The sequence below is a fragment of the Populus trichocarpa genome, chromosome 1 (genome assembly GCF_000002775.5).
Source record: "Populus trichocarpa isolate Nisqually-1 chromosome 1, P.trichocarpa_v4.1, whole genome shotgun sequence".
Classification (NCBI taxonomy): Eukaryota; Viridiplantae; Streptophyta; class Magnoliopsida; order Malpighiales; family Salicaceae; genus Populus; species Populus trichocarpa.
In genome coordinates this window covers 37,890,429-37,962,517 of record NC_037285.2, presented here as the reverse complement: position 1 = coordinate 37,962,517, position 72,089 = coordinate 37,890,429, and the positions used below count along the sequence as shown (strand labels likewise).

The 72,089-nt window shown below is 31.4% G+C and overlaps 4 protein-coding genes across 17 annotated transcripts; 3 read left to right on the top strand and 1 right to left on the bottom strand.

Annotated features, from left to right (window-relative positions):
* Positions 1-12,436: 12,436 nt before the first annotated feature.
* LOC7487529 (pentatricopeptide repeat-containing protein At3g02650, mitochondrial) lies at positions 12,437-14,819 on the top strand. 3 transcript variants are annotated; one of them, XR_008057641.1, is made up of 3 exons: positions 12,437-14,282; positions 14,507-14,635; positions 14,697-14,819. XR_008057641.1 is itself a non-coding variant. In XM_002300321.4 (2 exons), the coding sequence occupies exons 1-2, from the start codon at positions 12,570-12,572 to the stop codon at positions 14,546-14,548; spliced, it is 1,755 nt and encodes a 584-aa protein (XP_002300357.2). In that variant the 5' UTR covers positions 12,437-12,569; the 3' UTR covers positions 14,549-14,819. The 3 variants fall into 3 exon arrangements, 2 of the variants coding, with proteins under 2 accessions (XP_002300357.2, XP_052304047.1); XM_002300321.4 differs by having other exon boundaries at positions 14,507-14,819; XM_052448087.1 differs by lacking the exons at positions 14,507-14,635; positions 14,697-14,819 and having other exon boundaries at positions 12,439-14,474.
* A 4,682-nt stretch (positions 14,820-19,501) lies between these two features.
* LOC7485083 (heterogeneous nuclear ribonucleoprotein 1) lies at positions 19,502-23,566 on the top strand. 9 transcript variants are annotated; one of them, XM_024591068.2, is made up of 6 exons: positions 19,502-19,807; positions 19,918-20,041; positions 20,281-20,504; positions 20,909-22,109; positions 23,002-23,023; positions 23,097-23,566. In XM_024591068.2, exons 3-6 carry the CDS (start codon positions 20,283-20,285, stop codon positions 23,113-23,115), a joined length of 1,464 nt encoding a protein of 487 aa, XP_024446836.2. In that variant the 5' UTR covers positions 19,502-19,807; positions 19,918-20,041; positions 20,281-20,282; the 3' UTR covers positions 23,116-23,566. The 9 variants fall into 9 exon arrangements, 5 of the variants coding, with proteins under 5 accessions (XP_024446836.2, XP_024446830.2, XP_024446833.2 ...); XR_008057119.1 differs by lacking the exon at positions 19,918-20,041 and adding an exon at positions 22,692-22,790 and having other exon boundaries at positions 19,503-19,807; positions 20,277-20,504; positions 22,953-23,023; XM_024591065.2 differs by having other exon boundaries at positions 19,503-19,807; positions 20,277-20,504.
* Positions 23,567-31,622: 8,056 nt separating this feature from the next.
* Positions 31,623-37,061, top strand: LOC7487528 (protein TORNADO 1). The gene is made up of 3 exons (XM_024590033.2): positions 31,623-33,584; positions 33,694-34,934; positions 35,527-37,061. The coding sequence occupies exons 1-3, from the start codon at positions 32,075-32,077 to the stop codon at positions 36,916-36,918; spliced, it is 4,143 nt and encodes a 1,380-aa protein (XP_024445801.2). The 5' UTR covers positions 31,623-32,074; the 3' UTR covers positions 36,919-37,061.
* Positions 37,062-41,003: 3,942 nt separating this feature from the next.
* On the bottom strand, positions 41,004-43,785 carry LOC7485082 (uncharacterized). 4 transcript variants are annotated; one of them, XM_006369924.3, is made up of 2 exons: positions 43,516-43,785; positions 41,004-42,557 (listed from the first exon to the last, which is right to left on the bottom strand). In XM_006369924.3, the coding sequence occupies exon 2, from the start codon at positions 42,536-42,538 to the stop codon at positions 41,240-41,242; it is 1,299 nt and encodes a 432-aa protein (XP_006369986.1). In that variant the 5' UTR covers positions 42,539-42,557; positions 43,516-43,785; the 3' UTR covers positions 41,004-41,239. The 4 variants fall into 4 exon arrangements, with proteins under 4 accessions (XP_006369986.1, XP_024443276.1, XP_002298851.1 ...); XM_024587508.2 differs by having other exon boundaries at positions 43,405-43,749; XM_002298815.4 differs by lacking the exon at positions 43,516-43,785 and adding an exon at positions 43,107-43,381.
* Positions 43,786-72,089: the final 28,304 nt, after the last annotated feature.

Sequence of the window (72,089 nt, the reverse complement as noted above, 5' to 3'; positions counted from 1 at the left end):
TGATCATGTGATCGATTGTTAACTAATCAACTTACCAACCATCCATCTTCTAATCAATTATGTTACTTATTATCAATTTCCTCCTTGAACAAGGGAGATCTAAGTTGATGTCAAGAGTATATGGATCATTCCAAAATTCTTGAAAGAATTAATGATAATGCTTATAAAGTGGATTTACTAGGTAAGTGTAGTGTTAGTGCTATTTTCAATATTTTTTTTATCTCTTTTTATTTGATGTAGATGATGATTCATAGATAAATATTTTTTAGGAGAGAGGGAATGATACGATCAAGACTACACCAAAAAAATCCATTGCAAGTTCCAATTGAGTCAATTACAAGATTAAGGGTAAAGAATCTCAAAAATGCATTCAATAGGCTTATTTCTTATTTTGAATATTTAGGCCAAGGTGAGTTTCAAACAGGTTACATCTTCAAAAAATGATGATTAGATCTTAGTCGATTTAATCTATATATAAGAGGGGCATCGTTTATCTACTTCATGAGCTAATTAATTTCGGTAGTTAGAGACTTAATTTTTCTAATGCATGGTTTTACTTTAACAAGCATAATTTTTTATTCGACTGTTGGATCAGGCTAAAACTTAACTAAAAATTTCTAGAAGTCTTGTTCTATATTAGATTAAACTTTCAGGGCAATCAGAGTTTTAGAAGGCCTTGTGATGAGGTCTAAAGCTATTATATGGGAATTATATTAGCTTCCTCGTTGATTTAAGATTTTTTTTCTATTTTATTTAGAACTCTGTTATTATTTTTCTAGCATTGTTTATGTTTTTACCTATTATAAATAGGTTTATATAAATTGTATTCTGGTTGTTTTTAATAGACTTTGATTTCAACAATTATTATTGTGTGTGAGGTTTTGCTCATTCTTTCATAGTTCTTTATAAAACTACTCTGACTTATCAAAGAATTAACTAAGCTTCATGACATCTTCTATACTTCTTGTTCATATCTATTTATAAGCGTTGGGGTGGAGGTTCGGTTACTTATGATTTTGGTGCCTCAATACAGGTTATTATTATGTTAAACTAAATCACAAGCTTGAATTTAGCCTTCTTAGAAAGAGTTATTTTGACTATGAGTTTTAAGACCTTTATGTTCAAGGGATTCACATCAGTTGGTATCAGAACAAGGCTTTAAATAAGGTTATATCCCTTTTATCTTCAAGTTTTTTCATACTCCATTGTTGCTAAATTCCTTTTCTTCTCTAAAACTAGCTACGACATTAAGTAAAAAAAAAGAAGAAAATTATTTATGATCTTAATTAAATGAAGTCTTATAAAAAAAGAATAACATAGAAAACTACAAGAAAGTTTTTTTTAGGGTTTGTCATAAATCTTGATATAGAAAAACATAAAGTTCGGCTACTTATTTTAAATCTAAAAATAAATCTTATTTCTTGGGATTTCTTTGAGAGAAATTTTGATTTGTGATGTTTCAGGTTACTTGGTTAGGTTTTTTTTTAAATCACAAAAAAATACAGGTAGTTATTAAGTCATTGTTTTTTTTTTAGTTTCAGCCATCATATATAAAAATAAAATAAAAGTGCTTATTATTTTGAGTTTTTTAAGTTTTATTTCAATAGTTTCTTAATTTCATAGTTTATATATCTTAGTATCGTTTATATTTTGCACGAATTCGTATTAATATTAATGTTCTTATATTTTTAATTTTGTATTGATAATTTTTAGTCTTTATTGCTTCTTAAGTCTTTACATTATTTCATTAAGCCATCAAGATATTAATCTTTAATTTGTTGTGAACTAGTTTTTTAAAGAACTGGCATATTGAGAATTGAGTGGTAAAGGGAAAAGATGAACATATTAGAGTTAAAAGCCAAAAATTTATGTGAAACACGAGAGGAGTGACATTTATTGAGTGTGAACACATGAGGGAGTGGATGAGAATACACACACACATATACATACATATACATATACATACTTGTTACTAACTTAATTTTTAGCTCTTGACAATGCCAACTAAGAGTGGATCACCACCACCAAAAGATACAAATAACCCTAAATGGGGTTATTTGGTCATGCAACAACAATTGAAGTTGATGAATAAAAGGTTTATCAAAGTAATGAGTGGGATGACCGGTATAAAAACTAAAATGGCTAGTCTTCAAAATGGGCTAGATCGTAGGGGTTTGAAGGAAAACAATCTACGAGATGAACTAATTCACATCCAGAAGAATCTATAACTGAAAATACAAATGAAAAGGCCAAGGATTTTAAGGATAACCATGATGATGGGTTTCAACATATAGAAATCAAAGGCTTGGGGAAGTTGGACCACTTGACCAATTCCTCTATATGAGAGTAGATAAAAAGGATGGATTTTTGGATGATTTGGATAGAGATTTGGGCGATATTAAGATGAAGTTTCTATCTTTTCAAGGTAAAAACAATTTGGAAGCTTGATTGGAGTGGGGGCAAAATGGAGTTGATTTTTTACTATCACCATTACTTTGAGGTAAAGAAAGTAAAACTTATTGTTATTAAATGTACTAATTACATTATTATTTGGTGGGATCATTGTCTTATAAAGGAGAAGGAATTTAGAGAGACCCATAAAGATTTGGGATGAGATGAAAACAATTATGAGAAAGAGGTTTGTTCCTAGTCATTATTATAAGAAATATATCAAATATTACAGAGTTTATCTTAGGGTTCTAGGAGTGTGATGGATTCCCATAAGGAAATGAAGATTGTCATGATTAGAGTTAATATTGTGGAGGATATAGAAGTTATACTGACAAGGTTCTTAAATTGATTAAATAAAGAGATAGCTAATATGGTTGGGTTGTAACACTATGTTTAGCTTGAAGACATGATTCATATGGCTCTCAAGATAAAAAAAAAAAAATCAAGAGAAAGGGCAGTACACATAAAAGAAATAATTTGAGTTCCTTTTTAGCTTGAAAACAAAATTATAAGAGAGAGAGAGGGAGAGAGAGAGAGAGAGAGATGGCTACCACATTAAAGTTGAATTATTATTGGCAATAAAGTCAAACCATTTAAGCCTTGGAGGAAAGATTTAGCCATTAAAACAAAAAGTAAAATCGAGATCCCACCTAATCGTAATTGTGATATAAGTGTTTCATGTGTTTGAGTTGTGCTAATATTGCTAGTACTATACTTGTTAGAAAATTAAATCCGAACATTATTAAACATGAAAGTCCTTATAGACTTTAATGGTTGAATGATTATGGAGAAGCAAGAATTACTAGGTAGCTTTTGTTTTTTTTTTTGTTGGAAAATATAAGGATGAGGTTTTATGTGATGTTGTGCCTATACATGCTACTTATTTATTGTTGGGGAGACCTTTGAAATTTTAGAGAAAAGCCAAGCGTGATGGGTTGACGAACATGTATTCTTTTTAAAAAGATGGGAAGACATTCACACTTGTATTATTGTCCCCTAGATAAGTGTATGAAGATCAATTGAAATTGAAAGGAGACAGTGAAGCCAAAGAAAAAGATCAACCATGTAAGGATGTGAGAAAGAGTAAAAATAAAATGAGCCAAAAAGAAAAAGGTGAAAGTGAGCCAAAAAATAAGAAGGTTATATTTGACCATAATAGGAATTATTGGGGATTCAACCAAGAGAAGTAAGAAAAAAATAGGAGAGAAGAAAGGAAATATGAGAAAAAAATAGAGTGTGAAAAAAATAAAGAAATATGTTAATTTTTATGTAAATGAGAGATTAAGAATGCTTATTTTTTTGACATGCCTATGATTTTACTTATGTATAAGAAGACATATTTTAACACCAATAACCTTGATCATTATATTTCTAGTGTTTGTGTTTCTGTATTTCATGATTTTAAGGACATCTTTGCTGATGAGATTCCTGGTGAGTTCTACCTATTAGGGTAATTTAACACCACATTGATCTTGTACCTAGAACATCTATACCTAATCGATTAGCCTATAGAACTAATCTCGAGGAGACAAAGGAACTTCAAAGGCAAGTGGAAAAATTGATGAAAAATAGGTATATAAAAGAAAGCATAAGTCTATGTGCAATTCTAGTGTTGTTAGTACCAAAAAAGGATGAGACTTGAAGGATATGTGTTGATTATCGTACCATCAACAATATTATGGTAAAATATAGACACATAATTCCTATATTTGATGATATGTTAGATAAATTGCATGGGTTATGTATGTTTTCTAAGATTGATTTGAAAAGTGGATATTATCAAATGATAATGAAAGAGGTAGATGAATGAGAAATTGCATTTAAAACTAAATATGATTTGTATGAGTGATTAATTATGTCTTTTGAACATACCAATGCACCTTCTATTTCATGAGATTAATGAACCATGTTTGGTGTAATTTTATAGGCGAGTTAGTGTGGTTTATTTTGATTATGTTTTGATTTATAGCAAGAATTTTATAGACGAGTTAGTTGTGTGACTTTTGCATGAAAAATATTATATTTCTTGGATATTTTATTGATGTAAAAGGTATTAAGATGAATGAGAAAAATATTTGGGTTATCCAAGAATAGTCTACCTCTAAGTCAATCATTGAAGTAAAAAGTTTTCATGGTTTGACTAGTTCTTATAGAATATTTGTTAATAATTTCAATACCCTAGCTATATCTTTAAGTGAAATAGTTAAAACATCTTTGGTTTTTAAATATAGTAAAGAACAAAAGTATGATTTTAATTTTTTAAAGGAAAAGTTAATTTTGACTCCCCTCCATTCATCCACCACATATCTTTTTTATAATCTTATTTCCTCACATCATAATCAAGTATAAATTCACGCTGATTTCACAATTTTTCTCTTTCTATTCCACACATCACACAATTATTAATAAATTCTCTTTCTTGATTGAAGCGCTTTCCAAACGGTAACCGGCTAAAGGAATTCTATTTTTATGAGTATTTCCACAAATATTAGGACAATAATAGCTTATTTAAGAAAGGGTTAATTATGTTAGTAAAACCCCTTTAATTTTTGTTTAGTTTTAACTAGTTTACATGTGTGACGTTGAAAACGAACAAATTTATTTAAGTAGTAACAAAATTATATTAAAAACAAAAATAACTTATAAAACAAAATTTTGTAGATTGATTATATAAATTATATTTCTCTTGTATCATTGGTCGTAGATGCTATTCTTCTTCAATAGTGGCCAATGAAAAAAGAGTAAATGCAATGCAAAGTTATTAATGAACAATATTTGAAAATAATATATATATATATTGAAAGTTAATGTAAATAAATATGTATATCCTTGTATGATATAAATTTAATTAAGTAATTCAACCTCTTCCGATGTATATATGCAACGTTTCCTATGATAAATAAATAAGACAATAAGTTGTATTTTTGAATTTCCAAAAAATAATCTATTCATTATTATTTTCTATATGTTCATTTTAAAAAAAAATTATTGTTCATTGGAATAATTACAAAAACTCTTATATGAAAAAATCAAATTGGACAAAAAGATATTTTTGCCCTTATTATAATAAATGTAAATGTATAAAAAAAATCTTCACAAACCTCTTTCCTTTCTTTCAAACACAATTTTTTTTCTCTATTAAAACACAACACACCCACATAAAAACACCAGATTTGAAGCAAGATCTTTATTTTTTATACTCAATCTATTCGTGCAAGTATTAGGAGTCAAAAACTTTTTGTTGGTGTTATTTTATTCAACCTTTTTTGAAATCATGAAAACCTCCAATAAATTAGGGTTACCATGAGTTCAATTAGGGGATTCCTGAACAAAACTTCATGGGTTTTCTTACCGCTACATGTCTATATTTTTGGAGCTCCTTTTCGTGAACTTCTCATTTGGAATGCTTATAATGGATGTGCGTGCTTCTGTACAACAGTACATGCCTTTTTTGCTGCATAGAAGCACTTAAAGTTATATGCCTTTAGTTTTCCTACCCTATGGCTATTTGTTTAGTTGTTAATGATGGATCCAAAAAATGATACGCCCAAAACAAACCCTTAAAAAGCATAAAAAAACACCTAAGGAACATGAACTCGGGCAAATAACCCTAGCACATGCACTGAGCATATTGCCCATCTCCAAGGATGTTGGGCATACACCTCAGCACCCTTGTGGGCTCGGGTTATCACTTATGAACCCAATATGTTTGGGTCCAAGCAACGCACTTAGAGCCACTTTCACCTTTTGGTCACCTTGCCCGAGCCCAACACTCATCAGAGAATTTTTCTGGGACCCCACATAAGTCCCTTAGTGTTTTTCACTGATCTTATATTTATTATTTGAGTATAATACAATTCAAAATATCACATGAATGAAATTACAATTCAGCCCCTCCTCTCTACAAAATGACAAAACTCATAGGTTATAAATACACCATGAATTCTTCAAGCCAAAGGTTCACAGTCTCTTCATACTTAACTTTTTTAACATTTATATTTTCAGAGTCTCTCTAAAATATCATTGCATATTTTCTCTCTCTACAAAGTTACTAACTTTACCATTGAAGAGTCCTCACGTCTATAAAAAAGGGTCTTTTATAGCTACCGGTCATCTGACTTACTAGACATCACCTGCTACTTCTATGGCTAACGATCACCTAACTTACCAGACACCTCCTACTACTACCACAACTATCGATCACCTTGACTTACTAGGCAACACCTGCTACTACCATAGCTACCGGTCACCTGGCTTACCAATCATCACTTATTACCGGTTACCAACCCTATAGGCTTTCTTTATCAAATCATCAGATACCTTGACTATGGAGAATTGATCAAGTTGTTTGACATAAAAGATCAACCAATTATTTAACACATCAGACTTATTCATAAGCATCTTGAAGTTTAGGACGCATCAATTGGTGTTGTTTGTGGGGAATTAATAAAAAAACCATCAGTTTCTATAACTTGTTTTTGACATTCCAAATCATTCCATGACACACAATCACGACACTCCTGGGTCAGGATGCAAGATAAATCTACTTGTTACCACGAACACTTCTACCTAACCAGACCTTCAACAATTCACTATTTAGGTGTAACTCTTCACTTAGACTGTGTTCGCAACCCAAGGTTAATATTAGTCCTTGCCACCCCAACAAGTCTTAGCAACTATGGTAACACACTTAACCCCACCACCATCTGCTCCTAGCATCGTAACATGTTGCATTACCCATAAGAGTGTGGGTAGCATAACCTCTAGAAGAGTATTTGCCTCTATACTCTCCAAGTTCTTTTAGGGGTCGTTCACGTCATTGTGATACACGTGCACATAGTTGGTACTCTAGACACACTCACCATGGCTACCACAAAACGGACCTTAATTACCAACCTTGTTGTTTTCCACCAAACTATACAGGCTCCCTAAAGCCCAACAAATCACCTAATGATGCTTAATACTCAATAGAAATGTAAATTTATTTTTGAAATAAAAATATTGTATCTCTAACATATATTTCTTAACTACAAATCTCTAGTGAGGGGGCTTCTAACCACTCTTTTTTAAGGGAACTGACTTGCTCTCTCTAAAGCAATATCCCTACAATCGTCAGGGGTTGATTTCAGATCCCCCACTCTCTAGTGTAGTCTTGGACTGACATATTCTCTAGGTGATGCCAAAGGGTCTCTAACTAATTCACTAGAGGTTGATCTCAAATCCCTCACTCTCTAGTGCGGTCTCAGACTAACACATTCTCTAGGTGATGTCAAAGGGCCTCTAACTAATTCTCCAGGGGTTGATCTCAGATCCCCCACTCTCTAGTGTAGTCTCATACTAAACATATTCTCCAATTGATGTCAAAAGATCTCTCATTAATTCACAAAGGGGTTAAACTAAGATCCCTCATTCTCCATTGTAGTCTCAGATTGATACATTTTTCAGGTGATGTCAAAGGGCCTCTCACCAAATTGCTAGAGATTGATCTTAGATCTCCCACCTTTCAAATGCAGTCTTGGACTAGAACCACTCTCTAATGAGGGGCTCTCATGTCTTATGTCATCCTAGGGAGGTCGCATACCTCTCATACTCTAATGCGACTACTTTCTAGAGGATGAACTTGGTTTTTCTTATGTAATAGAACCACCCTCCATGGATCTATCTTCATTACCCCTTAGAAAATTTTCTAAGTATAGGCATTAACATAAGTCCGCTCCTTTTCGCATTTTAAAAATTTTCTAAGTACGAGCATCGCCATGGGTCACCCTTTAGGGTTCCTCAAAACTCTTTAAAATATTTTCTAAGTATAAGCTCACCCTCCATGGGTTTCTACCAACCACTTATAAATTTTTCTAAGTATGAGCTTCTTCTCCATAAGTTTCCCCTAACCTTTTAGAAATTTTTTTTAAGAATGAAGTCCTTTATATCTCACTTTACTCTTCTAAGAATTTTTCTAAATTTGGTGCATGCCCCTACACACGGGTTCTTTGGTTTATTACCCGGGGTTTCAACCTCTCTTCTCATATGATGAAAATTTGATGGTGACCAGGTGTTTTTACAAGTCTTTAATACCATAAAGATTTAAAGGGCTACTGATGGATCTAAAAAAGTGGTAGGTCCAAACCCAAAAAAAAAACCCTCAAGGAACGTAAGCTAGGGCATAGAGCCTAAGCACATATACCCTACATGGGCGCACGCACCAGGAGTACGCTCGTGTACTAGGTGTACACCTATGCAAGGTATATGCCTATCCAGTGCATGGGCACCTAGTGGGCATACGCCTAGCACTAAGGGTGCTAAACATGCACCCCAGCTCTAAAGGTGGTGGGCATGTACCCTAGCACCCTTGTGGGTTCGAGCTATCATGCTCGAGCCCAATGTGTTTGGTCTATGTAGCGCACGTGGATCCACTTTCACCTCTGATGGGCTCAATTACCTTGCCCGAGCCCAACACTCGTCAGGGAATTTTCTCGGGACCCTACGCAGGTCCCTTAATATTTTTCATTAATCGTATACATATTGTTTTGAGTATAATACAACTCAAAATGTCATAAGAGTGAAATTACATTGGATCCCTTCTCTCCATAAAAAGATAAAATTCATGGGCTATAAATACATCATGAATCCTTCAAGTCAAATGCTTATAATCTCTTTATTCTTAACATTTTCATCATACATATTTTTAGAGTTTATCTCTCTAAAATATCATTGCACGTTTTCTCTATATAAAGTTACTGATTTTACCATTAGAGAGTTCTTACGTCCATTAAGTGAGACCTTTTACAACTACCTGTCACCTGACTTACCTAACACCATTTGTTACTACCACAGCTGCCGGTCATCTATCTTACCAAGCACCACCTGCTACTATTACAGCTACTAGTCACATTTACTTCCTAGACACCACCTGCTAATACCACAACTATCGGTCACCTGGCTTACCAATTATCACATGTTACTAGTTACGAACCCTTTAGGCTTTCCATATCAAATCATCAAATACCTTGACTATGGAGAATGAATCAGATTGTTTGAACTAAGATATCAATCAATTATCCAACACATCGACCTTAATCTTAAGCATCTTGAATTTTAGGACTCATCAATTAACTTTGTAGAATCACACAAGCTTCCTCATGTTTGTATGCCTTGAAATGGTGATCAGTTTCAAGTCATTAGCATATGTGATACTCAGAAATTATTTGATGAAATTCTTAAAAGGAATTTGTGTTCATGGAATTCTAGATGATATTACTGTAATTATAAATTATAAATGACAATTTCATTATTTTGATGCTAAAAGAGCTGTTTAGTCATTAAAATGGATATAATGACAAACCTGTAAATAATCAAATATTTTTTGTTGATTTTTTTAAAAAAATTAAGTGTTAGCGTGTGTATATATAAAGTTCAAAGAGCAAACCATAATTTCTCAAATCTTAGATTAAAATGAAAAACAAACCAAAATATAGAAGATTTTTTTGTAATTATCCCTTGTTTATTATATTATAACTTCCTTAATATTGGCCAAATTTAAATGTAAACTTATTTTATTTATTTATTTATTATTATTATTATTATTATTAACTTAAAAGAACTCATGTTTCATAAATGTAAGGAAAAATGGGTCTCTTTATTCTTTGAGATATACTTCCTTTATTATTAAGGATATGAATAGGTATTCCTTTTCAATAAAAGAAGATAGTATTAATGAATTTTACAATCTCCTCACCTATTTAATCCTAAATGCTAGCATAAAAAAATTAGAAACTTTGGAGCATGTATGGATTGCTATCAATATTATTTTATGTATTCATTTTGATGAAAGGAGACATAGAGAAGGAGAAAAACTATTTTAACAGCTTTAAAATTCTCCATGAAAATTTTGAATAGATTATCAAAGAGTTAAATCTTGTAAACATTAATTAAAAAGGAAGAAAATTAAAAGGAAAAAAAATATAGAAAAGGGCCTCCTTATTCGTAGCCAGTCGCCTCCCATCTAACAATTTTTTTTTTAAAAGACATTAAAACAAGGTGGTTTTGTGAAGAATCACTCTTAAAAAGAACGATGTCGTTTTGCATGGATATAATAACCTCTATTTGCTACTACCATTAAACTCCATCCTTGTAATTATGTCCTAGATAATTATAACTGGCTTGCATTACATTATAGGTTAGACGAAAAAAATAATGTGAGAAAGAATATTTAGGTAGTGAGAAATTTTTTGACAATATTATTATTTAACAAGTTAATTTTAAAATCTCATAATAGATTTTTATTATTATTTTTTTGAAAAAGACTTTAAATTAGATTTTTTTGGAGTTGTTCTAACGTGATTCAATTGACTTAGCATGTCAAAGACAACTTAGAAAACTAGTAAAAACATGGTTGGATTTAAAAAAATTTCAAGATGACATCTTTTTTAAACATTAAGGCAATGACATGTTGGATTGACCCAGGTTAACTCTGGTTAAAAAAAAATAAACACTCAAAAAATTGAGTTCTAACTCAATTTAAGGATATTTGTTTGAGATTACATTAACCTTGTAGAAATAAAAAAAATGTTTTTTATGATTTAAAAAATAAATTAAGAAATATATGAAATGATAAATAAAAAATAGTTGCTAACATTAATTAAATATTAAATATAAAGTTAATTTTCATGGTAGAAAAGAAAGACAGATGCATATGTAAATGTTTATACCGACTATCCTTTTTTATTTTAAATATTTTTATTCATTTTATTTTAGTAGCTAATTGTTTTTGTTAATAACAAATTATTTTTTTTTATATAAATTTTATACAAATACAAATAATTTATATAAAATACAAGAGGAAAAAAGATTCAAGACAAAACAAACTAATCTCTTTAAAATATCACGCAAGTAAAAAAAAGTAAAATAAGAATCAATCCCTATATGAAAAACTAAGCTAATTCAATAGAAACAATTAATGGAAAGAGATAAAAAGAGAGTGTTAGATGCTAATAGACTAGGCCTACACACCCACACCCACACCCAGTCTTAATTAAATAAAAAGATCAGGCTTGCACATGGTTTTTTTTTTTTGCCAATTTTTTTTTTATTAAGCATATAATACGTCACTTGCAGTGGGAGACAACCTATTTTCACCTAAAAAAATTAAAAAACCTTCATAAATCACTTATCAATCCTAAAACACTATGAAATCACTAAAAAAAAAACAAAAATCAACTAGATAAAAAATATCTAAATAGAACCCGATCTATTTTTTTAAGAATATTTCATCATTCCTAATAAAACAAGTTTCGTTGCTGAAAAGGAATTGTAAAGTAAGAGAAAAAAAGTAGTTAGATTAAACAAAATGTTTTCTAGTGAATTTGAAATTGATTATGAGATTTCCTTTTATTTTATACTTTGATCTTTTTTTTGTTGAATTGTTTCTTTCCAAAATAAATTTCAATAAATAAATCATTAATTTAAATATAGAATACAAGGCTGCAATTGAAATAAAAATTTGAGAATAAAAATGAAAAAAAATAGATATTGTAGATTACTATAGTGTTATACCTATATGTTTTTGTATATTTTGTAATATTAGATTAATATACTAAAATCTACTGAATAAAAAAATTATCTCATTGGATTAAGAAAGATAAATTATCTTAAATTTCAAAATTTGTTCATTTATTATTTATTAACGGCACCTAACCCCACCACGTTGGCATATTTCCTTATCCTTGTCTGGAGGTTACTAGTAAGAATCAAGAGTAGTGTCAATAGTTATTCAAAAAAAAAAAAAAAATACAAGAGTTTTTGGTCATTTAAGATCTCCCGTACGGAGAAATTTAAATTACCTTCTAGTTTTCCACATCATCAAACGGGTAAAAATAGTTACTCCGTAAAAAAGAGAAGGTGAAAAGTGAAAACAAATATTAATACCCATCAGGTCAGGTCAGCACCCGAATTAAGAGGAAACAAAAAAAGCAGGACCCGAGCAGTTAAGTGGGTCCTTTTTAGATTGGATGAACAAAACCCCTCCAAAGTTAGGGTTTTTGGCCAAAAAACGGGTCGTTCAAATTTCACAGAGCTAGCTCGCCTGCAGACGCTGCGACGGAGAGAGAGAGAGAGGGAGAGAGATGTGGAGATCAATAGCAGCAAAATCCAGAGTGGCAGCACGGAACTTTGGTGCAACCAAAAACCCCAACAACAGCAACAAGGTATATCCTTCTCAATCTCATATCTCCGTATGGGTTTCCTCTCAATCTAGTGAAAACCTTAGATTCCTCTCATATTTCTCTTCAAACCCAAATGAAAACGATCATTCCCCCCCTACCAATGATGATTCTTCAATTATTTCTGGGGAACATAATGATACCCAGTTTGAGGGTTTATCAGATCAAATTCCACTGCCTTTTAGTGAAAATGGTGATGCCCGGATGGATACTTGTGCTTCGGGGGATGTGAGTGTTGTCAGTCTTGCTGGAGAAGAGAATGTGGAGAGCGAGACTTATGAGATAGATGTTGAGAAGTTAGAGAATGTGTTGCATCTGTTGCAAAGTAGTGATGATGGGTCTTTAGAGTCAACTCTTGATACTTTTAGCTTGGATTTACATGAGGAGTTTGTGGTGAAAGTGCTCGAGACCCCGCATGTTTTGGGAGAGAATTTGATTAGGTTTTTTAAATGGGCGATGAAGAAACAGGATCTTAGCGTTACTACTCGTGCAATTGATGTGCTTGTTTCCTCTATATGTAGTAGTGAGCTTAGAAGAAAAAATGCTTATGCTTTGTGGGATTTGGTTAGGGAAATTGGCGAAAAGAATGAGGGTTTGGTGAGTGTAGGGAGTCTTAATCAGTTGATAGCTTTGTTGTCTAAGTTAGGTAAAGGGAAGGCAGCTTTAGAGGTTTTTGACAAATCAAAGGATTTTGGTTGTGTCCCGGATTCCGAGACATATTATTATACAATTGAAGCCCTTTGTAGGCGCTCCTTTTATGATTGGGCTTGGATAGTTTGTGAGAAAATGCTGGATCAAGGACCATTACCTGATAGTGAGAAAATCGGTAAGATTATTTGTTGGTTTTGTAAAGGGAGTAAGGCAAAAGATGCCCACAAAGTTTATTTATTGGCAAAGGAGAAGAGCAAGTGCCCACCTAAGCCTGCTCTCTATTTTTTGATTGGATCACTATGCCGGGATGACGGAACTGTCAATTTAGCTTTGGAGATGTTGAATGATTTTGAAGGAGAAGCAAAAAAGTATGCGATTAAGCCTTTTTCATCTGTTATTCGTGGTTTGTGTAGGATCAAAGATCTTGATGGTGCTAAACAGTTACTTTCAAAGATGATTGTTGAGGGCCCGCCTCCCGGCAATGCTGTTTTTAATACAGTTATCAGTGGCTATTGTAAGGGTGGAGATATGAAGGAGGCAATAGAGATTATGAAACTTATGGAAAGTAGGGGTCTGAAACCAGATGTGTACACGTATACTGTTATTATTAGTGGTTATTCAAATGGTGGTCAGATGGAGGAGGCATGCTACATACTATCAGAAGCAAAAAAGAAGCACTCTAAACTGAGTCCTGTAACTTACCATGCACTTATTCGAGGGTATTGCAAACTAGACCAGTTTGACAAAGCTTTGGAGTTGTTGGCAGAGATGGAGAAGTTTGGGGTTCAACCTAATGCAGATGAGTACAATAAGCTGATTCAATCTCTTTGCTTAAAGTCCTTAGATTGGGGAACAGCAGAGAAGCTGTTTGCAGAAATGAAGGAGAAAGGCTTGTATCTAAATTCAATCACCCGGAGCCTTATAACCGCAGTCAAGGAGCTGGAGCAGGAGGGGTTAGCAAAAGAAGTAAGCATTGAAGTCTGAATTTTTAGTGTGGTTATCTTGTGTAACTTTCAAATGTTCCAAGTCTTTACTTTGTAGTTAGTGTCTTGCCCTTTTCCATAAAATAACGAGTGAAACTCTACAGTTCAATTTTGTTGACATGCATTCGTCCTCATTTCAATTCTATGAATCTGAAAAAAGTTTCAATTTTTTTCATGCGATCCATTTATTTGATGTTCTTGCTTCAGATTTGTGCTCCAGCTGTCCTGCCTAAGCTGGATGTTTGTTGACTACAACAAATTGGCTCTGTTTTCAGTGATATATGAACTGTGAGGTTTATGTTTATCAATGCCATTTTCCCAAATCAGGACAGGTTTTGCGAAGAATGCTGATATCTGTGTAGATGCATTATTTTGGTTTACGTTTGAAAGAGTTTTTAATATTGCTTCATGCATATGTAGCAGGGCTACCTGATATATCTGTTATTCATGGGGGTAAGATAAATTAACTGATCTGGACCTTAACTGGTTATGTGAGGTGTATTTTCTTTGTTGAGGTGCATCTTCTGCTGCAGCAAGTTATTTGGTTAGGTTTTTGGCTAATTCTTGAATTAAGGAACTGGATAATTTCATGACTTGATGCTGGTTTATATTAAAAATAAAAAACATGTGTAGCTTAATTAAGAAGAACATTTGCTTACTTTGTAAATCAATGAAGAAAGCTGAAATTGACTATCAACTAGTGAAAGATAGCAGAGATCAATTATCGATTAAGAAGACGAGGATACAAGGATTTATGTTATTGATTGATGATCATGTTCTATTCATAGCAAAAGTCTCTAGTAGTTAAACTAGTAGATGTTTGTATAGGATTGATAATTTAAGTTTATGTGAAATTCAATTCACTTGCTAATGATGGATCGGGTAGGCATAAATAGGAGAAATCCATTAGAAACTCTAATCCACATTGCACATAAGAAACTCTTTATTGAAGTGGGCTTAGAGGGGATTTATTTTTATATTTTAAAAGTGTTTTATTTTAAATTGTTTTTAAATTGTTTTGATTGTTAATATTAAAAATAATTTTTGAAAAATAAAAAATATTTTTTAAATATATTTTCAAGTAAAAACATATTTTAAAAAACAATTGCTATTACTCAGAAGAAAACTCAATTTTATTGAGCAAATTTCTGCATAAACAAAACCAAAATCCCATTTCAACTCTTAAACCCACAAAACTAATGCTTCAAACACAACAAACAAATCCCATATCAGAAGATTGTTTCTCAAATTACCATTACCTTATCTTTATAGAACTTCTTAAGCTCGACTGGGTTTCTTCGGTCTTACACCAAGAATTGTCATGGTGGTTGGTTGGGTTTCTTACCACCAAGGAAAAGAGAGGGTTTCTTGCTAGAAACATGAAGTATATAGTAATGGCTTCAATTTTTCTTACGGGCTTGCTTGAAATTAAAAAGGAAAAGAAAAAAAAAGAAGTTAACCATAATGGCTGAGGTTGAGGTTTTTTTAGTTTAATAGCAAAGTTATAATATTAATATTATAAAGGTTTATCAGTTATCAAATGAAATATAATGATAATTTTATAAATAATTTAATTTTTTTATTGATTTTTTTTTTTTTTGCATGTTATGCAGTGGCCACATTATCATCTAGATTTTGAATCATAGGAGAGGCCACTAGAAATAAACTATATTTAGGCTCGTTATGAAATGTAATTTTTTTCAAATAATATTTAGATGTTGTGAATGTGTTTTTCTTTTAAAAGAAAAATTTGCAATTCAAGTTATAGATCCAATTGTGTCAAATAAATTAATTTCTTTTTAATTAAGTGAATTATTTTTTGGCAATGATAGTAAGCGGATCAAAATTAAAAAAAAAGGTGATTGAGATAATTTAAAGAAAAACAATGTTGTTTAATTTTCAGCCAATAAAATATGAAAAGACAAAATTAGATTAAAAAAAGGGTTAAAAATTGACTCGAGTAAACACAAGTTGATATGACTAACATGAACCTAAGTAATAAGGGATGAGTTAATATGAGTTAACCTATGAAACCCACGATCTATACTATAAAATTAGGATAATCCAATAGAAAATAAATTAAAGAAAACTACAAAGCTTATTTTTCTTAAAAAAAAAAAAATCAATGTTGAAAGATGAAATCGGAAGAGAAAATAAGTAAACAAAAATGTCAACCCGCATTAACTATTCAAACTTGTGACCCGGGTCATTAGATTAGAAGCACCATATATGGAAAAACTATGAAGCTTAATCCCCAACCAATTAAATATTGAAAGATAAAATCAGGAAAAATAAATAAATTATACAAAACAATACAAAGCAAAAAATAACAATTAAAAGAATGATGATAAAAATTGAAATTAAAAAATTAGATGACAAAAGAAAAAAAGAAAAATTACTTTAACAAAAGGACAAAAAAAACCAAGAGAATGAGAACCAAATTAGAAAAAAAAATAATATACCATAAATTTAGATTGAAAAATAAAATTGAAAACTAATAAAAATTTTACAAAAGAATCACAGAAAAAAATTAAAAATCAAAATAATAAGGATCACATTAAAAAAATAATATATCACAAATCGAAATTGAAGAATGAAATTAAAAACAACTAAAACTTTTACAAAAGAATCAAGAACAAAAATCATAAATTAAAAGAATAAGGGTTAAAGTTGAAATATCAACAACAAAAATAACCAACCTGTAATTCTCAAAGGAGGAGAGAGAGAAAAAAACCGCACTAGCGATAAACCACCCACCTCCGCTAACACGCATCGTACCAACAGGAAGAGGACCCGGTGACATTTCAAACGACACGATAGAATTATATATGTGGTCACCAGGAGCCACTGTGTGAGCCGCTCGAAGTGCGATGACATCTCTTATGTGCTATCAACTTTTTTATTTAAATAATAATTAATTCTTATTAAAAGATCAAATTATCCTCAATGAAAATGGTAATAATAAAAAACCAAAAGGCCCTGATGGATGATTTAATTTTTTTTAAAAGGATAAAATTTATCATTTTACTATATTTAAAATGATAAGACATAAATATCATGTAAAAAGATTGAAATACCATCAAGGCAATTGTTTTATATATATATATATATATATATATATATATATATATATATATAGCGAATGAATCAATTCGAATATGAAAGATCTCTTATGAATTTGTCTCCCCTTCTGCATAATCTCGTCTTAAGCTACGCTCTAAGAAGAAGAGGGCATCCTTAGATGAAGTCTCCAGACTCTTCTGGATGCCATTAATATAACCTTAACCTTGCCTGATCAATTCTTCGTTTTCTCTGGAAAATATTCCCAAAGATATATGTCTCTCTTAAAAGGTGATGGAATCCCTGCGGACTTCACATAAACCATCCATAACTGAAATGATCACTTCTGTCCCACGCCTCTAGCCACAATATCGTGGTAATCTGAGTGGGAAGCCCAAGATAATTACCTGTCAATATATATGAGAGGTCTACCTCATATCAGAAGGAAGACCACAGAAATTCTCCACGTAAGCTTCAGGGAAAGCTGCCTGCCAGTCAAAGTTAGCCATGGCTCTGTCCAATCTCTTGGCTAGATATCGGACTCCATTAATGTGCCTATGCTAAGTAAATGTAAGACCCTGACACCCCAAATCCACCGAAGTCATATATATCCTCAGTATAAGATGAGCCCCCAGATTGCTTTGCCCTACTTATCTCCTCTTGAGTTGGAACCCTATTCAAACTGCTTGCAGAGAACACCATTGGACCATTGGTTTAATAAGAGAGGTCTGTAAACGAGAAACCTGGCTAGATACGCTATGAACAACTATTGTGGCGTTGTTAATAGGGATATACTCTTTTTAGCTTGAGTACGATTTCCCTTTATCAACGTCATGGGTTGACTTTTCAGTTTAGGCACAGCTGCTGGGCCGTACCCTGTATAGATAAACTAGTTGCATCCAGTTTCTCACTAGGGCTAGACACAATGCCTGCGGTTGAGCCCAAGTCCGCATCCTCTATGCTGTTATTGCTTTTCCCGTTAATATTTCACGTAGGTCTCGCACTTTCATACATTCCCTTTCAATTTCTTCTTTCTTGTAACAAGCAAGCACTCACCATGCATCTCGTTAGGGTTAGCGAAAGTAATGGGATATGATGAAGAGCCGTTACATGTTTCCTTATCCAGCCTTACCGCCGTCAGCTCCTGGTCTGCGCTTCTCGTTTCAGCCATCCCCTCAGGCAGGTCTTTAATCATCCGACAATCTTTACCTAGATGGTCGTAACACCCACATTTTCCACAGATAATATGCAGCCCCTCATACTCCACCTTGTACCAATGATCTCTTACCCAGATCTTCCCTACACAAATTCTAGCAAACCGTCCACGTTTCGACATTGAGTGTACGTATTCATATCAGGTTTGCCTATGGCCATTGCCATCAGAATATTTTCATCGTAAAAAGCTAAGTTAAGACTAGGGATTCGGATCCAGACCATAGTCTTGTTAATCTTAGCTTAAGAAGCGACAAAGTCTGTCGACCACTGGCTCACTGCTAGATAGTGATCGAATATCATCCATGGTCCTCCATTGAAGACTTTTGCTCTATCCTCTTCACGATCGAACTTGGTCATAAAAAAACTGTTCCCCCACATCCATCAACTCAAATCTCCCAGCCAATTTCAATATGTTCTTCAAGCGTAGATTCATCTGGTAGATGCCAATCTCCTTACCTAGCAGTTTTATATATAATCAGGGAGTCCTGCCAATGGTACGTATAGCACAATTCCTCAAAAACTAAGTCTTCTATGAAGATTTTAGGCAATAGACGATTACCATTCTCATGCTCAATTCCAACCAAATTAGTATCAATCAGGTTCATCCTGCCTCTTGCCTAGGGAGGACTTTATCTTTGAAGGAGATTTTTCCATCAACCATATAGGAAGTAGACTCGTTATCCAGTTTTAATCTGTTTTTTTTTAAAAGAAAAAAATTAAAATTTTTTTATTTTAAATTAAAAATTTTTAGTATTTTTAAATCGTTTTAATATTTTTATAAATAAAATATATTTTAAAAAACATTTTGTATTATTAAATATACTTTTAACAAGGGTGACTTCATAAAAAAAACAAGATAATGGAGGATAAACTAAAATGGCAGTAGAATAAAGATATACATATTTGTCGTGAAATCAAGTTTTTGTAAAACAATGAAAACATCATCTTTCCTGTCATCGCTCCAAATATTCTTACACCTGAGGATTGCCAAATATTTGTAGCTCCAAATATATATTCTCAGCTACAAATTCCTTTTCTTTTCTTTTTATTTAATTAAGAGTGGAATAACTTAAGGAAAGAAAGATAAAAAAGAAAAAACAGAGAGACACACATAAAAGTCTCTTGTAGAGAGAGACAAAGCATGAGCACTTCTTCCTCTGTTTCCATTTCAACAATTCCTCTCTTTAGATCTTAGTTTCTCTCAAGTTTCCCAACTGGGTCTTCTCCAATATGGTAAATTCTCAATCTCTTACTCTTTATTACCTCCTGATCTCTATCAACCATTTTCTGGGTCTTGATCCACATCAATTCATATGCTTAAACTTTTTTTTTTGGATCGTCAGGCATCATGGATTGCCTTTTGATCGGTGCTGGAAGGATCAGATGGTACTAGATTGGATTTGTTAAACACCCACTTCACTTTTTTTACTGGGCACCAACCAGATTCTATCTAAATTATCGTAAAAGGTCTTCTTTTATTTGCTCTTATTCACAGATTGATCTGTTTTTTCTTTGATACACATTGAGTTTTTTCATTTATCATCATTGCAACTTGTGTAATTAATATTTGTTACTATGAAATAAGCTAATGACTATTAGATTCTCAACTGAATTATAGATTTTAAGTTTTGAACTACTTTTGTCTTTTGAGATATTGGTATTGGCAATTGATGAGGCAATTTGTTGTAATGGATTCTTGTAGCAAGGGATGGAATCAGATCTTGGTAAGCTCTTCATTGGTGGGATTTCATGGGACACTGATGAGGAACGTCTTAAGGAATATTTTAGCAAGTATGGGGAAGTGGTTGAGGCTGTGATCATGAGAGATCGTGTTACAGGCCGTGCCCGTGGCTTTGGTTTTGTTGTCTTTGCAGATCCTATTGTTGCCGAGAGGGTCATCATGGAGAAGCACGTGGTTGATGGCCGCACAGTGAGTAGCTTGATTGCAAATATCTGCTATGCATTCTGAATATTTCTGGTGCCATGTTGACTTTCTTGTTTTAACTCACTTCATATTTGTTTAAATGTCCAAATACATGAGTTAAACATATTATTTCTCCCTAGTTTAATTCTGAGTTCATATTGTGAAATTTATATCAGGAAAACAATATATTCCTATTTGACTTTAGATGCAGAACATTTTGAAATTTATCGGCTTCATGTTTAGTACTCTGTATTAAAGAGTGGAAGAGAACGCATGATTCTAGTCTCTTACTGCTATATGAAATGTAAATCCAATTTGGCCTGAACTAGAAATTGACTCTCAGTGTATGCTTGAAGCTGAGAATGAAATGTAGCTGCTTGATTTTAGATAACATATTCTCAATTTTTCAGGTTGAAGCAAAGAAGGCTGTTCCTAGGGATGACCAGCACATTTTAAGTAGAAACACTAGTAGTATTCATGGTTCTCCAGGTCCTGGACGCACCAAAAAGATTTTTGTTGGAGGCCTTGCGTCTACGGTTACAGAGAATGACTTCAAGAAGTACTTTGAGCAGTTTGGTATTATTACTGATGTTGTAGTGATGTACGATCACAACACTCTGAGGCCAAGAGGCTTTGGCTTCATCACTTATGATTCTGAGGAAGCAGTGGACAGAGTTCTGCATAAAACATTTCATGAACTCAATGGTAAAATGGTTGAGGTCAAGAGGGCAGTCCCAAAGGAGCTATCACCAGGTCCTAGTCGGAGCCCTCTGATGGGGTATAACTATGGTTTGACTAGGGCCAACAACTTCCTTAATGCATATGCTCAGGGATATAATATGAACTCTATTGGAGGTTTTGGAATGAGGATGGATAGTAGGTTTAATCCACTCGCCACTGGTCGAAGTGGATTTGCTCCCTTTAGCACCGCTGGTTATGGGATGAGTATGAATTTAGAGCCAGCCTTGAGTCCAAGCTACGGTGGAGGTTCCAACTTTAGTAACACTCCTGCATATGGGCGGATCTCAAGTCCTTATTATAGTGGGAATCCAAGCAGGTACAGCACACCAGTAGGTTATGGTGAGGGGAATGCAAGAAATGATTCTCTCTTAAGCCCTACTACTTGGAATGTCTGGGGCAATGGCAGCCACAATACTGCCACAAATCCTGCCAGCCCTGGTCCTTTATTGGGCTCCAGAACTGGAAATTTTGGAGTTTCATTTGGGAATAGTGGATCGAATTGGGGCACTTCTCCTGTATCAGCTCAAGGCAGAGGAAGTGCTTCTGGCTATACTACTGGCAGCATGGGTTATGGGAGTGGTGACAACAATTATGGTTTGAGTGGGGCAGGATATGTAAGAAACAGTGGCACTGGTGCACCACCAACATCATCATTCTCTGGGTCAGCTGGTGGTTATGAGGGGTCCTATGGGGACCTTTATCGCAGTGGTTCTGTTTATGGTGATTCAACTTGGCAATCTGCTACTCCTGAGCTTGATGGTTGTGGTTCATTTGGTTATGGGCTCGGTGATGTAGCTTCAGATGTTACAACTAAGAGTTCCGAGGGTTATATTGGAAGTTATGGTGTTACAAGTAGACAATCAAATAGAGGTAACCCTTTTCTTCGAACATTCTTGAAATAAGTTAGGTTGTTAACAATACTTGATAGAATTATATATACATATATGCCAGCGCACATGGGCATCTGTGTGCATGCAAGTGTCACAGATATTTATGTTGAGTGAAAAGTCCTAGGAGTAGAATGCTTACTGGAACATCAAAAGAAGTCATTTGATTTTTGTGTGCTAATTTATTTCTTCTGCACTGACAAGTTCATAGGAAAAACTCAATTAAGTTTGCTTATAAAGTAAATGAAGGTTACATCTTCTCATCCTCATGGTGTGATGTTATCCACTTCCCTTGAAGATATGTCCTCATCAATGTTAAAATCTGATATCATAGCTTGATTGCCCTTAACCTGCATTTCTATTGTGAAGGATCTACACTGCTGCCTCTAGTTATGCGTGCTATGTATATGACACACTGTAGTGGCTGTAAACTAATTTTCTACAAGTTTTAAATCTACATGGATGTTTTTTTTAACTATTTTGACTGGCCTTTTCTTGCTTATAATCCTTAAATTCATAACAATCTGCATTGATGACTTATCAGAACTTCATTTTTTATTTCCAGATTTTTAAGCAACTGGTAGTCCTATTAATATATTGTTGAATTCTTTAACGTGGGGATGCAATTGGATACACAACTGGGCAGAAGTTGGAATTTTCTTAGGTCTCTCGTTATTTTCTTTTGGAGTGAAAGTGGGCATCTTTAATCATGCAATTGCCCATGAAATGCACCCAGTTTTTAGCTCTTTTGGTTACTGATGTTTGATAGCTAATTGCTAACATCTGGTACTAATTTACCTTTTCTTTTATTTGGTACTTGCTTCAGGAATTGCTACCTAGGAGATCTGTTAATGGATATCACATGATAATTGTAGGTGCAGGAATCTGGTTAAACAGGTGAAGAATTGTGAATTTCATCATACGTCCCCCTCTTGATTACGTTCAGCTTATAAAGAAATTGATCTTGTAGAGCTAACAAGGGTTCTTGATTTGCATTATACACGTTGAGAGAGCTGCAGCAGTTACAAGGGATTTTCTGTAAGGTTTGAGATTTGATTTGATTTTTTTTCCTTCTTTCTAAATTAGTCAGAGGCTTAGGTTCCTTTCATGGTATTTGAGTGAGGTGTAAGATCAGATTGCGGGATATATACTCAGGAAGATTGGTTCCATAAATGTTCGTGAATCTCCTGTGGGGGCACATGTTAGCAGTTGGTAAGAAAAGAGTATTTTCTTTCATTTTTTTCTCTTGCCTGCCAAAGGTGCTGGATGTTGTCAGTATCTTTATTTGGGATTTGTCTCTCCCAGATTGTATTTGAGGTTCTCTGCCCCTCTGCTAGTGTGAAACATTACAAGGGATGGTCTTCTACGATTCCCATAAATAAGTTACTGAATATTCTGATTCATTTTTTATTAATTGTGACAAAGCAAGTTTTACACTCACAGGCTGTTCTTTCATCTATCTTTATAGAATTAATTTGTTATTGGGGTTTGCTGATATTTAGATTAGCTTGTTTCTACTTACATTAGGGCTAATATGGCTATAATTAGGTGCTGAGACTCTATATTATCTGCAAATGCTTCAGCTGTTATGGACTTAATTGTAGATTTTCTGCTGTGACCGATTATTATGGTTTTATGATACTACAACTGAGGATCGGTTTAACTGTTCACATGAGTAGTTCGACTAGGTTAATATATGTTTTTAATTGTTTTATAATAACTTCGTGTCGTAATTTAGTCGGTTAGCTTGCGGGACAAGCTAGATGTCGCGGGTTCAAGCATTGGAGTGTGTGAATATTTTCTGCTTTGTGACAGACAACTTGCACGATTTTTCTTTGACTGTAACCAAAAAAAAAAGAGAAGGCCCAGTCATGGGCCTGGCTCTTTTCTTCTTTATTTTCCTTTTTTCTTTGGTTTTTCTTTTTTTTTTGCACTCCAAAAAAAAATATAATATTCATTTACTTTTCAGTTGTAATATTATAATTTTTATTTGAATTTTAACACTTGATTTTTTAATTATTGTATATCTAATATGAAAATAATAATATAAATAATAAATTGTTCATGGAATTCAATTCAAATATTGTTTTTACTCTAAAAATTTTTAAATAGATTTTCAATATGATTTTATAACATTTATAATTTTTTAAACTTTAAATTACACATAAACATGAATATATTATTTTGATATTTTCTATTAATTTGCTTTAAAAGTTATAAAATAACTAGTATTTTAATACTTGGTTTTGCTTTACACTAACGCATTTATATCCTCTTTGGTTGTATCTGCTATGGTTCATCTTTCTGCAACAAAATATTTCGTCTCTAATTTTTAATGCTACTTTGTGTATCCCTTACATGGTTATAAAGCCTAATCTAGAGGTCAATTCTATCACGGGTCAAGTTGGTTGATTCAAGTTTTTACTTAAAAAAACTCTTGGAAGAATGTTTCATGTTTTAAAAAAATTTAATAAAAATGCCTGAAAAAATATCATTTTAATAAGAAAAATGGACCATGTCTTTTCATCAAACCAAATCAAGTATGTTCTCTTATTCAAACCTGGATTGGATTGGAAAATTGGATGCATGTGACTTGGGTTTTTATATCTTTATTTTCATTTAATTTTTTAATAAACAACTAAATGATATTATAATATTACTTGCATAGTTGTTATAGATTGATCTAAAAAAGTGTTTTGAGTAACCGGTTCAATCTAGTAGGTCAATGATCTACTATGTTAAAAGTCTTAAAAATTATAATTTTTAATTAATTCAAAATGCAAGCCATGCTAAAGGATTAAAAGTTTTAATTGACAAACACAAAGCAAATTGTAACAAAAATATATTTAATTAATTCAAAATTTGATTAAAATATGCAATTTAATTAAGAATTAACAAATTAATATTTTTATTTATTTATAGTTCACTTATAATTTAGGTTTTTTTTTTGTCAATTTATGTTCTTTTCTAATTTATTTTACTTTTTTGAAAATATATTAAAGAAATAAAAAGAGATTTAGGTAAGATGGAAAATCAAAGAGACATTTTTAAATAAAGATTACTAAACTGAGGAGGATTAATGCATGTTAACAAGTTAGAGACTAACTTTTAGTTTCGTTAAAGTATAGAGATTAAAGTCGTATTTGTTTGCTGGAAAATAGTTTCTTTTTAGAAAATAGTTTCTATGAAAAGTAGATTATTTTTTAATGTTTGACGATATCATACAAAATGAGTTGGAAAATATTTTTCAGTATTTGGTTATACCATGAAAAATAAGCTGGGAAATAACTTATTAATATTTTTGTTCAAGTTTATTAAAAAAAAAATAGGGACCAAATCTAATAAATAAAAAGGCTAAAAGAAGAAGAAAATGAAAAACAAATATCAATTTCATAAATTATTTTAAATAAAATAAATAGCAATCAAAAGAATGAGACCAAGTCTGATAGAAAAAAATTTCAATTAATAAAAGAATAAGATAAAAATAAAAAAACAATAAAAAGAATGAGGACCAAAGTTGATATAAAATCAAATTCTAAATGATGAAATTAAAAAATAAAATTCAAAACAAAATATACACCATTCAAAAGATTGAAGATCAAATTTGTTATAATCAACAAATAACATGATATTTTTGAATTTTTCAAAACTTTTGAAAAGTGTATTTTGCTGGAAATAAAAAGAAAACACTTTCCTGAAAACCAAGTTAAAATTTTCTTTATGGAAAGTGTTTTACATTGACTGACTTTTTATAATGGTAAACAAACATGAAAAAGTTTGGAAAGTGATTTTTAAAATACAACTTTTCATAACACAAATGGGGCCTAATTTATAATTAACTCGTTTCTTTGTACCAAAGCCTTATAAAAAAAAATTATATAGCAATAGCTAGTTGTCGGCTTTGTTATTGCAAGGAACGTTTTGACACAGTTATTGTAAACCCAAAGAAATAATAATAATAATAATAATAATAATAATAATAATAATAATAATGGAGATGTTTCATGGTAATAGATCTTGAAATAAAAGCAAAGAAAAAGAAGGTTAGCTTTGGGAATTAATAGAAATTATAATTAAAGTGGGGTTAAATTGTAATATTTTTTTTTGAAAATTAAGGAAAAAACTAAAAAAAGGAATAATAGATTTGAGGGGAGCCAAAATATAAATATAAAAAGTCAACCTCCGCTTTTATTTGTAAGGGAGGCCGATAGTCAGTCGTTAGAGAGAGGGGAGAGAATTTCTTCAAATTTTCATTTCTTTTCTTTGAAATTGTGAGAAGATTTAGGGTTTAAGGAGTAGTGGAATTAGTTTATGAAGGAGAGAAACACCAAAACTCCAAATTAAGAGGGATTGAAGAGAGGGAAAGTGAGTTTAATGAGAGAAAACAATAGAAAAAAGTGAGCTTGTGAGAGAAAGCAAAAGAAGAAAAAGAAGATGAGCAAAACATTTTGACTGGTTGCATTTCAAAGTTCAAATTATTGATCGGATGGTATTTAGAACACAAATATACATGTTAGAATATAATTTAATTGTTTTGGAGCAAGTTGGGGGAAAAAATGGATTAGGGTTCTTAGGGAAGAATTAAGGGAAAACGCAATGGTATGTGGAATTGAGTTAATCGGGGTATTATGGGTTGTAATGGGTGTGAAAATATGAAAAAACACTAAAGAACTTATGGTGGCATGTGTTATGGGTGGCCGGCCAAAGGAAGAGGAAAATAGAAAATCTCTTTGAATTGAGTTAATGATGTAAATTGCATCTTGATAAAGTCATAGTAGTATAAGATGTGATTTAATGTTGGCTTGATAATTTATCCCATAGAAGTATTAAATGCAACCTTAAGAAAAAATAGTCATAAGAAAAACAATTATGGAAATATGATAAATCATTGATGAAATTTAGTATGAATGTATGTGTTATGTAATAGTGATAGTTGTGTGATTAAGATGATTGAAATGTTATCTTTGATTTAGAAAAGGTGTTATAATGTGAAATTAAAGGGACTTTAAAAAAAGGATTATGTTTCTTTTATATACGTTTGGGCCAATATTAGCGAAAAGAAAAAAGAGTTTTATTGATTTTAATGTTGTGATAGTTGTGTATAATTGTGTTGATAAAGCATTTAATTTATGGATAAATAATGAAATTTACATAACAATTAAAGAAAAATATTTATTTCATGATCTGGAATGTATCATGAGGAAAATTGTTATATAATGGAACTTAAACATGGTTCCTAAATTTATGAAAAAATGATTGAAATGAATTGATCTTGTATTGACAGGGGATACCTCGGTAGCTAGACCATACAGCAGAGTAAATGCTAAGACATCACATAGAATAAGTAGGTGCTTACACCTATATTTTGTAATTTTTACACTAGTAGAATTGTTAGATTTACTACCTTATGTTTTTTGTATTGGTATGGAAAATCAATAAACAAGTGGAAAAAGAAAGAAATGAAATGAAATGGATGAAAAACCTGATAAATTGCTTCTAGTATGAAGGTTAATAATGTCAAAAAGTTCTTTAACATCAACATTATCAAATGATAAGTTAAAATGTCATAAAGGACTTGATTATTTATTTTGAGATTCGAAAAGCTAATGATATTAATGAGTTATATTGATAACAACGTTTACTTGAACTTGATTAGTTGATCCGGTAATGAAAACTAATGATGCTAATAAGGTTCATTAGCATCGGCATAACCACTCAGGGTGTAGAGAAAAATAGATTTGATTAGTTATTTTTGGAAAAAAAAAAAAACTAATGATGTCAAGGTGGATACCTTGATATTAGCATGTTCCTTAAAGCTTTTGATTAGCTATCCAGGAAAATGATAGCTAATGATACAATGAGATAATGTAAGGATTTTCTTAATTAACCATTTTTCAGATGATGATTAATGATATCTTTGGAATTAATATTAATATAAATAAAATTATCTATGTTATGAATATCTAATGGTATGATGTTATAAAGGAAAGTTAATAAAAGAGAATAAATGTATGATATGAGATGTTTTATTTTCAAGTTGAAATAAAGGAAAAATGGATTTAGTAATGATTTTCAATGCGATATTACTTGTGCTAGGATTAATCTTACATATAAAAACCATCATATGTATATTATGTATATTTTGGGATTGTAATGTATTTCACTTAAATATATAGTGTTGATGTTATACTTTTGAATTGATGTATGAATATAAATGTTTCTTTATATTTGTATTCTTATAAATTTTACATGCATATGATGGTTTTTATTCTTTAAAGTTTCATAATTACTATTGTGTATTAACATATAAGATAATGTGATATGGTGAGTATAATTGGTGTTATTTGAGGTTTGAGATGATTGAATCGAAAAATGAGATTGTGAATAGAAGTAAAACAAATCTTAGTCAATAAATTGAGATTTTTCAATACAAGGAAGACTTTACTAGAATTTTGATAGAAATAAAAAAAATGATGTGATTTTCATGAACATGAATATGTGTTGTCTTGGTAATTGGGATTATTATAATTATTAAACTCAATCTAGCCCGACATGCAACATGGTAATCTGCTGACCTAGTCTCTCATTTAAGTCGAGTTTCAAATTAGACTAGGTGAGAGTTAGTCTAATGTGACCTAGTCAACCTAACAGGTGCACCCACGACATGATTATCCTAGTTAAAACCCAATTTGACTTTTTTTTAAAATCAAAATAACATTGATTTAACAATATTTATTTTATAAAAAATATTTATTGAAATAACGATGTTTTAGATTGATTCGGGTCAATTTGGGTTAATCCACTCAACTTGTGATCTAATTTCATGGACTTAGCGAGTTTTACTAACTTTAATTTTAGAAATCTCTTTTTTATTTAATTATATAATAATAAAAATAGACAACAAATAAAATTATAGAGAAGAAATATATTTTTTATAAAAATTATTTGTTTTGATTCAAGTAATTTTGTTTTTGCTTTGACAACAAAATGTTTATATATATATTAGGAGCATAGTTCATTGAATAAAAAGCAACAACAATAAAAAACAATTTCAGAAAAAAACTATAATGATTTGGACTAAAAATAAAAAAAAAATTATATTTTTAATCAAAAACTTAATTTTCTTGCTCACGCATTTCTTTTTTATTTCAACAAAAATGTTTTTTTTAATGAGAAGCATTGTTTTTTAAGTAAAAATATATAATCATGAAAGCAAGTTTCAATTAAAAATTTAAAAATTCATGAATCAATTATTTTTACACACTTATATGAAAATAATAAATTTGGAAAAATTATATAAAAAATAACGAAAATAGATTTTTTATTTTCATTCAATATTAATGATCAAATTATTTTAAAAATCCTGCAGATCATACTAATACATAATTATCCATAAACAATTAATAATATTATCATAATAAAGTCATATTCTTCTAAAAAACAATGACACAATTTTTTATTAGCAACATGGTTTTTTGAATAAAAGATAGCAACAATTAAAATAAAGACGTTTGATATAAGTAGGAAAAATGTATCTCTTCCATTTAAACTTCATTTTCTTATTAAAACATTTCTTAATTGCTTTTAATGAAAGAATATTTATTAATCAAAAGCACTATTTTTAAAATAAAAACTTATCATGATCTCAAATGCAAGTTTTAATAAAAAAAATATTAAAATAATATCTCAATATTTTATATGTGAATGAAGGTAAAAAACTATTAATTAATGTGATAAAATCATGTCAAAAATATATTAAAAGGAAGTAACAATAGAAGTTTTATTTTTGTTAAATGTTCATGAGCAAATTTTTATTTTTATTTGTTTTGCATTTAGGCATATAATAATTGAAAAGGAAATTGTTAATATTCGTATAAAAACTTATACTACTATCTAATAATTTTGACAAAATTGAAAAAAAAATTAAATATCATATTAAGTATTTTAGTTATAATGCATTTGAATCAAGATCTAAAAAATTAAAATTTTATGAGAAAAAACAATAAAAAAAGTCACGCGTTTAAGCTTAAGAGATTAGACCTGCATGCTTCATCTAATAAGAAATATGCATGACAAGGACAGGCTTCCATGCTTGGCCTTCTTGTTTTTTTAATGTTTAAAGATGAGCAACACATCATCCGTCCTTTTACTTTAAAAAAATATAAAGAAAAGGACATGTTGTTTACTGATTCAGATTCTGACCACTAAAGAGATTGCTAGATAGTCTTGAGTCTAGGGTTTTTTGGAACCAAATATCTATTTTCACCTAAAAATACTTTAATAATCTTAATAAGTCAATTATTAACCTGGAAGACTCTTCTAAATCGGTCAAAAAACACAAAATTAAACCGAATAAAAAAAATATTTCTTAACATCGTTTTGCTTTTTTAGTGAGATTAAAATGTAAAAACACTTCAGTAACACTTATCTTATCAAGAAAAACTTATTGCACTAAGGTTGGTCCTTTTAAGGTTCAGAATGTGACCGATAAAATACTTTCTATCTCCTTTTTTATTTTTAAACAAGTCTCTTTCTCCTCTCAAATTTTAGCGACTATAACTTAAAATAAATAAAATTAGGATTAAAACTTGAAACCTTTAACAACTAGGGATCAAAAATGAAAAACTAAAGAGTTTAGAGGCTAAACTGTAGTTTTTCACATTATATAATTTGAACTAAAACAAATTATGCGTTAAATCATATTAATATAATATTAAAAAATAAAATTATAAAAAATCAGCAAACTTAATTATTCTAAAATAAAATAATAATAATAATTAAAACCAAGCACTCCACGGGGCGGCTGAATGTAAAGTGTAAAAGAAACAGTAAAGGAGCTCTATTATAGTCTTGTGCAATTGGTTGCTTAACTAGCCCAAAGCCTGTAGGATTCCGGCCCACAATTGTATCCTGGCCGTTCAAATCAAGTAACGAAGAGATAAAACAAAGGAAAGCCTAGGCGGTAGTCAATAAAAATAAAATGAGGGCCCTTTCCTCTTAAAACCTCCTTTTCAAATTAAAACTCAACAGCAGGACTTGACATATAAATTAATTCAGTATTGTTTGTTAGAAAATAATTTTTATAAAAAATATTTTTTTAATATTTAATAATATTATGAAAAATAAATTAAAAAATATTTTTTTAATATTAAGCTATACCACAAAAAATAAATTGAAAAATAACTCGTTTTAATATTTTTTTCAAGTTTATTTAAAATATTTAGAACATCAAACCTAATTATTTAACCACTTCCAAACAAATGAGATACAAAAAATATAATGGTGAAAAAAAGAATTTGTATATATATATATATATTGTTTATTTTAGAAAATGGTATTTGAAACATCGTATTTCATTATTGTTGGTGAACGTTATTATCTTAGGTACGGTATCTTTCTCAAAATGCTTGCCAACTGTATGTCATTATTTTTCAAGTAAAATATTACATATAAACTTGGTGTATTCACTGTTCGGAGAAAAGAACGCAAGGCTCACAACTGAGGCAGGAGGTGGAAATGGTGGTGTGCTTTTTGACTTTTGGGCTCCTAGAAAGAATCGTTCTTTCTTCTTTTCCATTGGAAAGAGAAGGAATCCTATAAAGTGAATGAAAGGAAGCTGTTTGGTAGCATTATTAGTCAAATTAACCTCTCTTCAAGGGATACGTATTTCTTGATTTGGTAGTATGAACCCTTGAAGAGAGAATATAATGAAAAGATGGTTTTTATTAGAAGAAAGGAACTTGAGAATATGAAATATGAAGGAGACAACTAGCAAAGAAAGGTAGTCATTGCCTTGAAACAAGCTGGCTAAAAAGAATACTTTTGTCGAAGAAGATGAGAAGAAATACGCTCTCTGTTACGGGCAGCATTTTCTAGTGGACGCGAAGCCCTATCCCTGAGAAGCAAAGAAATTTGGTGTAATATTCTTGTAAGGAGTTTGTTGCAGCAATGGGATCGAACCAGAACCTTAGAGAGCTCCAATGGCTTCTTCAAATGATCAAATCCGAAAGCTTCAATCCTCAAAGCATTTCTTTCTACCTTTCTCACCGAACTTCAGGCTGTTACCAAGAAACAGAAAACTCTGTCAACATAAACATTTCAGAGGACAGCCTTTCATACTTCTCTAACATCCTCTCAGACCTAGGCACAGCCAAAAACATTCAATCATCTTTAACGAACCTGGAGTTTCATCGTGTAGAGTGGGGATTAGAACAGCTAGTATACCTTGGAATATTGCTTCAGAATAGCTCAAACATCAAGCAACTTGTGTTTCGGCTGAATAGATTCAATATAGAATGCTTATCTGAGCTTTGCGAGGTCTTGAAGAGAAATAGAGTGATCAAAGAAATTATGATTTCTGAATCAGGTATAGGTCCAGTTGGGGCTGGCCTTGTAGCTTCTGCTCTTAAGCTAAACGAGAGCTTGGAGGAGTTGCAGATATGGGAAGACTCAATTGGTTCGAAAGGTGCTGAGGAGCTCTCAAAGATGATTGAAGTGAACTCAACACTTAAACTTCTGACAATTTTCGATTCACACCCTATAACAGCGGCTTCACTTATATCAGCTGTTTTAGCAAGAAATAGGGCAATGGAGGTTCATGTCTGGAGTGGAGAAAATGGAGAGAGAAGTTCCAAGGTAGTGGAGTTTGTACCTGACAACAGCACACTTCGAATTTACAGGCTACACCTTTCAGGTTCTGTCAGGGTTGCTTGCTCTCTAGGATGGAACTCCACAGTGAAGTCACTTGACATGACTGGAGTCCGGCTGAAATCACGGTGGGCTAAGGAGTTTCGATGGGTTTTGGAACAAAATCGGAGCCTTAAGGAGGTAAGATTGTCAAAAACCAGCCTTAAGGACAAAGGGGTCGTGTACGTTGCAGCTGGACTCTTCAAGAATCAGTGTTTGGAAAGCTTGTATCTTGATGGAAACTGGTTCAGTGGAATAGGTGTAGAGCATTTGCTATGCCCTCTGAGCAGGTTCTCGGCCTTGCAATACCAAGCCAACATTACTCTCAAGTCTGTGACCTTTGGAGGAGGGAAAACAAGGATTGGAAGGGATGGGCTCGCATCAATCATGCAGATGCTGACAACCAATGAGAGTGTGATTAAGTTGGGAATATATGATGATGAGAGCCTGGGAGCAGATGATTTTGTCAAAATCTTCAAGAGCTTAGAGAGGAATGCGACTTTGAGATATTTGTCATTGCAAGGTTGTAGAGGGGTTCGAGGAGACGTGGTACTCGATTCAATAATGCAGACATTGCAGGTAAATCCTTGGATTGAAGACATTGATCTTGCGAGAACACCACTGCAGAATTCAGGGAAGGCTGATGGAATTTATCAAAGGTTAGGCCAGAATGGAAAGACTGAACTAGAAACAGATACAGATTTGTTCAAGGACATGCCACTCACTGAGCCAAAAAGCTGCAGGGTTTTCTTCTGTGGGCAAGAATATGCAGGTAAAGATCTGAGCCTCGAAATTACAATGTCCACATTGGTTTAGAGAACTGCATGTGTTTGTTTAACCTATATTTTACTAGAACTTGAAAGCAGAGTTTCTATTTGCAGGCAAGACTGCCCTTTGTAATTCAATATCTCAGAACTTCTCCTCCTCGAAGCTTCCCTACATAGACCAGGTTAGAAATCTAGTGAACCCAGTTGAACAGGCTGTAAGAGCAAGCGGAATGAAGATAAAGACTTTCAGAGATGAAGGCACAAAGATATCAATATGGAATCTTGGTGGTCAGCATGATTTTTACTCCCTCCATGATCTCATGTTTCCAGGGCATGGGAGTGCATCATTCTTCCTGATCATATCCAGTTTATTCAGAAAGCCTAACAACCGAGAGCCAAAGACACCAGCAGAGATAGAAGAGGACCTGCAATACTGGCTCAGGTTCATTGTTTCCAACTCAAGAAGAGCACTCCAGCAATGCATGCTGCCCAATGTAACTATAGTTCTTACACATTTTGATAAAATCAATCAACCGTCACAAAACTTGCAGCTTGCAGTGAATTCAATTCAGAGAGTAAGAGACAAGTTTCAAGGGTTTATCGACTTCTATCCCACTGTATTCACAGTTGATGCGAGATCCTCTGCATCGGTCAGTAAACTCACTCATCATCTTCGGAAGACAAGCAAGACAATTCTCCAAAGAGTGCCCAGAGTTTATCAACTTTGCAATGACCTGATTCAAATTTTGTCAGACTGGAGAGCGGAGAATTACAACAAGCTTGCAATGAAGTGGAAAGAATTTGATGAGCTATGCCAAGTGAAGGTTCCACCACTGAGAATTCGATCAAGACATGATAATAAAGGGAAGGTGGAAATGAGGAGGAAGGCTGTTGCTATTTGCCTTCATCATATGGGTGAGGTGATATATTTTGACGAACTAGGCTTCCTGATCCTAGACTGTGATTGGTTCTGTAGTGATGTGCTTGGCCAACTAGTAAAATTAGATGTTAGAAAGCAAAGCTCTATGGAGAACGGATTCGTTAGCAGAAATGAAGTGGAGAAGATTCTGAGAGGAAGTTTGCAAAGTCAAATTCCTGGAATGAGTTCAAAAGTACTTGAAAACATAGAGGCCAGTGACCTTGTGATGATGATGCTGAAACTAGAACTATGTTATGAACAAAACCCATCAGATCCAAACTCCCTGCTACTTATCCCCTCAATTCTTGAAGAAGGCAGAGGGAAACCCCAGAGATGGCAGTTAAGCACAGCTGACTGCGTTTATGCCGGGCGGCATCTTGAGTGTGATGATTCAAGCCACACATTTCTCACACCAGGCTTCTTTCCTCGTTTACAGGCAATCTCTCTTTCTTTTCTGGCCCCTCTAATTTTATTTTATTGTTGCTTATGCTTTCATATAAAATTGAATGTATGCAAGAACAAGTGAAAATAAGCTTTACACTGCATAGATATAGAGAATTCAACGCTACAAACTACAGACTCGTATTTTTCAGAATGAACTTTACTGGTGTTCTAAGCATACAAGTATCGTAATTTAAAAACTAAAGAAAACAAAGGACTCGTGTGAAGAGCAAGGGCATTTCATGGAGAATCAAACAACTTTAACCATAAAACTTTGAGTTGATGCTTCCATGTCATCCTGCTTCTCTTCAACATATACCTTAAAGTACCAGAAAAAAAAATACATTCTGCAGCTAGCTTTAAGTATCCAAGTAAGTTTATGTTAATTGCCATGTGAGAATAAACCCTAACGGGTGCTCCTTGTAGTCTTAAATGTTGCTTACTGGTTGAGCAGTTCTGTGATGTTTGAATGCTAGCCATAGCGTGGGATTATGAATGATACACATACCCGTACCATGAGATCCTTGTTTGATTGGCAAAGTCGATGAACTGCAATCTCTCTAATTTTCATTTGTTTGCAAATCCAGGTTCATCTTCATAACAGAATTATGGCACTAAGGAACCAACATGGAGCAACTTACAGTCTGGAGAAGTACCTCATCTCAATAAATATCAATGGGATCTTCATTAGGGTGGAACTTGGAGGACATTTAGGACACTACATTGATGTTCTTGCTTGCTCCACCAAGAACTTGACAGAAACCATTAGACTCACTCAGCAACTAATAATTCCAGCAATCCAGAGTTTCTGTAATGGATTCACCTTGACTGAAAACATCATGAGGCCTGAATGTGTGCAAAACTTGACACCCCCGAGGTATAGGAAAACCCAACATGTGTCTCTGCAGCAATTGAAGCAGGCACTGCTCTCAGTACCTGCAGAAAGCATGTATGATTATCAACACACTTGGGATCCAGTTTCGGACTCTGGAAGACCTGTTCTTGGACCTGGATTTGATTTGGCTCGGGACCTCCTGTCAGATGATGACTTCAGGGAAGTCTTGCACCGTAGATATAATGACCTGTATAACCTTGCTGTGGAGTTGGATGTCCCGCCAGATAATCCAGATGGAGGAGATCACACAGGCAATGAACCTGAGAAAGTTGATCCAAGCTTTGCTGGAATCGCAAAGGGGGTAGAACAAGTGTTGCAGAGACTCAAGATCATTGAACAAGAGATAAAAGATTTGAAGCAGGAGATACAAGGACTGAAATACTATGAACACAGGCTCCTCATTGAACTTCATCGCAAAGTGAATTACCTTGTGAACTACAATATCCAAGTTGAAGAAAGGAAAGTGCCTAACATGTTCTTTTTTGTTAGAACAGAAAACTACTCGAGAAGATTGATCACCAACATGATTTCTGGAATGACTGCACTTCGGCTGCACATGTTATGTGAATTCAGGGGAGAAATGCATGTTGTTGAAGATCAGATTGGTTGTGAAATGATGCAGGTTGATAACATGGCAGTAAAGAGTTTGGCTCCATACATGAAGAAATTCATGAAATTGTTAACATTTGCTCTCAAGATAGGAGCCCATCTGGCAGCTGGAATGGGAGAGATGATACCAGATTTGAGCAGAGAAGTTTCCCATCTGTCCGGCTCTTCCCTTATGTACGGGGCAGCAGGAACAGTTGCTGCTGGAGCTGTAGGGGCTGCAGCTCTGGGGCGAATACAAGGAAGTAGGAACAGAAGCAGGGCTGCAGAAAGCTCAAGAAACATTCAACAAGACGTAAAGGCAGCACAGCAGTGGGTGGTGGATTTTTTAAGGGACCGTAGGTGCTCGACTGGAAAGGATATTGCCGAGAAGTTTGGATTGTGGAGGGTTAGATACAGGGATGATGGGCAGATAGCATGGATCTGTAGGAGGCATATGGCCATAAGGTGCAATGAAATAATTGAAGTACCTATTTGAAATTTGTTCAGAAGCCTGAAAGATTGGAAATAGAGTTTCTCATTCTTGTTTTTCTTCATCATCCATGCATGCTATGTTGTCTTGTTGAGTACATTCCAGTTTATAGAAATTCTCTAATAAAAATATTTGTTATTTAATGGTTATCCAGGCATGGGAAGAATTCACTTTGAAGCAACTATTCCTTCTATCTACCTTTTCATTTTAATATATTTCAAAACTATTATCCATTACTAAAAATATCAAACTATCAATTAGTCGTTTCACTGTTATACCTCTGATTATAACTTACTCTAACTCTTTCAATCCAATTTCTCTGATTAAAACTATTTAATGGTTTTTGTAACGCATTTTTTTAATTTAAAAAATTTAAGTTCAAATAAATTTTTTTATGCATTGAAAATTATATATACAAATAAATAAATAAATAATCATTAACAATATTTAAAAATAAAACTTGAAAAATCGAAAGACGAATGTAGATCAAAATATTTAATCTCGGAAGATAAGACATTTACCCAGTTATGTTTACTAAATTAATTTATTAAAATAACTTTTTTATTCAAGCAAATGATGATAGAAATAGAGACACAAATTAATATGATCGAATAAAATAAAAAGAAAAAATAACATCATGCAAGATTGCACATATTAGAAATATTATCTGAAAATAAGATTTTTATTTATTTTTAAAAATAAAGTTCATCCATACAAAAGATAAAAAAAAAAATTATAGATAAATCAGAAAAACTCTTTAAATTTAAATGCATAACTAAAATGATAATCGTCAATTAAAAGAGACTCTAAATAAAATGAAAGAGAGAAAGGGTACTAATTTAAATATAAATTTAAAAATTTAGAGAAAAAACCATAAAAAAATCATTCATTTAAAAAAAGAGCAATGGCTAGGCACTGCAAAGCCCGCGCAACTGGGCCCTTCATTTTTGTTTTGTTTGCAACTGGGTGAACAACATGGTATCAACCCCAAATTTATTTGAAAAAAAATCAGACAACGTTTCATCTGATTTGCCTAGATTCTGGTCATTAAGGTGGTCAAAAAATTAGGGCTTAATTTTTTTTTTATTCAAAAACTCATTTTTCAACCCATGTTTTACCCAAAACACCTATAAAACACCATAGAAATCATGATAAATCTATTTATGGCCTCAAAAACCCAAAAAAATCGCCTCAAAAATTGAAATCAACCCTGAAATATAAAATCAACCCGAGCTCAGATTTGTTTTTTCATGAACTTCAAAGGTAAAAAAAAAAAAATACCTAATATGAACTCTCATAATCAAATAGAACCATTTGACACAAATATTGTTTTTTTTTTGTGGTATAAATCGGTGTCAACAACACTTTTCTTTCTCTATCGTTGGAATCCAACCTCTCTTTCTCCTCTCTCAACTAGAGACTAAAAAATAAAATAAATAAAATTTTATACCAAAATTGAATTGGAAAAATATTGAGGTATTGAAATTGTATAATTTGCATGATTTTTAAAGTTCAAGGACCAAAGTGCATCTTTTATGAAACTTATGGCACACCACCCATGTTTGACGCCTTTTTCATTTCAGTCCATTTTCTTTCAATCTCACCCTTTCATAAGAAATCAAAAGCAATTAGGACAAAATTGTCGGAAAAAAAGTTTAAGGACCAAATTGAAAAAAAATTGTACAGCTCATCCACAATAATGTGTGAGAGGATGAACAATAAAGCCTTTCACAATGAAAAAATAATGCCTTTTAGAGTTATACTGATACGATCCAAGAAAGGTTGGACAAGGAAATTCAGATTTTAACGTAATTGTGCGTACCATCCAGTTTTACGAAAATAATCATAATTCTCAATCCGATTGTTGGATTATGCTAAACGTTTACCTAGAGTTTCCCGGCATATTGTTCTATGTTGGTGTAAAATTCATGTCAATCAAAGTTTAAGAAAGCCTTGTGATATAGGTTAGGATAGACTGTACGAGTTTTGTTATTTACTTCATTTTGACTTGTAACTTTCTATTTGACAAGGATCATTTTCCTTCAAAAATATGATAGCTTGTTTTGGAAATTTCTTAGTTCTACATGAATCTTTAATGGGCTGCAACATAATTTTTAAGTATAACAAAGATTCATTAATATTTCAAAATCCTTTTCTTATAAAAATTCCATATTCATCATAGCTAGTTACACAAAGAAAGAAGGGCTGATGATATTTAATGACAAATTAGTTAACTTATCTTGAGAAGTTTTCTAATCCTACAAGGAAGGTTAAAGGAAGACAACATGGGTTTCTATGTTCTAAGAGGATTCTTTAAAATTACAATTAATTATCCTAGACAAATAAGAAAATTAAAGGGGAAACAACTTGAGCAATTAATTTATTAACTTGTTTTGGACATCTAAAGGTAGCAACAAAGACCCTAATGTTTATAGAATGAGAATTTCGTTTATGACATTATTTAAATTAAAAAAAATATGTATGTTAGGTTATTTTATTTAATTGGTGCAACAACTTTAGTTGATGTGTTAGATTAGTTATTTTTATTATTTTCTTCATATTTGAACTTAGTTAACATACTTTGAGTATGAGTTTATTGTAAATTGGTAAATATTAACTCACAAGTTTTAAATCCATTAGAGTTACTAGTTGAACTATTATATAAAGTTTCTTTAGCTGAAATTTTCAGCAGGTATTAATTTATGAAATAAATTTATGTTTTACTTGCAGTAAACGTGTTCTTTACTATTACAAAGAAGAAAACATGACTTATCAAGATATAACTTATCTTATGACGTCAATTCACGAATTCCAATATTTTTTGTTCTTAGTTGCAAGTTAATTTTGAGAAAAGAATCTCAAACCTAATTTTTTGATTTTTAATTTTTTTTTTAAAATATCATCTTCGATGAGATTGCTTGACTCGCGTCATATATATATATATATATATATATATATATATATATATATATATATATATATATATATATATATATATATATATGTTGAAAAAATCAATAAAATAAATCATTTTTAAAAAAATAATATTGTTGTCAGCATATTATATAATTTGGAAGAAAAGCCAGTCTAGTTTCCCAGGGGTGGCCACACTAGCATTACTTGAAGTAAACGTGTTCTTTACTATTACAAAGAAGAAAACATGACTTATCAAGATATAACTTATCTTATGACGTCAATTCACGAATTCCAATATTTTTTGTTCTTAGTTGCAAGTTAATTTTGAGAAAAGAATCTCAAACCTAATTTTTTGATTTTTAATTTTTTTTTTTAAAATATCATCTTCGATGAGATTGCTTGACTCGCATCATATATATATATATATATATATATATATATATATATATATATATGTTGAAAAAATCAATAAAATAAATCATTTTTAAAAAAATAATATTGTTGTCAGCATATTATATAATTTGGAAGAAAAGCCAGTCTAGTTTCCCAGGGGTGGCCACACTAGCATTACTTGAAGTAAACGTGTTCTTTACTATTACAAAGAAGAAAACATGACTTATCAAGATATAACTTATCTTATGACGTCAATTCACGAATTCCAATATTTTTTGTTCTTAGTTGCAAGTTAATTTTGAGAAAAGAATCTCAAACCTAATTTTTTGATTTTTAATTTTTTTTTTTAAAATATCATCTTCGATGAGATTGCTTGACTCGCATCATATATATATATATATATATATATATATATATATATATATATATATATATGTTGAAAAAATCAATAAAATAAATCATTTTTAAAAAAATAATATTGTTGCCAGCATATTATATAATTTGGAAGAAAAGCCAGTCTAGTTTCCCAGGGGTGGCCACACTAGCATGGTCTTTGACTATGGGGTATGGAGATGAAGAAGAGAAGACAATCAGTGTGAATGTGATTGATATTTTTTAACCCAATTGTGCAAGCCGAAAGCAAAATCATGGATGCTTTAGCCCTAATTTGACTTTTCAACTAAGATCACCATGTATGTGACTTTGGGACCAATATGATTAGCTTATGATTTGGTGAGAATCAATTTCATAATAATTACGAGCTGAAGCAACATGGAGCAAAGTGAAAATAGAAGGGGAAATGTTCTTGTATACATACCATCAGCAGTTGCTATGAAACAAAGCTACTAAAGCTTACAAATTCATGATTTCCCCTTCTGCTAAACATATCTCAACGTACAGAAGGAAACAACACACTACATGATACATTATTATACTTCACTATTATATTAGTATTAGTCACCATGCTAAAGCCTAAAATCACCTGTGTGTTTTCCTCAGAACTAGGAGAACTCAAAGCTCAGAAGAAAGCCCGACTCCCATAAAACACACGGGAACTTGTGTTCTTTGATGCCTGCATTTTCTGATCGGAGCTTGAACTTCCTGAACTGGTTGGTCCACTATCAATGTCCAAAGGAAGCTTCATCTTGGCCAGTGACTCTGTGAATTGCTGCATGCTTTTCATGTACATGTCTACTATGTCTTGCTGAACCACTTTGGACTCCGGCTCAATGTTGACTGTAATAACAGGTTTTGCATTTTTCTCATTTGATGCTCCACCAGAGCAATCAGTCTCACCATCTCCGGCATTTGCACTCTCTCTCTCTTTATGGACCGAGACATGCTCCTGATTTGGTGTTTTTGAAGCTGCTGGGCTATCAGAGGTTTCTGAACTTGCAGCAGCGGAAGGTGAAGAAACACCATTAGTTGACACACTGCTTGGAGGAGAATCAAGCTTTGGAACTTGAGTTGGATCAGAAGTGGCGGCTGAAATGCTTTCCATAACATGAACTCCGATTTCTGAACCGAGATTATTTTCAGCATTAGAAATGGCCAAGCTCTCAGAGGCTTCAGAATCCAGGCTAGAACATGAAATTCCAAAATACTCTGAGATCATCATCTGGTTTTCATTCACAACCTTTGGATCCGGGAACTCAATCTTATCAAGTTCGCAAGGGAGTGATTCCTGTATCTCAGAATCCTGGATGGTTCCATTTGTAGCTAAAGCGGTGGGCATTGCTGGAATTTCCATTACCTCTGGTGAAGCTCCAACGTATGATAGAGACAATTGAACAAACCCTGCTGGAGAGTGGAACAAATCAGTTGAAGAAAGAGAGAACTCTTTCTCCAAATTCCCGTTATTGATTAGAACTTCAGACAACGGAACCAGAGCAAACCCTAACAGCTGATCCTCCAGATAATTCTTCACCCTACTCATCATGAATATCTCACATTTAAGGGAGGAATCAATAGTCTTAACATTGAGCTGCAGACGGTCGTTGAAGACAGGATTCCTCCCACCACCATTGATGATTTTGGTGGAGAATGTGTACTCAGGATCACTAGTCAAGCAAAACTTAGCATAAACATCTTGCTTGTGGTAAATGCATATGTTTTGGATGTCCCTAGCCTGGTGCACGTAAACCTCAACTATACCAATGAAGTCTTCTGGATGGCCAGCCACAGCCTCATGTCTGGGGAACTCAATTCCCTTGGATAAGTTGCCAGTACTCTGAACAGAACAATCAGATTTCTGCTTCTCTGGCTCAAAGACAACAGAGGTCTTGAATGGTGACACAACAGATTGAGGGGAATCCATAACTGCTTGAACAATAGACCTGGAAAGGCACAAAAATAATCAAAACTCAACCTTAAAATTAGAAAACAGAAGACCTATATTTGAAAAGACCGTAGATACTATGATTTTTAGTACTCTACATCCTGCAATAACAATCAATTCCAAAACTTATATCCCAAAATAAGAGATATTTGATATATTAAAACACCTTTTCTAACACCAAATCTGACCTAAAACAAAACACAAGTTCCCAAAATTCAGAGGCAAATGACAAAAGCAGGCCTTTCGCATGAACCAATTAGACCCAAGACAAGATACAGCCAACTATCAAAACTCAGAAGCAAGGCAAACAGCTGAAGCCCCTAGCTTGAGCTGATGTGAACATAAAAATTCTCAAACCCAAAAGACAACCCTAAACTTCAACAGGAACAACTTCAGAACCCCAAACCCAACCTTAAAATTAACAAAATCTAAGTCGATTTAACTTATAATCATCAAAACCCATAAACCAAAAAGCCCCCACAAATGAGACCTTGCACATGGACTACTAAAAAAAAACAGAAACCCTACTAAGAACCAATAAACAAACCTAGAAACCAAAATCCAGAAAGAGCAGCAGTCAGTCCCAACTCTCAAAGACCCAAAAGCCAAAAACCGTGAAAAATGAGAATTTGCAGTGGAACTACTGCTATCTTGACTCCCTGAACTGAAAGTAATAAAGACCAATCAACAGTTATGCCACATAACCAGATTCCAATAAAGCTATCAACGTTTTCCACACGAAACTGGAATCCAAGAGAGTGAAACAGGGAAAGCAAGAAAAAAGCTCTCCCATTCAAAGCCAAAACAAGCCATGACAAACTAAAAGCCAAAGATAGCACAGTTACCTAGGTTCATCACCGCAAAATTCGAAAACAAAACCCACTAAACGAAACCCTTCTGAAAAGCCCGAGAAAGTAAGAAAAGAAACTAACAAGAAAATCAAATAAAAAACCCACCTTTAGCTTTAGCAACAAAGTCAAAATGAAGTGAGGGTGCAATGCAAGATATGGCCAAAACCCAGTTGATAATTCGAGGAGGTGCTTTTGGTTTTGCTGTTCAAGTGAAAGCTGGTGCTAATAATAAGCTAAGGATAAAATCTAGTACTATGATATTACTCTCTCTTTTCTTTTGGATGCTGATACATAAAGTACAAGGAAAAAAAAAAAAAAAAAACTCCAACAAAATACAATCTCCTTCTCAAACAGAAATTAACAATGCATCTCGCCGGGCTGCCCTTGAAGTTGGAGTTGTGTGTGTGTGTGTGTGTATATATATATATGCCATCTTATCTGATCAGTAGTAGTAGTAATACCAATACAGTCTCTCTCTCTCCTTTTACTTTTAAGATTTTAGAGATAATATTTAATAAGATTTTATAAATACGTTAAATTGGCCTGAAGGTGTACTTTAAAATTATATATATAAAAAATAAATTTAGATAACACACATTTTAGAAGGAGTGATTATTTTTGGTTCGGTTCAGTTTTTATAAAAAAAAAAATAACTAAATTAGTTTTTTTTAAAACCAAAACTGGTCGGTTTTGGTTAAATTATTTTAGAACAAAAACCAGTTCAAACTGACCGATTCCGGTTTGGTTCATTTTTCAATTTAGCTTGGTTTTTTCTGGTTTGGCTCGGTTTTTCGGTTTGGGTTCGATTCGGTTTTTTTATTTTCAGACATATAAAACCAAATTGAATTGGTTGATTTTTTAAAAATTCTAATCAGTTTAATTGATATTTTTCATGGTTTTATTTTTTCAATTATTTTTTTTTATTTTCTTAATTTAATCGATTTTTCAGCCCTAACAAACAATATATGAGAATGGATTTATCATCTTACAAAAAAGAAAAATACGGGTAGAATACACTGTAATTAGTACGCTGTAGAGAGACATCGCCCCACGCGTTGGCAAGAAAGGACCAATGACAAGAGAGATGAGTGCGTTTGTTTAGGTAGGGACAGATTCACACATACACACACAAGCCTTTTTACTGTTCCAACTGTTCACTTCTGTCATCTTGTCAGTCTGCGCTTTTTCTTTCTCTCTCTCCCTTTTTGACTTTTTTGCTCTCATCACAACGGTCTATCCTTCATGCCTGATTCTATAATAATTATTAATTCGGATACCACATCATTATTTTCTGAAGAGTTTAACGTCATGTTTAAATAGCTTTGTTGCTTTCATTATTCCCTGAATTTTAATTTAGGATTATTAATTAGAAGATTTAATTTAGGATTATTAATTAGAAGATTTTATTAAGTAGATTACGACCGGTGATTGTAGTTATTTTTTATAATGTATTTTATTTAAAAATATATTAAAATAATATTTTTTTATTTTAAAAAATTATTTTTGACTTCAACGCATCAAAATAATCTAAAAACACTAAAAATATATTAATTAAAAACAAAACAAAAAATAAAAAAAATTTAAATATTTTTAAATATGTTTTTGAAATGCAAAAAAAAAATAAAAATAGGGCATATTAATACAAGGTGTATGTTATTAATATCATTTTGAAAAACAAAATTAACATACAATTCATTCTCGATTATATTATCGAATAATTTGAATATCCTCGCCTTTGAAGTTTAATATCATTACTATAAATTAAAAGATTATTTGATTTCATTATAGCTTTACCGTGCAACTAAAAAAAAAAAAGATAGAGATGTGTTTTCCTATTCACACACATATATATTATACTTTAGATTTATTAACAATTTTTTTATTTCCTTGATTTTTAGAAACCTCGTAATAGTTTTATTTTGTGACTTTTTTAATCTCCATACGTAAAGTGCATTCTCGTTGATATTTGGTCCTTCACCATCTCTATGGAGAGAGAATGGCATAATTAAGAAGAGAGGAGGCAATGGAAATGGATTTTTCAACATTTATCCTCATTATTTCCTTATTTTTCTACCATTATTTTTGTAAAAGAATAATATATAACTATGCAACACATTTCGTTTTCATTTTAAAAGTCAATATTCTCTTAATAGAGATCATAAAACAACTCAAACTTTTCAAATCAAGAATAAATAATCTAATTATTTGAAAAAACTAGAGACTCTATCATAAGTACAAAAAAACCATATTCATAGTTCAATATTTTATTCTCTCTTCTTTCTCTTTTCTTTTCTTTTTCTCATTTTTTTTTAATTCTTGCCCCTTAAAGAGATGTAATATGAAAGATTAAAGCGAAATGATGTATCAAAGTAAAAAAAACATGCTCTAAATTTCATGAATTGAATTTGATGGTTTTTAACCTTAAACCCCAACATTAAAAAATTTTAAGGATCGATTGATCTAGTGTAAATCTTAGATGAACAAGATAAACTTATAAAACAATCACATATGAGCCTACGTTTTGATCCAAGCATACAAGACATATTAACACATCAGTATATAGGAAAATGAAAATCTCACTTCATGACTTTACTTTAAAACCCAAAAATAAGCCTTAAACCAATTAATCAAACATGCTTGTACTGACATACCAAAACTCTCAAGAACATAAAAGAAAGAAAATGGAAATACAAAACAAATATTTAGCCATACAATCCATTAAAAAATCAAAAGGCATTGTATTATTAATTCTAACATCTATTTTTTTTATTGATATTATCATGAACTTAGCTTTATGAACCCAACATTTCATCAAGAACAACATATAGTCGTATTTTGTTGAGAAACAAAAATAATCAAAAAACAATTTTCCACTAAACTAGACATCTAAACATGCTGGAATGCCTTTTAAACAACATTACTAACATTAAGTTTCAGCCTTAAAAAAAAAAAAAAAAACTATGCATTAAATGCTATCTTAAAAACACATATGTAGGTTTAAGATAACATTAGTTCAAACATGAATAAATGCATTTAAAGATAAGTTCTAGCAACTAAAACATAATAGTGTATAGACAATAAACAATCATACAAGAGTTTAAAAAGGCATTAAAAGAGGAGGGGGTGTGCCTATTGAGCTACACATCCTCATTAGAGATAGGTGTATACCTTGTAAATGCAATGATGTTTCTGTCCTTTTTTTTTATAGCTCATTGTTTCTTCTACCTCTATTTCCAGCTTTTCTGATCATTGATTTCGTGTGCCTTTCCTTTTTCCCTTTTTTGAACACTATTCTTTGGATTCTTCTCTCAATAACTCTGTAAACCCTTGATAAAATCCACAACGTTAGTAAAGGAATTATTATGTTAAATGGGTAAAGTAAATATTTAGATTATAGGGATGATGATAGATTTATGAATTTGAAATAAAATGTTTATGTATTAATGTTAAAAAAAATATAAAAATGGTTGGAAAATAAAAAATATAGAAACACGATTAAAAAACTAAATTGAAGTGATGTATGAGGAAAGACAAGTATTGGTGTATGATTTAATGAAATTTGAAATATCTCATGTTAAATTCAGTAAAAGTAAGTGGTGGAATTTGAGAAATATTACCCGGCAAATATAAAAGGTACAACGTGAGCTTGTAACCCAAAAATTGATGAACTGGTGCTAAATATAAAGCATGTTTATAAATTTGGGGTGAAAATATTTAGAAAAGTATTTTAGAAATTTTCAAATAAATTAATGTATGGTTTACGCGCGAATGACCTTGACCACTGATGCAACTATATTATTCAATAGTTTTCCCTATATTTATCTAGTATTTTGTTCATGTTTTATATATAAAATGCCTTGATAATTTTTGTTTTATGTTTTTAAGGCACTTTTAGATGTGAGATTCAAAAATGAGTAAATTAAAGATAAAATTCAGACCATGTTCCAACCTGTGTCAAACATTGACAGATTTGACATCTGATCGATGTTTTATGCAGAACTTGAGTTGTAAAGGTTGAAATGAAGTGATTCCAGTGGCAATAGAAAGTTAACATCCATACCTTTCTGTACATATATGGCAAGAAAATAAAAAAGAAAGAGGATGGAAATTTCAACCTCCAAAGACAAGTCTCACATTTTGTCAGTTTTGACTTTCGTCCATTCCGACTCAAATATCTTGAGTTAAAAAAGTCCATTTGATGCAAACTCAATTTTTTTATATTCCTGACTCAAATACCTATCAACCTACCAAATTTCAATAGAAATAGCTCATATAAGGGAGATATAAGTTTTCTAATACAACCTATAAATTCTGTCAGCGAACAGGTTTTGTGAAGAAACAAGTACAACTTGCTTAAATGTAGATTGTTTACCTTAGAAAAGACTATTTTTATATTTTTTGGAAGAATACAAATGGATTGGAGGGATGTGGGGATTAGGCTTTCCTATCAAATACAAAGAAAGAGAAAAAAAAGAGAGGAGGCGACCGGAAAAAAGAACACAACTTCACCCTTTTCTCCTATACCTGAAATTATATTCTCCTTTGTTCTATTCATTAGTTTTTCAATAGACATGCAAGGCTAAATCATTTTTCTTGGTTGAAAGGATATATAAACCTTCAAATTTTAAAAAAACTGTGAGATCTATTCTATCTATTCTTTTTAGTTTATATAATAAATATAAATGTTTTCCTATACTTATTTTCTATGATTATTTAGTTTGAATGTTAGAGCGGACTCTAAATTATTATTCTAAACCAATCTACTACTAAGTTTGCTATCAAAACCAGAGTTGCAATATTTGAACTTTTGAAGCAACTCAGTTTAATAATTATGATGGATCTATATTGTTAATTGTTGCGATATCGTGGTCACACAAATTAATTACCCTAGCTTAAATAAACAAGATAGTATAGAGCAAGTAAGGAGTCAATCCCACGAGGAAGGTTTAGTTAAGATTTTTATGTTATATGATATGCAATTGAAGGGGAATTGAGGTTATCTAAGCTATAACAGAATAAAACAATCAAGCTAAATTAAATAAATCAGAAAAATATCAAGAGAACAAACCTTGGTTTCAAGTAGACATCCACCTACGGAAATCAGAACCGATCATTGAAACAATACATCAATTTATATTTTAAATATTAATCTTTTCTTAACATTTCTTAACATTGGTTAGTTAACAGATTCACCGTATAACTAACCCTAACCATCAAACAACCACAGTGTCCGCACTAGTAATTTAATTCAATGCCAGCCTTAGAACGAGATAAGTTGATTAATCTAGACAACATAATTGTCTGCAGTCCATGTTTAATTTGATTGAATGTTTTCCCTAAGATTAATAACATAGATCCACTATTATTATTAAACTTAGTTGCTTCACAAGTTTATATACCATAACTCCAGTTTTGATAGCAAACTTACTAATAGATTGTTTACAATAATAACTTAGAGTTCATTCCAGCAATTAAAATAAATAATTATAGGAAATAAGTATAGGAAAACAAACATATTTATCATATAAACTGAAAAGAAAAGGTAAAATAAATCTCACAGTTCTTGAAATCCAAAGGTTTTTATGTCCTTGCAACCAAGAAAAAGAGCTTAGCATTGCATGTCTATTGAATAACAAATCAAAAAAAAAAAAAGAATGCATGATTTCAGGGTTCTTTTTAAGGAAATGGTGTATTTTTCTTCTTTTTTCTAGCTGCCCATTTCCTTTCTTTGTCTATTTCTTTTCATTTGATAGGAAACCCTAATCCCTTTTCAACAAAATAGTTATTTTCTAAGTAGACAATTTACATTTAAGTATTTCAATAACTATTTGCCTAAAAAAAGAGAAATAGACTTGCATAAAATCTTCAAGCTTTGACTTTTGACTTGGAGGAGCTAAATTTCTGAAATAAAGACTTGGATGTCAGTTGAGAAGTACTTTGGACTTGTTTCTTCACAAAACCTATTTGTTGGCAGAATTCATGTGTCGTCTTAGAAAAATCATATCTCTCTCATATGGGCTCTTTTTCTGCTGAACTTTGGCAGGCTGATAGGTCTTCGAGTCAGGAATCCAAAACAATTGAGTTTGTATCTAATGGACTTCTTTAGCTTAAGATACTCAAATTGGAATGGATAAAGGTCAACACTGACAGAATGCGAGATTTGTCTTTGAAGGCTGTGATTTCCATGCTATTTCTCTTTTTATTTTTCTTTCCATATATTTATAGAAAGGTATGGATGTTATCTTTCTAATGCCACTAGAATCACTTCGTTTCAACCTCTAAAGCTCAAGCTTTGCATAAAACATTGATCGGAGGTCAAATCTGATAATTATCTCTAATTTACTTCTTTTTCAGTCTTACATCCAAAAGTGCCTTTAAAACATAAAAGAAAGAATATCAAGACATTTTATATATAAAACATAGGCAAAATATTAGGTAAATATGGGTAAAACTATCGAATAATATGGTTGCATCAAATACCCCCACACTTAGATCTTGCTCATCCTCGAGAAAGGATAGATAAAATCAAACTTAAACTAAATAAATAAAATAACTATGACTAATCTCTGAATCTCCCATTAATGTCTAAAAATACATGCATTATAAACAAGAATACAATCAAGAAGGATAAAGAATATAAATTTTCATGAATTTATTTACATACGAACTTCAAAACTCAATTAATCATTGGGATTTAAATGAAATCTATGCTATGTCAAAGTGATAGGTCCTCTCATTGATATACACTCCAACACTCATGTGTTTAGGATTTATGTGTTTAAATCTCTCAAATTCAATCAATGAATATGTTCTAGCATAAGCTTGCTCTTCTATCTCATCTTCATTACTAAAATATTACAAGCAATGCATGAATGAAAATGTCTTACTTTTTGGTTGTAATGAGGCTAAGGTTAAGGTGAGGTAAAAGAAAGGAAAAGAAAAGGCCAAAGGAAGTAGAACATTCTAAAAAAAAATGATTTTTTGAAACAAGATATCCCATCAAAGCATAATTTTCCATCTTTAAGCACCAATACTTAACTTCTTTTGATTTCAAGCTCCGTCAACATAAAATTTGAAGAATACAATGGAATACTTTTCTTTTTCTTTCACCTTTGGCAACTTTGCCTATTCTTTTCATCTAGCATCACTTTTTTTTCTTTTTATATAATTTCCAACCATAATCCCACGTGATATCAACAAGTATATGCTCTACTAATCCTTGACCAGGGGAAAGGGAAAACATATAAAAAGTTAAGGCTTACACATGGGTAAAGCAAAGAAAAGATAAACAAGCTCAAAAGGGGCTCACGAAGGATGATACTCTTTAGATTGGCTTTTTGGCTCAAATGGTTAAAGTTCCTAATGCATTTATCATCTTCATGTACATATGTAACGTGAATGTAATCTCAACAAGATATAAAACAAGTTCTAGAGATACATATCATTGAAAGAATGCACAGTCAAAGATTATAATTTTGAAGGCTCTAAAGCTTGCATTGGTGCAACACTATAAAGTCAACATGATATATTTTCAAAGTCAATCCCTAGACTAATTAAACTTTAAAACTTTTATGCACACTCATTCATTCGATTTATAATTGCATCTATCTCAACTAATTCTTATATATAATACTCATATTCTCATAAACCAATGGGAGTTCAAAAGATAAAACTTAAACTTGTTTTTTTTGTTTTTTTGTCCAAAATTCTCTCAATACCCCCACACTTTAAACACAACATTGTCCTCAATGTTGAAATAAAAGAAAAAGAATATAGGAGAATGACAAAAATAAAGTAAAATGTGAAAAAAAAAGATAAGGGAAAAAAAAAAAAAGCAAATCTGATTTATTTTATTGGGTTGCCTCCCAATAAGCGCTTTTGTTTTATGTCATTGGCTCGACACATCACATGCTTATGCCTCATAGATTGGTTCAGCTAACTTCATGGAAGCGATGCGTTTTGTCGTCCAACCTTCATAGAAAATTTTCAATCAATGCCCATTGACCTTGAGCACTTTGTTTGTTTCTAAACTTGTAATTTCAATTGCACCATAAGGAAAAACATTATAAACAACAAAGGGTCCAATCCAATAAGAGCGCAACTTTCCAGGAAAAAGTTTCAAACGTGAATGAAAAAGAAGGATTTTGTCTCCAACATGAAACTCCTTTCTTGTAATCATTCGGTCATGAAGACTCTTGATCTTTTCTTTGTAAATCCTTGTATTCTCATAGGCATCATTTTGTATCTCTTCCAACTCTTGTAATTGCAACTTTCTTGCAATCCCAGCAGTATTATAATCCAAGTTACATTGTTTAATAGCACAAAAAGCTTTGTGTTCAAGCTCTACTGGTAGATGACATGCTTTTCCATAAATCATCCTATAAGGTGACATTTCTATAGGTGATTTGTAAGCAGTCCTATAAGCCCAAAGTGCATCACCAAGTCGTAGACTCCAATCTCGCTGGTTAGGTTGCATTGTCTTCTCCAAAATAGACTTGATTTCTCGATTTGAAATTTCAGCTTGGCCATTCATTTGAGGATGGTAGGTTGTGGAAGTCCGATGAGTCACATGGTATTTGTGTAATAATGCTTTCATTGAACGATTACAAAAATGAGTGTCATGATCACTAATAATAGCTTTGGGGATTCCAAACCTGTCAAATATATGAGTCTTGGCAAAATCTAAAACAACCTTAGTATCATTAGTTCGTGTGGCTTTCGCCTCAATCCATTTGGATATATAATCAACATTAAGAAGGATATAAAGATTACTGAAAAAAGAAACATAAAAATTTCATTTATAAGATTATTTGTTAAAGGCACTTGGTTCTTATGAGTGATATTACCTGGTCTTTGGCATTTTTCATATGATTTGCAAAAGTGATATACATCCTTAAAAATAGAAGGCCAATAGAGACCACTTTCAAGTACCTTGTGGGTCGTTTTTTTCCCTCCAAAATTCCCATCATAAGAATGAGAATGACAAAAAGTGAGAATGGAATGGAATTCATCTTGTGGTACACATCTTCTAACTATTTGATCAGCATAAAATTTTCACAGATAAGGAGTGTCCCAAAAATAACATTTAGCATCAACTCGTAACTTGTCTTTTTGGGATTTAGACAAACTTGGAGGGAATTCTTTGGTGACTAAATAGTTTACCAAATCAGCATACCATGGTCTCGTAGAGAAATGTAACACATACAACTGCTCATCGGAGAATGTCTCTCTTATTGTTTCGGTTTGTATATCCTTTGTCCTTAGTCGGCTCAAGTGATCAGCCACATGGTTTTCGACACCCTTTTTGTCTTTGATCTCAAGATCAAATTCTTGTAAAAGTAAGATCCACCTAATCAATTTTGGTTTGGACTCCTTTTTCTTCAAAAGATATCTCAAAGTTGTGTGGTCAGTAAAAACAACGACTTTTATCCCAAGTAAATATGACCTGAATTTTTCTAATGAAACACCACTGCAAAAAGTTCATCTTCAGTTGTATGGTGATTGCATACAAAAAGATCTCATACGAGGGAGATATGATTTTTCTAAGACAACCTATAAATTATGCCAACAGACAGGTTTTATGAAGAAATAAGTCCAACTTACTTAAATGTAAATTGTTTACTTTGGAAAGGACTATTTTTATATTTTTTGAAAGAATACAAAGGGATGAGAGGGATTTGAGGATTACAGTTTCCTATCAAATAAAAAGAAAGAGAGAAAGAAAGAAAAAAAAACAGCCAGAAAGAAGAACACAACTCCACCCTTTTCTCCTATACCTGAAATTATGTTCTCATATGTTCTATTTATTAGTTTTTTAATAAATATGCAAGGCTAAGTTATTTTTCTTGGTTGAAAGGATACATAAACCTTCAGATTTTAAAAAAACTATGAGATCTATTGTATCTTTTCTTTTTAGTTTATATGATGCTTATAAATGTTTTCCTATGATTGTTTAGTTTGATTGTTAGAGTGGCCTTTAAATTATTATTCTAAACCAATCTACTGCTAAGTTTGCTATCAAAACCAGAGTTGTGATATTTAAACTTGTGAAGTGACTAGGTTTAATAATTATAGCAGATCTATGTTGTTAATCTTAGGGAAAACATTCAACTAAACTGATAATATATTATAGACAGTTATGTCGTCTAAGATTTATCAACTTATCTACTTTTTAAAGCTGTCATTGAATTAAATTACTAGTAAGGACACTATGGTTGTTTAATGGTTAGGGTTAGTTATACTACGGATCGGTTAACTGACTAATGTTAAGGAAAAATAGATATTCAAAATATAAATTGATGTATCATTTCAGTGATCAGTTTAGATTTTTGTTGGTAGATGTTTACTTGAGACCAAGGTTTTTCTCCTTGATAAGTTTCAGATCTATTTAATTTAATTTGATTGTTTTATTCTGTTTAGCATGGCATAACCCATATAACCTCAAAACCCCCTAACTGAATCATCTAGCATAAAGACTTGAACTATATCTTTCTCGTGGGATTGACCCCTTACTTGCTCTATACTATCTTGTTTGTTTAAACTCGGGTAATTAATTTGTGTGACCGCGACATCACAACAACCGCCGGTATAAACATTGCATACAATCGCATAGTTTTAACCCAAAAAGGGAAACATATAAGGAGAACTTGTATATTAATATGGATGAAAGTTGCAATGAGTTATCTTGAAAATACTAATGATTTAAGTAGATAAAATAGTACAAAAATTGGATTTAGGCATTAAAATTACATGTTGTCCACTTTTACACTGTCAAGTATAAATTTTAATCTGACTGTTGAATTGGGCTGAGATTTTGCATGGAGTCACTTGACATATGTTTTTACTTTGGGTTAAAATGTTAGGGAAATCGGAGTTTAGAAAGACCCTACAAGAGTGTTAAAAATTATAATAAAATATAGAAAAAAAATAAAACATGGATAAGTGAGGGATAAAAAAGTCATTTAACTAAAAATCCACCCCTCTTCCTAGAAAAAAGTCATATAACTAAAAAAGTCATTTCAGCTACACTAGATTAAGAAGGGTTTGAATTTGTTGATTCAAATTAACATGGAATTTGTGTTTACACATGTTGTATCATGTAATTAATGAGTGGGTGTGAGATAAATTTGCATGAAAATCAAAGAAAAACTTATGACCTTATTTAATGTTAAGCCTCGGCTTGGGTGAGGAAAAGGAAATTGGGATTTGTTGAGTTAGTTGTTGTGATATGATTTGTTAAATGATTTTGTTTTTGTTTAATGATATTGTTTTGGAATGGATATAGAAAAAAGTTAAACAAATTGGCATGATAGGTGATGTTAATATAAAGGTGTTAGTAAGGGTAAGTTGGTGTGATAGCATAATGAATGAGATATGTAGTAAAATGTGGGTGGTAATGAATAAAGTTGATATTGAGAAATGAAAATTTGATTTAATAAAGACATATCTTATGTAGTGGAGAATTTATTGGTTATATTATACAAAATATGAGAGATTGTTTAAGTTATATAAAAATCAATAAGAAGTTATATGAGAATTAATAATGGGAAGATGTGGTTGAAATATATGTTGGGAAGATTTGTACACATGTATTTATAGTTGTACAAATATGATTTATATGCCAAAGTATGATTGGAAGTGAAAATAGATATAGGTTATAATTGGAAGAACTAATACGTTAGTATGTTAAAAGAATTTGATATCAATAAGTAAAGTCTATAATAATTGGGCTTGAAAAGATATTTATGTTGGTACTTCTCTTTCAGGATAAGGAGAGGAACCCAGAGTCGGATCATCTACAATTGGAGGAGCTTGATCCATTGAAGGAAGAAGTAGGTGTTTAACATCTTATTTGAATTTTAAAGTCATTAAATTATCTTATTTCAAATACTTTGTTTGGTTGATGTGTATTGAATGTTTGAAGTGTAATGCAAAGAAATGAATACTATTGCAAATCTAATCATCGGAATAAATGACATCCGTGAGGGGCTGACTGGACAATTGAAAACTAAATGAGTTGGCCAGAATAAATGGTTTCCATAAGGGGATGGCTGGACTATTGGCAACTAAATAGGTTGGCCAAAATAAATGGCATCTATAAGGGGATAGCCAGATTATTAGCGACCACATAGGTTGACCAGAATAAATAGCATCCATGATGACCAAATTATTAGCAACCAAATTGGTTAGCCTGAATAAATGGCATTCATAAAGGGGATGACCAGATTTTTAGAAACCAAATGGGCTTACTGGAATTATGGTCAACCTTTAGGAGAAGGCCGGTAATTGGTGACAATAGCGTAGGATAGTTAGAAATATTGAATAATGGATTAGAAAGGAAAAATAATAATATATGAACTAAGGTGTTAAATGACTAAAATGCATGAGTAAAAAATAAAGTGGTTATTTAGTTAGCAAAGTTATTGGTTAAATTACTAATTTAAAATATTATATGTGAATTGAGCATTTTCAGGAAAGAGTAAATGTAAATTGTGGACTTAATTGTCCGGGCTAAATGGACAATAACTTTTGGAGTTTTTAGTGCATGCTGTTTTTTAGTTTCAAAGAGGGATAAACTATCTTTGATTTGATTCTTAAAACATATCTTGAGAAAAAAAAAGTTTGGGAAAAATCATGACCGGTTCACACAATTGTCTTAACTAGCTGACCGGTTAAGCTAGAACATCAACAATAAAATTGATGCCCAAACATTATACAATAAAAAAAAATAAAAACATTAAGTTTATAGTCTTATTTTCTTAAATACTTTTTATAGAAAGATTAAATATGTTACAAAAGTATAATGGATACTCAACTATTAATATATAGTCCTTAGTAAGGACAAACCGAGGGAAGGATGTGAATATTGAGTAACTTAAGAATAAGTGAAATTATAATGAAATTTGAATAAAAAAGGTTGTAATGCAACTGCATATGTCAAGGATTTATTGAATATGCCTAATAAATATTTGTATTTGAACTGTGAAGTTGTACATTAATCAACTTATTATTGTATTGTTATATGTGTTGCACGTCCAATGGATACCATTGAATGAAGTTTTTTTAAATCAAAAGTAAGGATCACTTTTGTATTATTGTATTATTATATGTATCGTATCTCAACTTGATGATCACTTCATGGATCATTCCACAAAAATTAATATGAAGATATGAAACGGTTAATAAGGTCGTGTATTGTATTTAAATAAATTATTTATATTTATTAAGTAATACATAACGAGTGAGATGATGATGGTTAATAATAAGTATTAATAAAGGAAGGGATTTCATCCATAATGGATGAAAAAGTATTATGTTGAAGTTTGTCATGGAATTTGTACAAGCAAGTTAATGATGTTGAGTTGCTAATATAGATTGATAAATACTAATCATTATGACTATATGAATGCCAATTAAATTTTATAATCTTGCACGTGTCTCAGGAAATTATCTTGGATGGTATCAGCTCTTTATAAAGGATTAACAAGTTATTTAGTTTATTTGATAGATAGTTCCTTGTGATGGAGAAGAAGAAATTTGTAATTAAGATATCCGTATGTAATATCGAAAGTGATGGAAAACATAATAATGGGTAAAAATAAATGGTACATCCTTGTACAAGATGTTAAAAAACATACAAAGTGCGGGACGTTACAAACTCAATACGAGATTAGGACATAAACGTGCCATTGAAAGACTTGAATCTTGTAGAGGGGATGTAAATCTATAATTGGGAACAAACCACACTTGACTTGGAGGTTTGTAACTCCACATTTATTGATTGGAAGATTGGCCCTTGATTAACTTGAATTTGCCAACATAAAAGAGGTTGACTAGAGATAAGATGTTGTCATGTTCATTGATCCAAATAAGGTGTAAATGTTTAATATGGATAGATGATCTTTATAGTGAAAGTATTTTTTAGTCGATTAGTGCCAATTAAAGCCCTTGAGATGGTCAAAGATGTCACATTCATTCATCTAAAAATGGCTCTCAATCAGCCTTTTGGCAGCCTTTCGGCTGAAGAAGAAGAAAACATAATGACTAAACGACATGTCATTCATTTTCTTCATTAAAGTCTAAATGACACGTTGTTTGTTTAAACCTAAAAAATTAAGGGTTTTAAATAGGATTTTAAATTTTTTTAATTTAGTCCATGTTCTTCTAATTTCAACGTATGTATCATTTATTAATCTAAACACTTTTCAATCTCTGTAACTGCATCCCTAGAAACATTGATTGAGATCCTTTAGAATTTGCGTGCCTTTTGCAATTTAGTCATTGGTTTCCAGATTATGGAATTTGACCCCTATTTTTTATCAAACTTTTAATTTATCTCAAATTGACCTCTAGTTTGATCAATCTTAGTCCCTAGATCTATGCGTCTTTTTCACCTTGGTCTTTGGTTTTGAAGTTTTGCAAATAAGTCCTTAATTAACCTTTAAACTTCATATTTTCAATTAAATCTCTGATTACACCAATTTGGCTCTTTAAAGTTTTAATTGGGTCATATTTCTTCTGATTATTACAAATTAACTTGAATTAGTCCTCCAAACTTAATTCTTTTTCAATCGAGTCCTTGATTAAATACACAAAACCCGTTAGGAGTTTAATTAAGTCCTTAAACTTAATTAATTCTTCCAATTTTTGCCAAATTGACTTTCAAACTTATTTTTCTGCTTCAATTAAGTCATTAATTAAGTTAATCAAACTTGTTAGAAGTTTAATGAAGTCCTTAAGCTTAATTAATTCTTTTAATTTTTATCAAGTTTGGATGTCAACCTCAATTTTCTTTCCATTAAGTCTTTCTTCAGCTCATTTTGTCAAATTATCATAATCTAACTATTCTTCACAAGGGTATTTTGATTTGTTGCATCTCAAGGGCTTATCTCTCCGTGTCCCAAAAATAATACACACACACACACACATATTGTTTTGAATTATCATTATCATTATCATTATTATTATTATTTGGATTTTTGAATAATATGTAGTTTTTATAAAAGAACTTTGTGGAACCTAAATTTAGGTTATGATAGTTAATATGTTTCTTAAAGCCTTAACAATCATCAATTGAATGACCCATAACTCATACATGTTTGGCATCTTTGTCATATCATTTAGGGAATGGCAGCTGAATGGGTTTGAGTGGTTGATGTACTATTTGATAAGTATTCATATGATGTTGATATATATATATTGATAACATTTATGCCCATCCTATCATGCTTTATAATCCTAATATGTCATTTTACATGCATGTTTACCTAGTAAAGACTTGGTAATTAATTAAAATGAGTCTTATTCTATTTTCATAAAATTTTAGTTGAGTTTTCCATACACAAATTCTATTCAAAAAAATTTCCAACTTAATCTCTCGTATAAAACTAATTTCACACAACATGGTCTCCAACTCACCATCCAAACATCCATATTAGTTATAAAATAATTAGTCTCAAGTACACCACCAGCCAATTTTAATTAGGTTCACTTCTTTAACACAACATATGATATGCAATTTGTTCAACAAAGATTATTCAACATTCAACCATCATTAATCTTCCCAGCACCAAAAGCAACAACACAACCTCTCACATCAGTTCATCACCATCACTTGCTCCCCCAATCACTCACCATGAACACTTTCAATTGAAACAATTTCATTTTAACTAAACAACACCATCTAAAAACTAGATCATCCTTCTTCACAAACCACCAAATTAGCCTCAACCAAAGACCATCTGCCTCCTAGCCAAACCACTATAGCCTACACATTCACTACACCTACCATAAACCATCAACCTTTGTAAAACTCCATTTCCTACCAACATCACCATAACCACCTTACAACCAAACCCATAACAGACTCCCATCTCACCAAATACACAAACTAGATCTGCCCCTAATATGAACATCTCGTAGCTTTGCTATACTCTAGTTGTAATCCATCATTTTTGGTCCATACATAACAACTTTAAACCCATATAAAAACAACCATCCCTAACCTGAGATTCACCACAAATTCCCTAAACAATATCCCTAAAAATTACAACCTCTATTACCCAAGAAAATGAAATTTTTTGTGTTATTTTTTTTAGGTCAATAGCGCGGTATCAAATGTGTGCCCAACCCAACTATTGTCAATCTACTAGTGTGTGTGCCATACACGTTGCCACTACTAAGTTTAGTTCCAATGCTTTCCAATCAAAGCCAACTATTCTTAATGTTTTTTTTTTTATTTCCCATACATTATCTTTGATCAATTATTAATTTCCCCATATAAGAAATTTATGATTGGATGTTTCAACAAATTTAAATTCACGGGTGGACTTGCTTGAACTTGTATTTGAATTTATTTATTTATGGTGAGAATGTATTTAAATTTGTTTAAGGATATGTTTGAATTTGATGAGGATGTGTTGAATTTGTGTATGGACCTATTTGATTTTAAATTAATAATTATCATCACGAAGCTTGTATGACTTCTATTGTGGGTTGATGTTTATATCATTAATATTAATAGGTCTTTTAAGAATAAAGGTTTTAAACTTTTATTGTGTGACAATTTATTTAGCTTTGCTTCCGCAAGTCTTTTTTTAGGTGAAATTATATAATAAGTAGGGCATTTGTATACTTTATAGACATTTGTATACTTTATAGACAAGTTTTTCATGATTTTCCTGTTGTCTTTAGATCATAGGTCTACCCATATTCTTTTTTTTTTTTTAAGAAGTAAATGTGATTGACTTCTAATGCTTTTTGAATATGATTCTTAAAGATAACATAATTATTAGTATCATGTCTTCATGAGTCATGCCACTTACAATATTTCCTACACATGATGTCTAGGAATGGAGGAGCCGCCAAAACAATTTATATGCCACTAGAAGCCACTATTTAGCCACTAGGAAATGTCATACAAACAGTTAGAAGCATGACCGACACACATGCGCTGACGCGTACAACCCACGCGCCAACAACGTTTTTTATTTAATAATATTTATTACCAATTAAAATACCACTTTGCCCCTCAACCTATTATAACAAAACAAAACAAGGGTGAAAATATGAAAATGCCCCTGGACGATGGGTTATTGTCTTTTTTATTTTACTATGCCTTTTAAATTAAAAGGTCCAAACAACCCTTATATTCGAGTTCAATTTTCTTTACTCTCAAGAGTAGTATAGTCATTTTACTATGCGTAAAGTATAAAAAAACTCTAGTACCCCTAATAGTCAATTCAAATTTTTTTTGGTTAGAACAAGAATGAAAAAAAAATTATTTAAATCTAAAATATTTGTTTAATGCAAAATAAATAACAATAAAAAAATAAAGACTAAATTAGACATTAAAATAAAATGAAATTAAATATTGAGGGATGAAATTGAAAAATAAAATAAATTAAGAAAATAATTAAAAATAAAACAAATAGCAATCAAAAGAATTGGTACCAAATTTGACAAATAAAAAAATTAAAGATGGATGAAATTGAAAAAAATCTATAAATAATTTCATATAAAACTAATATTAATAAAAGGAATAAGGACTAGATCCGAATGAAAAAAAAATTAAAAAGCTGTTTTGAAATTTTATAAGGCTAGGCATTGAAGACAAGGAAGAGAGATTAAAAAAAAGAAAAAAAAAAGGTCATTAGTGTCAAATCAGAGATGTGTTAACCATACATGATGTCTAGGAATGGAGGAGGTGCCAAAACAATTTGTATGCCGCCATAGAAGCCACTATTTAGTCACTAGAAAATGTCATCCAAATAGTTAGAAGTATGACCAACACCCATGTGCTGACACATATAACCCACGCGTCAATAATGTTTTCTATTTAATAATATTTACTACCAATTTAAATATCGCTTTGCTACTAAGCCTATTATAACAAAAAATTAATTAGGGTGAAAATATGGAAAAGTCCATTGATGATGGGTTATAGTCTTTTTTATTTTACTATGCCTTTTAAACTAAAAGGTCCAAACAACCCTTATATTCGAGTTCAATTTTTTTTTGCTCTTAAGAGTAGTATAATCATTTTACTATGCATAAAGTATAAAAAACCTTAGTACCGCCAATAGTCAAATCAGATTTTGTTTTTGTTAGAAGAAGGATGAAATAAAAAAATAATTTAAATCTAAAATATTTGCCAATGCAAAATAAATTGCAATAAAAAAATAAGAACTAAATTAGACATAAAAATAAAATAAAATAAAATATTGAGGGATGAAATTAAAAAAAAATTAAATTAAAAAATGATTAAAAACAAAACAAATAGCAATCAGAAGAATTTATATCAAATTTGATAAATATATAAAAAATTAAAGATGGATGAAATTGAAAAACATTTATCAAATCTATAAATAATTTCATATAAAACAAATATTAATAAAAAGAATAAGGACCAGATTCAAATGAAAAACAAATTAAAAGGCTGTTTTGAAATTTTAGAGGGTAGGTGTTGACCCCAAGGAAGAGAGATAAGGAAAAAGAAAAGAAAAAAAAAGGTCATTGGTGCCAAATCAGAGTTATGTTCACCACATATGATGTCTAAGGAATGGAGAAGCCGCCAAAATAATTTGTATGCCGCCATAGAAGCCACTATTTAGTCACTAGGAAATGACATCCAAATAGTTATAAGTATGACCAACACCCATGTGCTGACGCGTACAACCCACGCGTCAACAACGTTTTCTATTTAATAATATTTATTACCAATTAAAATACCACTTTGCCACTAAGCCTATTATAACAAAAAATTAATTAGGGTGAAAATATGGAAAAGTCCATTGATGATGAGTTATAGTTTTTTATTTTACTATGCTTTCAAACTAAAAGGTCCAAACAACCCTTATATCCGAGTTCAATTTTTTTTGCTCTTAAGAGTAGTATAATCATTTTACTATGCATAAAGTATAAAAAAACCTTAGTACCCCCAATAGTCAATCATATATTTTTTTTGTTAGAAGAATGATGAAATAAAAAAAATAATTTAAATATAAAATATTTGCCAATGCAAAATAAATAGCAACAAAAAAATAAGGACTAAATTAGACATAAAAATAAAATAAAATTAAAAATTAAGGAATGAAATTGAAAAAGAAATCAAATTAAGAAAATGATTAAAAACAAAACAAATAGCAATCAGAAGAATTTGTACCAAATTTGATATATATATATATATATATATATATATATATATAAAATTAAAGATGGATGAAATTGAAAAAACAATATCAAATCTATAAATAATTTCATATAAAACAAATATTAATAAAAAGAATAAGGACCAAATTCAAATGAAAATCAAATTAAAAGGCTGTTTTGAAATTTTAGGGGGCTAGGCGTGGAAGCCAAGGAAGAGAGATAAAGAAAAAAAAAAAAGATCATTGGTGCCAAATCAGAGCTGTGTTGACCACACATGATGTCTAAGGAATGGAGGAGCCGCTAAAATAATTTGTATACCGCCATAGAAGCCATTATTTAGTCACTAGGAAATGTCATCCAAATAGTTAGAAGTATGACCAACACCCTTGTACTGACACGTACAACCCACGCGGCAACAACGTTTTCTATTTAATAATATTTATTACCAATTAAAATACCGCTTTGCCACTAAGCCTATTATAACAAAAAATTAATTAGGGTGAAAATATGGAAAAGTCCATTGATGATGGGTTATAGTCTTTTTTATTTTACTATGCTTTTAAACTAAAAGGTCCAAACAACCCTTATATGCGAGTTCAATTTTTTTTGCACTTAAGAGTAGTATAATCATTTTACTATGCATAAAGTATAAAAAAACCTTAGTACCCACAATAGTCAAATCAGATTTCTTTTTTGTTAGAAGAAGGATGAAATAAAAAAATAATTTAAATCTAAAATATTTGCCAATGCAAAATAAAAAGCAATAAAAAAATAAGGACTAAATTAGACATAAAAATAAAATAAAATTAAATATTGAGGGATGAAATTGAAAAAAAAATTAAATTAAAAAATGATTAAAAAGAAAACAAATAGCAATCAGAAGAATTTGTACCAAATTTGACATATATATAAAAAATTAAAGATGGATGAAATTGAAAAAACAATATCAAATCTATAAATAATTTCATATAAAACAAATATTAATAAAAAGAATAAGGACCAAATTCAAATGAAAATCAAATTAAAAGGCTGTTTTGAAATTTTAGGGGGCTAGGCGTGGAAGCCAAGGAAGAGAGATAAAGAAAAAAAAAAGAAAAGATTATTGGTGCCAAATCAGAGTTGTGTTGACCACACATGATGTCTAAGGAATGGAGGAGTCGCCAAAATAATTTGTATGCTGCCATAGAAGCCACTATTTAGTCACTAGGAAATGTCATCCAAATAGTTAGAAGTATGACCAACACCCATGTGCTAACGCTTACAACCCACGCGGCAACAATGTTTTCTATTTAATAATATTTATTACCAATTAAAATACCTCTTTGCCACTAAACCTATTATAAAAAAAAATTAATTAGGGTGAAAATATGGAAAAATTCATTGATGATAGGTTATAGTTTTTTTTATTTTACTATGCTTTTAAATTATAAGATTCAAATAACTCTTATATTCTAGTTCAATTTTTTTTTGCTCTCAAAAATAATATATTCGTTTTACTATACATAAAGTATAAAAAAAACCTAGTATCTTTAATAATCAAATCAATGTTTTTTTTTTTTTTATGGTTAGAAGAATAAAATCATAATTTCAATGTCGTTGTACACAATTGCATTTGCATCTAAAGGTACGGTAACATGACACTATTCAAATACCCCTTCCGTTTTGGTTTGTTCTTTATTTTGTGCTAAAGTGGGGATGTTAGAATATATTAAAATATAATGTAATAATTATATGATTAACTTAACCTCAATGAAATGGATTGTTATTGTCCTTATTTAGAAGTATGATTCTGTTTTCTATTAAAGTGTATAAATAACCTGTGGCACCTTTTTATGATAGACATACAATTTATTCAATATGAAATACCTTATAGTTTCCACAATATAAATTATATTATATTGTTTTATATTAGTGATTTACTAAAGTCCCAATCACATGTTCAAGTTTGTGACAATTGTCCTTTGTTATTGTCTTTCGAACCCAGATCAATAGATCACCGTTGACATGAAAAACTTGTGAGATTGTAAATCTTTTTAGTGACATTAGCCTTGGTGACTGCGCTTACAGGTGCTGGACTATTTTCTTGTATAAAAAAAATAATATTTAGGTATTAAAATGAGGTGAAAATATATATAGAAAAAAGGATCATAATAAACCTTTAACCAAGCTAATTAGGATTGAGTTAATTTAAGATATCCCGTTAAACACACAACCCAGATCATATAATTAGAAAAGTCCAGAAAAAATAAAAAAATTTATAAAGCCCTTTTAAAAAAAAAAAACTCTAGCTAATTTATCAAACCCGTTACCCGAATCATTAGACACAAAGCACCTAATCTGGAAAAATCATGAAGTCCAATTCTCAATCAATGAAATATTGAAGCATGAAATTGAAAAAAAACAAATAATTATACAAAAGAATTTTTTAAAAATAAAAATTAAAAAAATGAGGATCAAAATTAAAATAAAAAATAAATTATATATCTAATTGAAGGGTGAAATTAAAAAAATAATTAGTAAAAGGATGAAAAAAATTAAAAAAAAATGAGGATCAAAATTGACATAAAAAATATAAAAAAAATATTGTAATTAAAGAGTGAGATTAAGAAGAGTAATAACTTTTAAAGAAAAAAAATAGAAATCAAAATAATGAGGACCAAATTGAAAAATATAATACCATCAATTTGAAATTGAAGGATGAAATTGAAAATGACTAAATTTTTTACAAAACAAACCAAGGAAAAAAAATGAAAATTCAAAGAATGAGGAGCACATTGGAGAACATAATATTTAGTTAATTGGGGTTGAAGGATAAAATTGAAAACAAATAAAACTTCTACAAAAGGACCAAGACATAAAAAATTAGAAATCAAAAGAATAATAGCTGAAGTTGAAATACCAACAACCAATAGGAAAAACTATAATTTTCTTGTTGGTGACACACGCCGCACCAACAAGAAAAAGGCATGATGACAATTCCAACCAGACATTGAAAGGGCATGATGACATACACCGTCCGAAAAGTGCTAATGCTTCCCACAAGCCTCCAGGTGCCCCACAATTACACCCATATTTTTTGTTTTTTTTTTATTTAGCCAAATACAAAATTGTCCATGAGCTTACTTTATAATTACCAAAAAAACATAGTGAAAACCGAAAACACCCCTTGACCTTAGGCTTAAATTTTTTGACTTTAAGGGTATTTTCATCGTTTTACTATGTATTTCAATTATTTATTATTATTTTATATTTTCATATATACCAAATTACCCCTCGACTTAAATTAAAATAACCAAAAAATCATTGTGAAAATATAAAAAACCCCTTCACATAATATTTATTTATTTTTCTTTTAAGAATATTTTGATCGTTTTACTGTAAACTCAATATGAGATAAGACTTAATTACTCTTGATCAATTTAGAAATAAATAAAAAAAGCTATATATAAAAACTTCAATACTCTTAGTGTAAAACTTTTTAGGTGTAAAAGCAAAAATAAATAAATCATTACGCTATTTAAGTGAATAATATAAAGGTCTCCATAGCCATAGTGTTTTCCATATATCAATTAGCCATAGAAAAGAATTCACGGATGCTTGATTAATCAGAATTACTAAAAAGTAAAATAATTTATAGAATTAAGGAGAATTATTAGTTGCCAAAATTGTCCCACTACCTGGAAGCACTATGCATACTTATTTTTGATATGGGCCCTGTGCCATTCTCATCCGAAGCTGTCTGTGCTTTTATTATTCAAACAAAAAGTTGTCTTGCAAACGGCTTAAATTGGTGGGGATGTCGAAGGCCAATAATGGTGAGATCCTTAATTCTTCTAGCTTTTCAATTCAAATGACTCGAAGAGGGGCCACCATTCAATGATCCTTAACTATTCTTTGAAAATCATATCATCAATCCATGCAAAGTAGACTTTTGAGATCATCTAACCATTAAGTATACTGTTTTTTTTTTCCCCGTGACGCTTGGAAATAAAAAGTTACCCCACCATGATAGAGATGGACATGAAGCTCCCCCCTCCCCGCCCCGCCCGCCCCGCCATGATAGAGATGGACATGAAGTTCTCCGTCCCCCCCGTCCAAAGTTGATAGAGATGGATGAGACCGTTCTATGTATATATATTATTTACTATTATACTTTTAGGTTACCCTTGTTCCTATTGCTCTTTTCTCTTCTACGCGTTTTGATTCCATAATTCGTAAATTAAGGAAAGAAAAAAAAGGCAAATATAATAGTCCCATTTATCTCGGCTTGTAAGCACATACAATATAGGGGCATAGTTTTGAAACCCGGCTCAGCCCGGCAGGTCGACCCGAGACCCGGCTGACTCGAGGCTGGAACCGGGCCGGGTTTAAGAAAAAATAGGAAAATAAAAAACCCGGGATGACCCGGCGGGTTGACCCGGCGACTCAGTTGACCCCTCAAAACCCGGTTAAAAACTCGGTTGCAACCCTTTAACTTTTGTTTTTTTTTTTTTTACTAAAACGATGTCGTTTTGATTTAAAAAAAAAAGTTAACCCGGGCGACCCGGTCAAAACCCGAAACCCTAGCCTTGGACCGAGCTGGGTTTAAAAACTATGCATAGGAGTAAGGTGTGCTTTGTTGTGTAAAGTTATGTAATTTTATTTGTTAGAAAACATTAATTTGACTTTTATCAACTCCACAACCTACAACACTAATCTATTCTAATGTATTGAGAACTCCTAATTATAAATAGGATTGAACTTCTAGTTGATAATATAGACTTTTATTATTGTGATAAATCATTTTTTTTTGTTGATTATGACTCTTGGATGACTGGTCGATCATCTCATCTAGTCATTTGAATTTTCTTAAAGGTGGTTGATTTCACTCTTTACAATCCATTTCAACCTTTCCTCTTCTAACAATCATTATTCTTGTCAAACTAAAATGTGAATATTTATTATTGGTATAAAAAAATTCTCTTATATTTCTTTAATTCTAGGATAAAAATAGAAGTATTACCTTCTGACACGATCAGAAGATTGATGTCTTATCCCAAGTGTAGGAGTGTCGAAGTAATAAATAATCCGGCAAGACCGGGGTCGAACCACAGGGAGGTAAACTATATAAAATTATAAACAATAAATGAAAAGGAGTTGAAGAGAACTTTTGAGATGTTATATTGATGTAAGGATTAAACAAGGGTAAAACAATTGTCAAGGTTAGAGGATTCACTAATGGTATTTCAAATAAGTATAGTATAAACTTTTTTTATTACTCAACTGGAAACAACATACAAAGGAGGTTCTAATCGGATTATAAATTATTAACATGATTATATTAATTATCTTATTTGAGTAATGCCAATACTTGTAAATGTGGTCAGGTATTCACGGTGATAACTTATGTTAATAACAAATCAAGTTCCTTTCATAGCAGAAGTGTCGGTTATACCATATAGTAGGCTATGAAAGTGTCAAGTATTTGTTGTACCAAGAGTTGTACAACACAAATCTAGATTAACCATTTAACAAGCAAGGTATTAAAAGTGAGTAAGATAACAAATACAAAATATGTTAATATCAAACATTAAAGTTCATGTTAAGTTTATATTATAATTATTCTTACACCATTAGTGTACCCTTTTCACCTTGACAAAATTAACTTAGCTAAACATCATGAAGAAGAAAAACATAAATAAACAATATAATAACATAAACATGATATAAGTTAACTAAGTGTAGTAAAGGAAATGAAAAGCATAAACAAGAGATTAATATAAGCTTGAACATTACAAAATACAAAGAGAGAAAGTAAGAAAATGATCTTGATCTGAAAATCAAGATGTCTAAATGTATGGAAAATGCCTCCTTTTATAGGCTAAAACTCAGAACAATTGATTTGATGATTAATTATTGAGTGGATGGCCACCTCTTGACTTGGTGACAAACATTATCTTCTTGTCTGAACAAAACATCATTGCTAACGTTAGAATTTGAACATATAGTCTTCATGAAAGTTCTGGGCATTTGTCTCAGCTTTCCAACAAAACAAGAATGAGCTATTTAGACTTCGAGAACTCGAGATATGGGCTGAATACTGAACAGTTTCTGGGCTGCAGGACAGATTCCGACTTCTCTTTTATTGCTATAATTTGAACTTGAAAACGACCATTTTAAATCTTGGACTCTCATGAAAGATTTAGGCCTATGTCTTAGCTTTCCATCCATATGAACCAGACTTAAATCCATGTTCTACAGCTCTAGTTATGATCCAATAACCGAATGATGTTCCAGTTTGAATTGAAGAGCATCTCTTCTTTAAGCTTAGCCCTCTCTTTGTCTTCGTAATTTCAATAATTAAACACTTCAATCAATTCTTTAAATTGTGAGATATGTCTGCATTCAAAATGAACATTTACCATAAATTAAAGATATCTTATGTTATCAGACTTGTTATTATAAAACATGCTCAAGTTAGAGAATTTAATGATATTTTAAGTGCAATATGATGATATAAACCTTAATGAAAATGCACTTTTGAGTATTAATCATCTTCTTATATTATTACTAAAATAAATCAAAGGAAACAACTATTAATGATGTGCCTAAATGAGTACAATTTTACCAAAATGTCTATCATACTTTAAATTTCTAAGAAGTCATCCAATCAATTTATTTTAAATGAGGGTGTTTAAGCTTTTAGGCACGATATTTTGATTCTATTTACTATAATGCTTGCTAGGTTGTAGTTCTTTAATTAATATATAACTCTCCATCTTCTTCATAAATCTCCAATTCTTCAAGAACAATTCCCTGAGAAGGATAAAATTTATTTGTTTTAAGCATTATAAAAACATTATCCTTCAAGAAGATTATGTGAAGATCAATATATGAAGTAAATCTATCCTAACTTGGCCCAACATTGCTATACAAACTATACTAGCTAGTTGTATAAGATGCAACAATACTTTGACGAAGAATAGAAATGTTATGAGATGTTTTAACATAGAGTTTGTACTATTTCACTCATAACTACACCCTTGCTTTATATCAGCAATAATTGACCGATTGATAATCCTCACAAGGATGATATTAAGGTAATAAAATAAAATATTATATCTTGATCCAAATTGAATTAAGTCATTGGCTTCTATATTGTTTCCTCTCACTAAAAAAATTATACCAGGAAACATTTCTATAAGGTTTTTGGCCACTACATGTCATGGTGCTAGGATCTCATTTTATTCATCCTTGTCTGTATGTTCAATCGGTTTCCATGAATCATACCACTTAGAGTATTTTTCCCATTGATTTGATCTGTAGCAAGGATTGTATGGTTGCCAATGATCTTGCCCCCTAGATATTAGTTTGTTGAAGATTCCTTTATCTCTTTTGACATAAAAAGATATTTTAGGTATTTTAACACAACAATTTCGAATGGTCACCTTTCTTTAAGCTTTGTGACCAATATGAGTTACTGCTAGATTTTCAAACTCCTTATCAAAGTCTACGTCATTCATTTAATAATTCTTAAGATGTCATTTAGAGAGCTAATCGGGTAAGTTCTTCTAAATGGCTTATTTTCTACTAATTTTGCTAAAACTTTATAATAAGCAATGTCATTTGTAAGAGTGTAGATTTCTTAGTGTTTAGTTTCTATAAATCTCCTTTTAATTTTCCATTGCATCCCTTCTAGAATGAGTTTAATGCACTTTTGCTCTGTTATATCTATAGTGCACTTGGTTCTTAGAGTCTTGAAACGGAGAGCATAACTCTCTATACACATTCTTAGATCCTAGACTATTCTGGTTAACTCATCCAATGTAACTACTGGTTCTGTTTTATAGAAATGCTTGTGAAAATGAGTCTCTATATTTTCCTAACTAGTAATAGAGTTGGGTGATAATGTAAAGTACCAATGACATGATATTTTTGTTTTTGATGAAACAAATAATCTTAACTTTATAAAAGGACTTATTATATTATGGACACCTTGGTCAATGAATATAGCAATGTGCTTCATTATAGATTAGTCGTCTTTCCTATAAAACAATTTTAAATTAGCAATTTTTATATCTTTGGAAATTGGATGCAACTTATCAACCTACTCTGGATATGGATGATTACATGTAGACCTAGTTGTTTGTCTAATTCCTAGCTCTATTTTCCTCAAATGTTGGCTACTTCAACCATGTCTATTCCTTCCCAAGCTTATGATTATAGTAAAGGCTTGTTGCTCAAGAAGATTAGTGTTTTCCTATTACAAAATAACTCATATAATATTAAATGACCTTATATTAGGTTAGCTTGTTGTGGTTGGTAATAAGGTTGTTAGGCCATGTGATCAGCTTGCGATTGTCTATATACTTGTGGACAAACTAGTGTATCAAAGACAACTATGACCAGGCTTGTATATGGTTATTGTAGCTTTTGATACATTATAATACCCTATATAAAGTATCATGGATCTAAACACCCATACTATAATACTTGTGACTATAAAACTTACTAGGACTTGACCCCAAGTTCAATGTGTTCTCTAATCTTGTCTAGTTGACCCTCATATTAATGTTAAAGAGAATAAACTACTGATAAAAGGGTGCCACTTTAATATTAGCCATGGTTAGCTGGTTGGTATTCATCATAACTAGTTGTGACCACCTAATAATGCCTTCAAACCCATAGAAAAGGTTACATATAGGGTTGTGTTTGAGGCACATATACATCTACATACCTTTCTATGATTAGTGTGATGTCGTCATTGGGAATGGTGAGAATGTGAGAGACTAAATTAAGATATTAATATATTGTCCATATGTGGTTTTATATTGTAGAGGCGAGTTAGATGATAAAAAATCATCTTGTGGCACATTTAACACTAGTTGCCTCGTATGGATCTGTGATGATGAAGGAATATCATATTCTTCTCAACCATGAAACTGATCCCTCTATGTTACATGTATTGATTGTTTATAAGGTGTTGCAATGATAAGCTTAACTATATTTTTTTTATGGAATAACTATTGATTAATTGAACAAGTATATGATCCTATCTCATTAGATGTGTCAATATGTTAATTAATTAGATATTTATAGATCAATTAAACTACTTGTTCTTCATTTATACCTTCTAATAAGGAGAATCTTTAATATGAAACTAAATCCTAATAAGAGATAGGTAGCAGCCATGCAAAGTCAAACGAAGTGTGGGCGTTCCAAGATTTCAGAACTTAAAAAAAGGTATATCTATCTTAAGTAGCACCACGCCATAAGAAGAAGGATATATAAAAAAGAAAGGAATTAAAAACAAGATGTTAAAGAAATACCATCGAGGAAAGTTTTAGAACGTTCCAGGTTCCTTTGGAACCAATCCTCCACTTGTTTGATAAATGGCAAAATTATGGTTTCGATCCACAATTAAAGTAGATAAAATATTGCACACATTTAGTGAAGTTCAAATAATTGTTATTTCAGTTTTTTATGTATACGCTATTTAGTTATAAAACCAGATGATTGTCATGCACTACATGCTCATATCAAAATTTTCT

Bases quoted from the DNA above. Each gene is read 5' to 3' on its own strand.
- LOC7487529 (XM_002300321.4), top strand. From the start codon at position 12,570: ATGTGGAGATCAATAGCAGCAAAATCCAGAGTGGCAGCACGGAACTTT. The intron at 14,283-14,506 runs GTAAGCATTGAA...TTCTTGCTTCAG, and splicing joins AGGAGGGGTTAGCAAAAGAA to ATTTGTGCTCCAGCTGTCCT.
- LOC7485083 (XM_024591062.2), top strand. The intron at 20,505-20,908 runs GTGAGTAGCTTG...TCAATTTTTCAG, and splicing joins ACGTGGTTGATGGCCGCACA to GTTGAAGCAAAGAAGGCTGT. The intron at 22,110-23,001 runs GTAACCCTTTTC...TGATAATTGTAG, and splicing joins AAGTAGACAATCAAATAGAG to GTGCAGGAATCTGGTTAAAC.
- LOC7487528 (XM_024590033.2), top strand. From the start codon at position 32,075: ATGGGATCGAACCAGAACCTTAGAGAGCTCCAATGGCTTCTTCAAATG. The intron at 33,585-33,693 runs GTAAAGATCTGA...TTCTATTTGCAG, and splicing joins CTGTGGGCAAGAATATGCAG to GCAAGACTGCCCTTTGTAAT. The intron at 34,935-35,526 runs GCAATCTCTCTT...TTGCAAATCCAG, and splicing joins GCTTCTTTCCTCGTTTACAG to GTTCATCTTCATAACAGAAT.
- LOC7485082 (XM_006369924.3), bottom strand. From the start codon at position 42,538: ATGGATTCCCCTCAATCTGTTGTGTCACCATTCAAGACCTCTGTTGTC.